General features: G+C 35.6%; 1 pseudogene; it reads right to left on the bottom strand.

Annotated features, from left to right (window-relative positions):
• Positions 1-22,736: 22,736 nt before the first annotated feature.
• On the bottom strand, positions 22,737-52,121 carry LOC124974996 (cyclin-dependent kinase 17-like; annotated as a pseudogene).
• Positions 52,122-72,089: the final 19,968 nt, after the last annotated feature.

Here is a 72,089-nt window from a genome sequence, read left to right as displayed (position 1 = left end):
AGATTGCACTTAGCAAAATGACTAAGAAAACAGCTCTTCAGGAGAAACTAGGTAAAATTGTCTACTTGGTGCAAGAAATGTAGAAGAGAAATAATTTCCAATATTACTTGAAATAGGCAGAAAACACACACCTTGTAGCTATAATTTTTTTAAAAATGACATTGAATAAAAATTCTAGAACCCACGTGATCTCTCAGAGAGAATTATTTTTAAAAGGATTCATCGAATTAAAAAATGCTAGACAAAAGGACTGGTCCTGAGACACACTCCCTAAGCCACCAAAATTATGATAAGAAGCACTTGGGAAATTGTCTTCGAGCTCTAAAAGGCCAGAGTATTTTACAATGGAAGTTAATGGAAAAGAATATATTGCTCACATTGAACCTATGTTGGTTTAGAAGGACATTGGGAAGTTAGGAAATTTGGAGGAAGGACAAGTATGGGAATGTAAGAATGTGCTGCTCCTTAACTGTAGGGAATGTAAAGCACCTTGGTGCTCATGTCCTGGGACTTTGAATTGAGGGTTGAAATGTACACTTAGGAGTTAGTAGCAATCTTTTTAATCTGTTTTCTCTGTTCTTTTGGAACTATTATTTGAATAGCTTTCTTAATATCTCCTCTCTTCTTCTCTGGCTTATAACAAAATTAAGACTCTCATTTTCTTAATAATGGAAATTGTAACTTAGTGGTTTTAACTTAGAAACTAGATATAAGAAGTATGAATCAATAAAATAGGGCAAACCTTTCACTTTCCAAATTTACCTTGAGGCAGAAGGAGTTTCAGTTTGAATTATGGATGGGTTGAAATTGAGATGCTCTTTACAAGTGTAGGCACAGAAGTTCAGAAGAAAATGTGGCATTCAATATAGATTTGAATATGTTTTCTTAAAGTGAATACATAAAAGACTAAATCAAAAAGGCATTTAACAAGTTTATTTGTTAGCAAAATAAGCAGACCACTCACTGGCGAATAGTAGAAATTACACAGGTAACTAAGTTACTTGCCATAGGTCATCTGGAAACATCAAAGAAAGATGTAAAGTAAAATAACTATATATATCACCAATAAAAAAGTGGAAAAACTAAAATAAAATAGAAAGTGCAAGATTTTATAAAATTGTATTGAGACCAAAAGCATTTTCTTTAAATTGCACTGCTTTCTTTGAATGTATGATACACTACATTCATTGAAATTTTATTCATACACATGACTATGTCAAATTCATAATCTTTTAGTGGATGTTTTATATATTTTTTATTATTAATAGTAAAAATTTAAACTTCTTTTTTTTTTTTTTCAGGGCCAGGACCGAACTCAGGGTCTTGGGCATGCAAGGCAAGTGCTCTGCCACTGAGCTAAATCCTCGACCCCAACTTCTTATTTTAATTGTAATTTAACTTATAGTTACATATTTTATTGCAGACATTGAAAAAATACATTTTATCATAGTTTTTTATCTTATTACCTCATAATAATGTTTCTATTTTTTCACTGGAATTGTTTAGCACTATTTGTCAGACCAGAGTAGCACTGATTATCACCATTACCTTTAGAATGAGAGTACATATACTAGTACTTTGTGTGTAATACAGAAACATGGTTCAAATAATTTTCCCCAAATCATAAACCAGTTAATTTTCTGAAAATTTTGACTTTATAAGTTTTGTACTGGTATAGTACATCATTCTGTTTCTAATTTGAATTTCTCTATTGTCTAACAATATTGAATTTTTAAGTTTTTATTTGCATTTTTATCTCTTCCTTGAATTGTCTGTTCCAATATTTTGCAAATTTAAAAATTGTACACTAATTGGGTTATTCCTTATTGAGCTTTGGTTCTACACCTGTCATGCATAAATGTATTTTTGTACATATTTTGCCCTTGTGTGGTTTGTTTAGATTGTATTTATATCTCAGAAATTTTTATTTTTAAGTAGTCTCTTTTTATAGTTTATCTTTCATTCTACATAAAATTTTTGCCTACTCACATCATTTTTTAGTTTTTCTCTCTATTTCAGGTTAAAGTTACTTTCTGTGATGTCTAGTTAGCTATTAATGACACATACTACACACACTGTATTTTTGTATTTTGAGGTTTATTTTTATATTTGATTTTTAACATAAAAGGCCATCACATCTTCTATCTTGAACATATGAAATGTTTATTTTTTAATAATTTAGTGTCTTTATTAGTTTACTTAGTTATTTATGGGTCAATTTTGTAGATTTATTTTATTGTTCTTTATACATCATATATTCCTGATATTTTGCCATTCCTGATAATTTCCATTGGATACTGGAACTGTTAATTTTATAATGTTTTATATTGATACAAATTCTCTTGTTGCAATTATTATTTTATTAGTTTTATTATTTTATGGCTATTATTCTTTGCAGAAATAGGGATTGAACTCACATTACCATGGAGCTACATACCCAGCCCTTCATGTATTTTTTTTGAGATGGGATCTCACCATGTTGCCCATGCTGGACTAGAACTTGGGATCCTCCCGCCTCCACCATCCACATAGCAGAGACTGCACATGCTTGCCACTGCAAAGATAGAAAACAAAATTGATTTTACATTGACACTTTTTGTTTTAAACTAGGGATTGCACTCCATGCCTCTGGTTGGATCATTTCAATAGAAGTCTCTACTCTCACTGACTTACTGTCCTCAGGAAAACAGGTGGAAGTGTCCATTCCAGGCTGCGGGGAGAAGGTGACACATGCGCAAGTCACCATGCCACCATCGCTCCCTTCAGCTCCGTGCATACAGAGCACAGTCCAGGAGAGAAGGAGCCCACACCTGGCCCACAGCCTCAGCAGATGTTGCTCCTTGCCTTGGACATGGCCCCACTTGCTGGTGAGTGGCAATGCTGTCCATTGTTCCTGCTGCCCTGAGCCAGAGGGTGTGTGGGAAGAGGGCATGAGCAGGAAAGGGGGCTCAGGCCCAGTGTGGAGGGCAGAGGCACAGCACTGGGGCTCCCCATGCCAGTTACCCAATGGGTCTGCCAATCTTGGGTCACTCAGGCATTTTCATGGGTTGGGTAGAATGTGCGTGCATGTTTGTCTCACTCCTCCTGGAGACCATCTCTGAAAACCACCTCCTATGCTTATTGTGACTTTGGTCTCCAGGAGAGACCTAAATTAATTTTGGGATTTGGAGAAACAATATCAATAAATTAGTGTTAGTGTAGTCATGGCATAGAGGAAGTCAAAAGTAAGTATTTATTTTTAGTACCAGGGATTGAACTCAGGGGCACTTAACTCTGATCCACATCCCCTGGCCATTTTTATATTTTTAGAGAAGGGATCTTGCTATGTTGCTGAGACTGGCTTTGAACTCACATTCCTCCTACCTCAGGCTCCAGAGCCACAGGAATGTATATGTGCACCACTGTGCTTCACTCAAAAGTAAATTTTGATGTAGTAGAAAATAGTCATCCAACAAAGATTTTGAATATTGGAGCATTTGAAATGGTAGTGATATGTGGGAGAGGGTAATCTAAAAGCAGTTTTAGGACCAGTTTGAGCAGTAATTTGGCATTATTGAGACTTGTTAATTGCACATGATCTATACTAACTTTGTTAGGGAAAAGAGGAAAGCTGATTTAGCCTTCAAGGATTATTTTCTTTTAGACAGATTGAAATAATACATTTTATTTTCTATTATATGTACAGAAAATGAAGACAGATCAAAGGAAAAGTGGTTTTTATGGCTTAGGACCTCTCAAAGCAACAAGCATATACACGTATATAGCAATACACCATGCAGACAAGCAACTTCAGCTCAATTCAGCAATTATAACTGAGCACCTATTATGTATATGCTGCTGTCTTAGAGCTGGTTAAAGACATGGATACACAGTCCCTGGTAGACACCCTAACTTAGCTCAAGTACTTAATTATAGTATCTCAGATGCAACATAAAGGCATACTAAGGCACACAAGGAACACTAAAAAGGCAGCATAAACTTTGCTAAACGGGAGTTCACTTAATGATGGACTTTGTGGAGGGGGTGTGATTACAATGGCTAGGCATCAAAGAATCAGGAGAAATTTTTTGGTAGACAGGAGTGAGGAGAGTGCTGTGGGCAGGGATCAGCTAGAATCAATGACACAGATGTGAACAAGCTTTGTGCATTGGGGAGGTGCAAAAGTCTCAGTAAGATGGGAGGATAAATCAAAAGGGCAGGGAATGACAGGAGATAAGGAAATAGTCAGTGTCCAAGGGGCACAAGTCTTCACTGTTTTTGAAATCACCCTGAAGGCATGGATTGGGAAGGGAGAGGCTGGATCCAGTTAGGGTGCTATCATAATATTCTAGGTGAAGGACAGTGAGGATGTGGGACAGGGTCAGAGGAGATGGATCTGAGGGACTAGGAATGCCATCAGTGGGAAATGGGGACTAACTTGGGGTTGGGAGAAAGTTAGAAGTTTGAGTATGAAGGAAGGTAAGGGACAGAGTAAGCTCATGGGTAAAGAGTTAAGAGTTCATTTGGGAGCATGCTGAGTTTGAGGCGAGTGTAGAAAATTTGGGTGAAAGAATCCAGCTCTACCTGGAGAGGAGTGTTGGGGCTGAGAGGAATTAGGGAATCATGAACATGTTAGGTGCATGGAAGTGGATATGTCACTCTTGGAGAGGGTCTGGAGTCCAGAGAACTAGGGCTGGGTGGTCAGGAAAGTCTGTGGGATGAGTGTTGAAAGACAGGTAGTTTTAGAATTCTGTGGCTCTCTGTGTGTTAGATGAGCTCAGGATAATCCAACGTGATCGCACAAAGGGATGTTAGGGAGTATAAAAACCAGATTAAGGGGGGAAACCCTAGATCTCTAAGCTAAGGATGCTGTCTTTTTTTTCCTCAAAAACCTGTGACTTTTGAATGTCTTACAGTGACAGTTTGGGTAGGCAGTGTGCAGAACCAATGAGGAATGGGGACCTGAGACAGGTGGACTGGTTAGGTAACTGTGTAGGATAACCTTCAGTAAAGTGATAGGAGCTGAATGCATAAGGAATGGAAATGAGAGGATACGCCAGGAGCATAAATTCCAGGAAGGTTCAGAGGACATGACATCTATGCACCATGGCAACTGGGATGTGGGGGTGGTGGACAAAGCCATGAGCACAGTGATCCCCCTTTGTTTTAACCATGTTTGTGGCACCTGAAAACATACTTGTACCCTCAGAGTTCATGGAGGGGACAAATGATACAGTTGACAAAAAAAATAAGTTTAAGAAACACTGAATGTAAAAAGATGATGATGAATTCTAATTTGAACATGGCCATTGGAAGTAGAGATGCCAGTGAAGAAGTGAGGGGATGGGATGGGACACACCCAGAGTTGTGCATGGCTTCAGCCCATCAAGTATTGAGGGACCTGAGTACTACAGGAGGAATAAAGATGAGCTGATGCCTTTAAGGAGTACAGAAAGGTAGCAGACTATATACAGAATACCATAATATGAGGCAGAAACATGCTTAATAGTAAGGAAAAAAAGTTATCTATACTGTGTCCTAAAGATAAAACAGGGAGAGAAAGCCAAACTGATTTGGGGAAGATGAGGAAAGTCTCCCTTTGATGAGGTGGGTTTTTTTGATGGGCAAAGGAAATGAAAGAAATATATAAGAAGGCATTGGATGAGCATGATCCTGAAAAAGGGCTGGTGGGCAAGGACCTAGGTGGGCACATCTGATCCAAGGCAACTCCCTGTTTGGCCAACATGTGGGGTTTTACTTGATTCAGTAACTACTTTGCAAATTGAGTGTAGATGAATAGTGAGATCCTGATACAAGGGTCTTCCCCTTCCAAGGAATGCCAGGTCTTCCTCCCTGGCAGCCTGCGGATCAGGAGCTTCTATGGCCACATGTTAAAACAAGCATTCTGGGTAGAGGAAGTGATTGCATAGGTTTCTCTTGTGGCTTCTTTCTTTAGCACTTTGCCCTGGTCAACTTGCCTGCCTGAATCCACAAGCACACTGTTCCAGAGATAACTCAAGGCAGGATTTATAGGAAATTTCTTTTAAAAGGAACCAAACAGTTCTTTAAGACCACAGGGTACTTAGGGATAACAGAGATGCATGAGAGGAGTGGGTGATGTCATTTGACAGTTTATTTGCATACATTATAGAAGGCATTTCAAACATCTTGCACAAGGCAGTGGATTCTGAGGTATTTATCCCTGGACAGCAGTGTGCATCATCTTATGTCCAGACAGTTGTGGGTACTGATTTAGACAATGAAAATCTTAATTCTAACTCTTAATTATCACTTAGGAGATTAGACAGAAATAGGTGTGTGTTTTTTGATCTTGTTTGTGAGAAATGTAGCTGTTCTGTGTTTTGACAACTGTCCTATCTTTGTTACTGGACATTGAGCCCAGGGGAATTTATCACTGAGAGCTACATCCCATCTTTATTATTATTATTGTCATTATTATTATTATTATTATTATTATTATTATTATTCATTGTAGTAGTGGTAGTGGTAGTATTGAGACAGGGTCTCAATTAAATGCTTAGGGCCCTGCTAAATTTCAGATTTTGGCCTCAATCTTGTAATCCTTCTGCCTCAGGCCTCCCAGGCTGCTGAGATTACAGACATGTACACCACCCTGCCATGCTGAAGACTATCTTTTTAGACTTTGAAAATCCTTCATTGCACCCTGGACTGGGGAGTGTGCCTGTGCTGAGAATAAGAGCCCTGCAGATTTAGCAGCCAGGGAAACCTGTTTCTTCTCCTCTTTCTGGCTTGTGGGACAGGACGTCTCTGCCTGTGTGAAAGGGAATGCCAGCGTGTCACTCTCCTGAGAGACTCAGAAGTGTTGGCTCTACATCCAACCTGACAAGAATTGCCCATACACCTCTCACTATTGCCAGGGTACTGAATTTTTACCAATCCCACATCCAGAGTGAAATCTGGAAAACCCAGCTTCAGAGCTTTGTAATAAGTTGTGACAGGGTATTTTAACAGCAGACTCTAAGCTATTAAAGGGTTGGTCAATAATTGAAGGAGTGAAGAATTAATTTTAACATATGTATGTGTGCTTTGTGTTATTTATAACCTAAGTAGTGTCCACTAAAGAACAACAATTAAAAAAAAGAAAGAAAGCCCCCTTCCTGGGCTCCCAGTTGGCCTAGTACACTAAATTTTCTTTAATTTGGTATGGGAGGCAAGTCGAAGAAACCTTTCGGACAGAAGTTGAAACAAACTTGAATTTTCCCCAGAATATCAATACCTCTTTCCTTTATAAGTTGCTAAAATTGTTAGCAAAGAAGAAAAAATGTTCACAGTCTTGAAGAAATAACATTGCCAGCTTTCCTAAGATGGTGTGGTCTGCTTCTTGGTCCATGGGAGGGAAACCTAACCACCTATGCTACACTTGACTCACACTAGAGTGAGGTGAACCTCTATCAAGAACTATCTATATGCTTTAGTTTCCAAACACCAAATGGATTGCTTCTGACCCTGAGTTCACGTTTTCCAGTATATCTTCTGAAGCAGCCTTAGTCCCTTGCTCCACTGAGTCCTACAGGACTGCAAGAGCCAAACATGCCTTTCCAGGTGAGTGTTTGGAAATGAACTTGTAAACATAGAACTTCTAAGGATGTCCTTTCTCTCAGTCCTGCAGAGCTTAAGATAATGGATTCTGCCTCTTATTTGGTAAACAGGTGGTTTACAAAGGGTGTTCATAGGGATCGGGCTGCACACCATTTTAGAGGTAGACATTTCTATTGTGGCACAAATGGTGTACTTATGTCAGCTGCCTATAAGTGCAACAATTAGTTCTTGCAAGTGTTTAGTATATTTTAATTTGACTGTGAAAACTGAACATTTTTAAGGGAAGTAAAAATCTTAAGGAAAAACATAATAATCCAGTTCATTCAACAGACTGGTTTACTTGAAATAAATTCAAAAGTAAAAATAGCAACAGTTTCCCCTACTGGGATAGAAAAGTTACCTGCATACTTCTAAATTATAATCAAGTTCTTCTTGTTCTGTGACTTAAAAAAAAAAAAAAAAAGAGTACCCAGGGCATTTGGTTTAAAAACAATGAACTGCATATTGTTGTATAGGGTGCTGCTAATATTGATACTCCCCCAAAGGAGAGGTATTGAATATGCTGGGTAATGATAAACCTACAGGGGAAGCTGAAATACCTCAGATCTCATTGCTAGAGTGGAATATACAGGAACAACATGACAAAACAGGGGAAGAAAGTCGACCCTAACAACCAAGATGCTATTTTGATAGAATTCAATGAAGCATGGCAGTAAAAAATGACAGAAATGAGTTTATAATCTACACTCATCAAATGATCCTGAAGGAAAAAATAAGAGAGCAAATGCAGGCAATGTATGATCACTCCAACAGTTAAAGAGCAAATATAGGAAGGAAAAGAGCACTTCAGTTAAAGAGATTGAGATACTGAAAAAAACACAAGAAATGAAAGAAATAATAAGCCAAATTAAAACTCAATAGAAAGCATCACCAACAGACTAGATCTTATGGAAGACAGAATCTCAGCCAATGAAGACACAATATTTAATCTTGAAAATTAAGTGAACAAACTTGGAATACTGGTTAAGAAATCTGAACAGAATCTCCAAGAATTATGGGACATCATTAAAAGACCAAATTTAGAACAGATCCACAACAAGGCACTTATACTAAAAATACTTCCATACAAAATAAAGATAGGATTTTAAGGGTTATGACAGAAAATCATCATATTTTATATATAAGGAGAAACCACACAGATATCATCAGATTTCTCAACCCAGATTCTAAAAGCAAGAAAAGTGTGGAACAATATATTTCAAGCTCTGAAAGAGCATGATTGCCAACCAAGAATCTTATACACAGCAAAACTAACCTTTAGGTTTGATGATGATATAAAATGTTTCTATGATAAACAAAAGCCTAAAAGAATATACAAATAGAAAGCCTGCAGTAGAGAACATGTTCAGGAACATATTTCATGAGAAGGAATGAAAAATAATACAAGTCTGAAAATGGAGAAACTACCCTAAAGGAAAAGTCAATCAAAGGACAAACCAAGTCAAGTTAAAAACTGAAAATAAGCCAAAATGACCAGGGAATACAAAGCATATCACAATAGTAACCCTGAATGTTAATTGCTTAAACTCATTAATCAAAAGACATAACTGGCAGATTGATTAAAAAGAAAGACCTAACAATATGCTGCCTTCAAGAGACTCATCTCATAGAAAAAGGCATCCACAAACTAAAGGTGAAAGGATGGGAAAAAATATACCATGGACATGAACTCAGTAAAAAAGCAGGGATCTCCATCCTTATATCAGTTAAAGTTGACTTCAATCTAAGTCAGAAGGGATATTAAAGAAGGACATTTCATACAATTAGCCGAACTATAAACTAGCAAGGCATAACAATTTTAAATATTTATGCCCCAAACAATGATGCATTCATGTACATCAAACAAATATTTCTAAGTTTGAAGAATCAAATAGATAACAACCCAATAATATAATAATAATAATAATAATATAATATAATACTGCTCTCACCACTGGATAGAGACTACAAACCAAAACAGAACAAAGAAGCTATAGAATTAAATAACACCATCAATGATATATACTTAATGGGCATGTATAGAATATTTCATCCATCCTTGAGCAAATACACTTTCTTCTCAGCAGCTCCTGGATTCTTCTCCAAAATAGACCTTATGTTATGCCACGAAGAAACCATTAGTAAATACAAAAAAAGATATATTATCTTGTGTTATTTTCTGTTCTATCAGATCATAATGGAATGCAATTAGAAATCAATGATAAATTTAAAAAAATTATTCCTACAACTGGAAGCTAAGTAACATTCTATTGAATGATGCAATGATAACAGAAGACATCAGGAAGGAAAAAAATTCATAGAGGTGAAGGAAAAAAACACATAAAAAACTCTGGGAATTCTGAAAGCAGTACTAAGAGGAAAGTTCATTGTGTTGAGCCCATACATTAAAGGAATAAAAAGTCAACAACTAAATGACCTAACATTACATCTCAAAAGTCCTAGAAAAAGAAAAGCAGATCATTACCAAAAGTAGAAGACAGGAAATAATTAAAATCAGAGCTGAAATCAATGAAATAGAAACAAAGGAAACAATTCAAAAAATTGACAAAACAAAAAGTTGGTTCTTTGAAAAAATAACAAAATAGGTAATCCTTACCCACACTAACAAAGAGAAGAGAAAAAAACTCAAATTACTAGAAATCATGATAAAAAGAAAATGTCATGACAGACACCATTGAAATACATAGTATAATTAGAAGCTACTTTGAAAATGTATATTCCAACAAAATGGAAAATATTGAAGACAATGATGATTTTTAGAAAGAGATGATCCTCCCAAACTGAATCAGGAGGACATACACATTTTAAACAGATCAATTTCAAGCACAGAAATAGAAGAAGCCATCACAAGCCTGCTAACCAAAGAAGCCCAGGACCAGATGAATTCTCAGCCAAAGTAATACAAATATTCCTTACAGTATTCTATGAAATAGAAAAGGAGGGAACCCTTCCAAATTCATTCCTTGAAGCTAGTATCACTCTGATACCAAAACCAGATGAACACTCATCAAGGAAAGAAAACATTAGCCCAGTATCCCTGATGAACATAGATGTAAAAATCCTTAAAAAATTCCTGGCAAATCATGTACAAAACATATTAAATAGATAGTGTACCATGATCAAGTGGAATTTATACCAGGGATTGTCGGGGTTTCTAGGACCCCCAGCCTTGGGCATGGTCAAGATGGCGCCTGACGCTGAGCCAAAAGCGGCCAGCTATACAGTAAACAACCAGCGAATTCCAATGATTGGCTAGTTAACGATGTGATTAGAGCATGCCCCCCTCGTGTACCTATCCTATGCTTGCAGCTGTCCGCAGTTTACCGCGTGTACTCTCCCCTGATTGGTTGAAGTGTATATAAGCCTGGTGGGTGGGAGAGTAGAGAGGCAGAAGCGGAAGAAGCTGAGGGTGGCAGAAGCGGAAGAAGCGGCGGCGGCCGAGGCTGAAGCTGAGCTGGAAGCTGGGAGTGCACGGAAGCTGGAAGAAGCTGAGAGAAGAGAAGCTGGGAGTGCGCGGAAGCTAGGAGTAAGAGAAGTGTAGGAGAGGGACTGTGCATAATAAACTTCCAAATCTTCAGAAGTTTGTCGTGTCTCTCTCTGCGGGCAGAGGGAGCACGATAAGGGATGGAAGGTTGATTCAATATCTGGAAATTAATACATAATTCATCACATCAATAGAATTAAAGTTAAGAATCATATAACTATTTCAATAGGTGCTGAAAAACCATTGATAAATACAGCACCTCTTCATGCTCAAACAGTGAAAAATATAGGGAGAGAGTAGAAATATACCTCAACCATTGTAAGACTATCTATGCTAAGCCCACAACAACATCATTCTTAATGGAGAAAAACTGAAAGCCTTTCCTCTAAAAACTGTAACAAGGCAGGGATGACCTCTTTCACCACTTCTGTTCAAAATCATCCTTGAAACACTAGCCAGAGTCAGACTAACAAATTAAAGGAATATGATAGGAAAAGAAGGAAATCAAGCTATTACTATTTTGCTGATAACATGACTCTATATTCATAGGATCCAAAAACTCCACCAGAACACTTTTAAAACTAACAAATTCAGTAAAGTAGCAGGATTAAAATCAATATACAAAAATCTAGTGTATTTCCATTCATAAGTGATGTAGTCTCTGAAAGAGAAATTAGGGAAAACCACTCCATTCACAATAGCCTCAAAAAGAAAAAGAAAAAAGAAACTTGGAAATCAATCTAACAGAAGAGGTGAAAGACCTCTACAATGGAAACTACAGAACACCAAAGAAGAAGTGAATGAAAATCTTAGAAGATGGAAAGATCTCCCATGTTCTTGGATAGGCAGAATTAATATTGTCAAAACGGCCATTCTACAAAAAGCACTATGCAGATTCAATGCAATTCCAATTAAAATTCCAATGGCATTCCTCATAGAAATAGAGAAAGAAATCATGACATTCATCTGGGAAACATAAATGACCGAGAGTAGTCAAAGCAATTGTGAGCAGAAGAGTGGAGCAGGAGGTGTCATAACACCAGATCTTAAACTATAGTACAGAACAATATTAACAAAAATGGCATGGTATTTGCATCAAAATAGACAGGGAGACCAAAGCTATAGAAGACACAGAAAGAAACCCCACAAAATATGGCTGCCTGATACTATACAGAGGGGTCAAAAACATACAATGGAAAAAAAGATAACTTGTTCAACAAATTGTGCTGGGAAAACTGGTAATATGCAGTAAACTAATATTAAACTTCTATTTCTCACCCTGCACGAAATTCAAATGAGATTTTTTTTCAACAAGTGTACAATCAATAATGTGAAAAGAGAGCCTACAGAGGGGATAAAATCTTTTTTCATACACACTTCAGATAGAGAACAAATCTCCAAAATTTATAAAGAACTTACAAAACTTTACACCAAAAATACATAGAACCCAATCAATAAATACACCAAGGAGCTGGACGGATACTTTACAGAAGAAGTTATTCAGGTGATTAATAAATAGATGAAAAAGTGTTTAACACCTCTAGTAATTAGAGAAATGCAAATTAAAACAACTGTAAGATTCCTCTTATTCCAATTAGAATGACTATTATCAAGATCACAAACAATAATAGATGTTGGTGTGGATGTGGAGGGAAAAGGAACACTCATACATTGCTGCTGGAGTTACAAATTGGTGCATTCACTCTGTAAAGTAATATGAGATTCCTCAGAAAACTTGGAATAGACCCACCTTTTGACCCAGGTATCCTACACCTCAGTTTATACCCAAAGTACTTCAAATTAACATACTACAGTGACAGAGTCACATCAATGTATTTAGCAGCTCAATACACAATAGCTAGATTGTGGAACCAAACTACATGCCCCTCAACAGTCTGAATGAATAAAGAAACTGTGGTATAAATACACAATGGAATAATATTTAGCCATAAAGAATAATATTTATGACATTTGCAGATAAATGGATGGAATTGGAGTGTATCATGCTAAGTGGAATAAGCCCATACCAAAAACCAAAGGCCTGAATGATTTCTCTTATAAGTGGATGATGATACATAATAGAGATGAGGGGGATGAGAGAAGAACAGAGGAACATTAGATTACATAGAGAGAATGTGAGGGTGGAGGGGGCAGGGCATGAAAGTTGTTGAAATGAGACAGACATCATTATGTTATGTACCTGTATGATTACATGAATGGTATGAATCTACAGAATGCACAGCTATAGAAACAAAAAGTTGTACTCCATTTCTCTACAATGAATTAAAATGTATACCATAAAAGTAATAAAAAATGAAGATTTAGTTGCTTTATCATACAGAAACTCTCTGCAAGAAGAGAGCATTATTTATACTCACTTACATGCTAGAATACTGCAGTAGTATCACTTTCTAACATGTGGATTATTGGTAATTTTTTTCTTTGATATCAAAACATTGTTACCAACTCACATTTTATCATTTGGAAATGTGAGTTATAAGCAGGACAAATCCTAGGGGCAGGAATGAAGCAGGGGTAGACACAGTTGCAAACTCCCCCATACCTAACCTAGAGTTGCTTCATCTATTTTACATGCTGTGTCCCCAGTGTGGTTTATTTCAATCTAGTTGCATTTCTTTGTCTCCCACACCATTGAGCACATAGTATTTTGCCTGTTTATCTGGCAAACTTCAGTAGACTGTGGGCCCTGTTCCCAATGGTGTCTCTCAGCATCTAGCTAGTTGACTGGTAAAAAAATGATGTCAGTAATATCAGAGAATTTCTAAATGATAAGATGCCAAAGAATTCATAAAGAGATGCCAACAATAGGTAAGTGTTAAAAAAATCAAGTCTCTTTAACTTTTGAGTTGGTCATTTTGCTTGTCAAATTACATATGATAAGTACCATCTCTGTGCCAGATGTATGATATATATGATGAGATTTAGGGTCTCATTGGAAGAATGTGAGCTAAAGAGATTGTAATTGCTATTCAATTCTCTGGCTTACTACTGGATTTGGGGTAGGCTACCACGATGTGACTGTGTCCTGTGAGTAATCAGGTTTCTTTTTTTCCCCTGGCTCTTATTCCTATCACATGAAATCAAGCTTTGATCACACACTGCAAAACATTGATTTTTAACCCATTTTAATTTAGGAAGAGAAGCAAAACCTAGTAATTTTAAGTAAATTAGCAATAAATAAATCTAGTACTTTTAAAAAAACTTTAGCCTGGGCCATCCTAATCTTTGGTAAGGAGATAAAAGGCCTCATTGTCTGAAAGTCTCAAGGTTTGAATGGGAGAACTCTGGGAATGAGTAGAGCAGTAAGGACTTATGTGGCTACAATGAGCTCCTGGGGCAGGACCCAGAGATTCCATGGAATTCAGCCAAGTATTTGTAAACAATGAACGGCCTCTCATTTCCCTCCTTATTGGGAATTCTGCCACATGATGAAATATGGCTTGGTAACATCTGAGGAAATCCTTGGGGAATGACTGGAACTATGCTAATTTTCTTGTCCAGTATACCCAACAATAAATATTGTCCAATGTCCTTGTTTTTCTCTACGTTACCAGAATCTCTGGGAGATGGGATGTATATACCAGGGAATCTGAAAATTAACATTCAGTCACCTGGATGGTGTATTAAATAAAGATTGGTGAGTCCTTAGGTCTTAGATAGGGTCTGACATAAATATTTCATTCATGTGCCTAATAATCCTCTGGTTCAGGGGTGATACTTTGAGAACCACTGAAGGGCAGTGGTTCCTAGTTTACATTTAGAAAACTGCAGAATAAATTGCATTGTGTGTGGTGAGGGATGGTACTAATAATTAGCCCAGGTGTGCTCTACCGCTGAGCCACATCCTCAGCTCTTTTTGAGACAGTGTCTTGTTAAGTTGCTAAGGTTGGCCTTAAATTTGTAACCCCCTTATCCCAGCCCTGAGTTACTAGGATTACAGCCAAGTTCCACTGTACCTGACTTTATTACTGCATTTAAAGGCTAATTGAGAGTTTCAATTTTAATTTCACCAAATTAGACATGGTTTTCTCTTGGTGTCATTCAAAAGGCAGCCCCCACCAAAAAAATTAATATAACACAGTCTGGATGGCTGATGGGTTATATGGCCTTGGGACCTCTTTTTTGGGTGGATCATAAAACTAAGGGAAAACAATTTTGCATGTTTTAAATATTATTACTCTTCCAAAGAAAAGGATAGTTGAACAAAGCAATTTTTTAAAATGATCAACAAGAAAATATGAGGAAGATTTTCTGAAATGAGATATTGTAATTGATGAATTTTCACTGTTCAGATTATGATTATGTCCCCTCTAAACTTATAAAAGTAATCTCCTTTAAAAGTAGCAAAACCTCTTTACATATGTTATTATGTACTGGCAAAGGAAAAAAATAGACACAGTTTACAACAAAGTTTAAGTGATGCTGGTAGGTTTCCTTTTGTGATCTTTGCAAAGGTAGGCTGGAAACCTGAGTGTGACAGCTGACAGAGCTGAGGAGATTCTGCACATGACCATTCACATACATTAATTGCTCATTCATGCACAATTATTATAGCAGGCTATAGCAGATATTAAATAATTCCAAATAAGGATAAAGGCACTAGCTGTTCTGCCAGAGGTAGCTTTCAAACTGAGATATATTTTAGTAAAGAGATAGATGCCAAAGACACTGTGCTAAGTGTTGAATGTCAAGGATCCAGATTTAAAAATAAAGTAAAATGTCTTTTACAATTGGATAATTTGGCATATTGAGCTTACATGTCTGTTCCACTCCAACATTTTAAATTGATTTTTATCAAATTTGAAATGCATCCAGTATGTACGGATACATGTTGAAACCCGGTGGAGCTAGTTAAATTTACATTTGAGAATGTGTGCTGAAATTTTTAATTTGATGAATCTAAGCCAGCATATATCTGCAAGGCTCTGAAGAAAGGACTGTAAGAGATATACAACATGTGAATTAACAGGAGAGTAAACAAAGTGCATAGGGACTGAGGGATTCTTTGCATCCAGGGACTGGACAGATTCTGAGGAAGAAGTGCTGCCTGAGATGAGTTGGGAGAAGGGACAGAATTCTGATAGAGAGCAAAGCATAGTTTAGAACTTAATAGATCTGTATAGTTTCAATAGGGAAAGCATATTCAGGAAGAGACCTTGTGGAGAGAAAAAATTCTGAAAAGTAGGCATGGGCCTTGAATAATTTCACCTTAATGTGTTGTTACAACTTCAGAGTGAATTCCATGTGAAGGAAGAACTCAATAGAAAGTGGAAGGAACAATAAGATAGAAGAAAATTATTATATTACTTCAAATACTGAAGGAACAGTGGAGATAGGAACCAATTTGGAAGACTTTCAGAAGCAAGACTGAGAAGAACTTGAGTTTGGTTTGAGGAGTAAGTAGGTAGTAAAAATGAGGAAGAGGCAACTTGAGTGATGAGAAGACTGGCAATATTTTAGTAACAATAGCTAACATGAATTGATGGCTTCCCATGTGCCAGTCTGGGTTACCCATCATGATTTTTTATTTAATGCTACCAGTAGTTCTATTTTAAAGTTGAGGAAACTAAGGCACAGTGATATTGCCAAGTTTACCCAAGGTCACACACTAGTAAGTGGCATAACCTGGTTCAAATTTAGTTTGTATTCTTAACAACTACTCTCACTGACTTAGAGCACTAGGGAAGAGCAGCTTTCTTGGAAAATAAATATTGACTGGGGACATCTAAAACAGAAATGGTTGTCAGGTCCAGATATGGGTAGGGACAAAAGTAGGCTGAAGACAGAAGTCTGGCCTATGCTGCAGCATAGAAAGAACTATGATCTCCCTCCTCTGCCTGCCATATCCCACTTCTTCCCCACACACAACACACTGCCTTCAGAAAGGAACTGATGTGCCTTTCTATCCAGCACATTTTCCTTTTGGTTTCTTAAAGTTGCCCAGGTTGTCTCAGGCTGGCTATCTCAAACATCCTTCTGATGCTACAGGGTTGATCTGCCATTCCTCTCTATAGATTAGATGATGAAGGGTAGAAAATGGGAGGAAATAAAGTCCACAGACAAATGGGGTCTGATCTGGAGCACTGGACTCCAGCTTTGCTGGTGGCTTCTGCCAGACTTGTGTCCCAACATTACCTACATTCTGAACCACCTGTTGGATGTCTTTCATTTAACATAATTTGTACTTTTAGTACCCCCATTTCCATGAAATACTCATTATGTGAAGGAAAAGTGGTGGACTCTAGTAAAAAGCCAATAATAAGGACTAAAAACATGTCAAAGTCAGGCTAATCAAGAACTGTGACAATTGAGTGTACAGAAATAAAGAATTAGGGCCAGAAGTCAGCGATCTCTTTAAAACAAGAGATAAGACTAATAAAACCAAAGGGGATTCTTTTGAAATATCAACAAGGTGGACAAAAGCCCCAAACAAAGATTAAAATACCCATAACAATGAAAATTCAAGACCTGCTCTCCTCCATTGTTCCCTCCAAATCAATGAGAATAGTGGTTATGAGCGTAAATAAAGAGTGTAAGGTATATGTGAAGAATTTGAAAACCAGTTGAAGTGGATAACATTTAGAAAAAAAATTTTTAAAGCACCTGGAAAGGAGAACCTTAAATATAACAATAACGTTTGAATAAACTGAACCAGTAATTAAGACACTGCTTTACCTCTACTAAAGTTAGAAGATGGGAAATTTAGTACAGATAAATTCCAGTCAGAGCTTAAACTTAGGTGTTTCTGTTTATGAACTGTGACCTTTATATAATCCAAACTTTAACTGTCTTCTCATTTGTAAATGGAGATAATTAAACTTACTTCATAGCCCCTAGATATCAAATGAAATGACAGTCCTTGATAAGTAAGAAAGCACAGATGTAATAAGTTACTGGAATTGTCTGAAAGTGCAAAAATATATTTACTGTTCTACAAATATTTATTGTACTTCTAACAGGTGCCAGGCTCTATAGTTTGATATTTAGTGAAGTTTCATATTTAAACTTACTCTGGGCTAAATAGGAATTAAACTACAAGACAGTATAGGGAATCATTTTGACCACATATCATCTAAGCAATAAAATATCTAGGTGCAGATAGTCAGGTATTAACAGTAGGGCTTTTCTTCAGTTTGTTCAGTTGGAGCACAGATGATGGATTTGCTTCAGACTTGACACTTGTCACTAAAACATATACCTTGTATCCTGCCATTTATTATCTAGTTCCTAGTGATACAGAAATTAGTACAAACTAAGTTTTATTTTCTTATGAGTCATCATTCTAATGAATTTAATATTATCAATGAAAATTTTTTTAAGGTGCTGGGTTTAGAGCTCAGTTGTAGAGGGCTTGTGTAGCATATGTGGGGAACTAGTTTCGATTCTCAGCACCACATATAAACAAAGGTCTATTGACAACTAAAATAAAAAAAACTAATTGTGCACAATGAATCTCAATGCATTCTACTGTCATGTATAACTAAATAAAAACAATAAAAATATTTTAAAATACTTTTTTCAACTCTACAAGAGATACTTCTTCTAAATATTTCAAGATAAACAATTCATATTTTTAGTTTACTGAGAAACATCTTTGACGTGCTCTGGAAAACTGATGACAAATTCCAAAATACAGTATTAGAACTTACAGATTAATAGTCTGATTTAATTTTTTTCCTCAATATTTAAAGCAGATCAACATTCCTAGATATACTAGAACCTTTTAAAAATAGTATTTGAATATGCTTTAACAACATCTAAATTACATAATATTTTCTAGTAGCCTTTCATATAGAACAATTAAGGACATTTTATGGGCTTTATTCTTTTCTCTAGGTAATCTTGCAATTGCCATCTGTAAATTATTTTATAAAATGGATTGATAATTGATTCATCACAGGGGTGATGAGAGAATCAAACTGCTGTGATCTGATTGGTAATGTAAGGAACCCCATTTTTTCCCAGTGGATTTGTAATAATTATTTTAATTTTTTGTCCCCTGAAGTTTCCCATACTGCTTAACAGCCACAAGCCAGTGGCAATCTCTGTCTGGACAGAGTTGCTTCTCCAATATTGCTTTCTTTGAGCTCTCAGAAATCCTGAAAACATCTGGCTGCAATTAAGGACTCATTAACTGATCAAGTTTGTTCCCCTGGACTAGTTTACCTGTGTCAAAAGAAGGACATTGTAAAATCCTCTGTCCATTCAGTTTGCATTTTCATAACATGGAGAGTCTACATTTATATTAATGTTTTAAAAACTTTTTTTTTTTTGGCAGTACTGGGGATCGAACTCAGGGCCTTGTGCTTGTGAGGCAAGCACTCTACCAGCTGAGCTATCTCCCCAGCCCTACAAACTTTTTTATATATTCAAGTATGTATGAAAATCTGTGTTACATTAAATAAATTTTAATATTTTTGTTTTTATATGCTCTTAGCTCTTAAGCATTGAACACTTGTCAGTGAAGAAGTTTTCTTAATGTTTTCATTGTAACTAATAAGGATGTGAACACATTTTATCTTTAACACTGCATAAGGTGAACTGTGCATGTATGCACACTATAACCAGTTGTGCCTTCCTTTGCATTCAGTTTTATGTAAATGATTTATATTTTTTAGTATTAAGAGAAAATAATTGGGAAGACAAAAATTTGCATCAAAAACTCTAGTGAAGTTTCATTATTTTTACAAGAAGGCAAAATATGAATGGCATATTCATATCACTTTTTTCTTTAGCTTTCAATTGTATAAGAATTGCCTTAAATCTCTTGTCAATTGCAATTAAATAAATGTGAGTCCAAGTAACATTTTTATGAGTAAACTAAGCCATACTTAAACAGTAAACATTCATAAAAGAAAATGTCCTGAAGAGCTTTTTTAAACTTCGAAGCCACTTAGATATTCATATCTTCTTCTCCCTAACATAAATCTGAAATGAAAAATCACTAGTCCATAGCCTCAGACTGCTATACTTTTTAGGTGAGCATATTCTCATTTCAAAAATTAGCCCTCATTTTTCCTAGAGAAAAATCACATTCACCTTATATATTACTGTATCAATAGGAGATGTTTCTCTAAATACCTGAAAGCATAATTAATATTTAAAAATCTAATATTTGAAAACCCACTGGTGTTGAACTCAAACAACAAAGAAGCAATTTTTTAGACCTTTTGTGAGGATAGTCACAATTTTGATGAATCAAAAAATGTACTGAAGGGCTGGGGAGATAGCTTAGTCAGTAAAGTGCTTGCATTGCAAACACAGTCCCTAGGTTTAATCCCCAGCACCGCCAAAAAAAAAAATGTACTGTAAAACAAATATTGAACTAAGTAATGAAGGCATTGCTTGTGGAAACTAAGAATTATAAACTGCTTTATATTTTACTAAATGATGGTGACAATGGAAGAAACCTGGCAAAAAAATCTTCAGGAATCACATTACTGTAGAAATACCTGCAGATACACCAAAGGACATTCTTTTTTGTAGTGTAGTTGGAATAGTGATAAAAGAATCATTTTATGTTCTATAAAAAAAAAAAGAAAAAATATTAGGCATAATTTCAGTGGCACCAAACCTATACATGAAGCAGAGATGTTCCAAAGTAGATCAATGAAGAGTAAATGCTCATATTGATTAGGTTAACTGTAATCTTTAACTACAAAGTTACAGAAACCTACTTGAAATGTGACTAGATGATCTGAACCAGGCATTAAATTACAGGGATTATGAAAAAGTTAAAAGTGAACTTTATGAAAACATGTTTCTTGAATTTTCAAAAACTAAAATTAGGTTTAGTTAGATATTCAGATTTTAATTGGAATCAAGCTTCTCTCTGTTGTGTGGAGACACAGGCTTTAGGGAAAAAATTTAAACACTCCAGTAAGCTGTAATTGCAAAGTAATGGGACTGGCTCCAAAATTCACAAACAGACCACACTGGTACCCCCTCATAGATTAAGTCTTTACTAAAATAAAGGAGCTGGTTCAGGGCAGTGACAATACTGAAAGTGAAAAGTGTGAGCTAGAAGAGCTGAAAGGGGCCTTTGAGAATGCTTCCCTCCACATGTTTTTAGATCAGGACAGGTTTGCAAAAAACTGAGAGTTGCCTTGGGCCACTGAACTCACTGAAGGTAGAATAGTGATGGGTGATTAAATTCATTTCCCCAAGGCCTACTACTGGTCCAAAACTAAAAATTGTAGGATAAGGACTGGGTTATTAGCTCAGTGGTAGAGCACTTGCTTAGCATGTGTGAGGCATTGGGTTTAGCACCACATATAACCAAATAAGATAGAGGTCCATTAACAACTAAATAAAAAAAAACTGTAGGACAAAAGAACACATTAAAATGCAAGATTCTTATAGAGAAACTAAACTAAGTCAATGTGCAAGAATTTCAACTAAAAAATTTAATATACTTTGAAAACTAAAGGCTGATTGGAAATATTCAAATGACCAGATACATTATTCTTGGTATTTTTTCTCCTCAAAATACTTTAACTGCACTCTAATTCCACTTACTAGAAATGGAAGAATAAAATTTTTGATTGATCAAAATGTTTTATGCAGGGTCAACTGTAGAAATGGAGAATAATGCTCAGAGCACTGACTCATGCCATGTGTGTTCTTAAAATAAGTACTTTAGTCAAAATAGGTTCCAAAGGTCAGCAACCCCCCACATTCTTTTAATGTTTGCTTCATTAATGTTAAAGTGCTATGGCTGAAGTTTTTAAGAAACTATAACCTGAACATGGTCTCTGCGCATGTCTTTCTGTGATGTAAGTATTCATTAACTTTCATATATGTATCATTTGTACTGTGATATTATTTTTGTGAAATAAATACTTTGTGATGAAAGGTGTTTAGAGAAAGGTATGTTGGTTTTCTTCCATACACCTGGAATGACCCAAACTTCCCTTTTTCCATATGGAAACAAGTTTGGAAATGTATCTTGTTACCTACCCTTAAGTTTGGCACTCAAAAAAAGAAAAAAAAAAACTTTAAATACAGCTATATAAAGAAGTAAATATAATTATTGAGATTGAATTTTGGAGCGTGGAATGGGTTTGAAAAATGGTCCCTTGATCTTTTGAATCTTAAATTCTATCAATTGCTCTGTACTGAGAAGGGAGAAGTGATGGATAAGGAAAGAACCCGAACCACTGTTCTTACTTCGGGCTACATTTTTGGTAAAAGAGAATGTGAACTGCCAAGTTTGGTGACATAGGTTACTCTTCTGCCCATTGTCACTTCCAGGATGACCTAGCTCTGGCTTTCATGGGTGAGTTCAAAACCATCTCCATCTGTGTCTGCTACAGAAAGACTGGTGTGTATGTAGGGGAGGAGAGGCAGGAGAAAATAAAGAAAAAATGGAGGCACAGACTGACAGGTTCAGTACCTCGACTGTACCAGAAAGGGTCACAGAGATCTGCTAGCCATACATTTTATAACAAATATTTGAAAATAAATTGTTACAGGTACTAGGCAAATACTCTACCACAGAGCCAAAATGCCCACCCTGTTTGTTGGCTTTTACATTGATAATTTTACTCATCAATTTATAAACAAAAAGTTTTGTTCCACACAAAAATTCATGACCAACACGTGAAATGGTTTATGACACACACACCTGTCCTGGGTAAGAAGAATTTCAAAAACCTAAGTCCTTTTGCAACTGAATCTCTTTCAAATTGAATACTGACATGCCCAAAATGCACAGACAAAAGTCATTAGGTGAAGGTTAACATTATTATAAACATATACAATCCAACTATATAAGAGCATTTAAAAAGTATATAGTGATCCAACATCAACATTTATACTGCACTTGTAAATCTATATAGCCCTGCTCAAAGATTTTGCCTCTTTTTGTCCATTTTCAGGAGGAAATGAAAGGAAGTAATCCCTTTTCAGAACCCTTCCCTAAACTCTGCTTTGAAGCCCTGTGCAGCAGGTGTTTCTCTGAGGAAAAAGACACATACTATTGTTTCAGAACTTACTGGTTTGGGAGACCTCATCAAATGCATTGCCAGGTTTTTATTCTCTCTGTCCTTTATCACTATCTCATGATTGCATAAAGGTATCAGGTCCTCAAACTACCTTCAGATTTTTAGTGAAGAACATGAATCAGGGTAGCTACTACTACCTCAAACTGAAATTTGGTATTAATAATGAAATATAAACTTTTTAAAAAGCACATATAATTCATTTCTCATTTACAATCTCTCAGAAAGTAGACTTACATTTAAAAATATCCTGTTAAGGGCTAATTAAAAAGTCTAAAGGATTTCCTACTCAATTTGCTTGTTGCTGATTGCTATATAAATCTCAATGAATCACTATTGTCTAATAAATGAGAATGGGAAATAAATGAAAGCTTTTCATAGCTCAGTTCTCAAATATTTTTCTAATCTCTCACTTACCTTACTCCATTTTAAAGTAAAATACTGGGCTAATTTTTTAAAAAAAGAATGTCAGAAGTAAAGTTGAAAAGTTACTTACCACATGGGAAATGTATTATTTTAATGGCTCTGATAATACACTGACCCCTTTCATAGGAATCGTAAAGTCAGAGTGACCCCCAGAAAGGAAAATCATCTTTATATATTAAGGTAAGTTTCTTCCACAAGGAAACTATCTTATGTTTCAACTCTGTCTCATTAATCATTATAGAAATCCACTTTTAACAACTGAATTGAAGTTATATTAAGTCAGCAGATGCCATCACAGAACGTATATTTCAAATTAAATAGAGTAAGTGTGATGACCCATACTTAAGTATTATGGGTTTCTTACAGTTTCTTAGAGTGGTGAAAAAATATATATATTAAAATATTTATACAGAAGGTGTTGAGGGCTGTCTTGGACAAGATGGTGCCTGGCAGTGAGCAAAAGGGCACTGGCTACCAAAATAAGAAAGTACCCAAAAAGGCTGCTTGCTTACTAGTTCCTTGGAGACTTATGACGTGTTAACACCAGGGTCAAGGATTGGCTATCTAATATCCTGCTGTGCGTGGACAGTTCGTGATTTATATAGTGTAATGCTGACATTCCTCTGCATGCTCTCCTGTGTGAGAGAAAGCTTTGCTATAATTGGCTGATAAGCTAAGAACTGGGGGAGGAGAAAGGGAGAGGGAAGAAGGGAGATAGTAGCAGAACAAAGGAGGCAGAAAAACAGGGAGGATGCAATAAATCTTGTCAACTAAGATTGGTGGTGTCTCTCCTTTCTCTGCATCTGTTCGCTGGACAGAATAAGAAGGGAAAATTATGATTGATTGAAAAACTGTGCAGTGGGGCTCCTTCCTTTAAGAAATTTTTGATTCTACCTTCAAAAATGACCAATGTTTCAGATTTATAATCAGCAACCATCTCTTTCTAAATCTCTAATCCATCTCATTCCCCAACATTAGACAAATTAATATGAAGGGGAAAAACCTTGAATTTTCTTACTTTCTGGTAAAGCATGTATTCTTGAACCCAGACTTTGAAAGTATGCATTCTTCATGGCCTCTTCTGCTGAAACCCTTTTATTAGATTCAAACTGTAAAAAGCAAAGAACTACTTCATTAACTTTTACTCTCAATTACTGTAAAAGTTTGGGAAAGGACAAATCAGTATTTAGAGAGCTTTTTAAAAATCTTGGTTGTTTAATATGATAACTATTTTCAAGTACTAATTTGGAGTACTCCAGATACACTTGAATTTGAATTGCTATTGAGATTATATAGTATTAATTATATATCGGTTCCACATTTTCAAGATAAGTCTGGATCTTAAGTAAAACTTCAGATTCCTCTATTTTCTGAAGGGATGAAAATTAAAATATTCAACTTTTTCTTTTACTTTTTTTCATGAATCATGAAAATCTGGGGACAATACACTAAGTGTCCTTATATCAGATGTTCTTAGTAACCTATCAATACCCACTGTCCCTTTTCCTTGTTAATAGACAGATAATGAATCAGGCCTGTTTCTAACTTTAGGTTGATTACAACAATTCTGCTCCTAATTCCCAGCCTGTCTTACAATTAATGTGCTGGCCAATGAGACTTGGGAAGAAGCTTTTTCAGTGGTTTCTACTAAAAGCCTTGCTCTCAAAATATAAGGGTAAATGTGGTTGTCACCACACTTATCCTCCCACTTGTTCCTGCTTTGAAGGAAATGTGAGTGGTATCTGGGGCAGCAGCAACCTGAAAGGCATTAATTATAAGGAAAAAAAAGAACATGAGATCAAAAATTTGGAGAACATGGCCTTGATATAGTTGATCAATGCTGGCAGGTGTTCTTGGTCAAAATGAGAGATCCAGATCATTAAGAGAAACTATGTAATAAATATAACATATATTATATTATGTCTTGTATTTATATATACAATAAACATATATATATATATATATATATATATATATATATATATATATAATATGTTTAACTTAAGCATGTTCCTGAAACATTGTGGATACTACTATAAATAATCATTATCAATCTACATTTGAGAAAACTGAGGCTTAATGACATTTAAAAATTATAAAATAAGATGTGACTTACCTGTTGAAATTCTGTTAACGACTCAGTTCCTTCAGGGTCTAACCTATATACAACAATAAAAAGTGTGGCAATTTTAATCTTAGGTGATAGAAACATTTCAGTTAAAACTGTTTCCTAAGGGTTTTTGTTTCCTAAATTTAAGTACCCTAAACAGATACTCTTGTTGAGTTCAAATAAACTCAAAACTATTTAGTCTAAAGAGGTTTATCTTTCATTGCCTTAGGAAGAGACCATAAAATAACATCAATTCACATTTTCAATGTTCATGAAAAATATCAGAGCTGTTGAATTTGAGTCATCATTCTGTCCAAAACCAAGTGTCCTCTATAAGGGAGCTTAATGACTACATCAATTTTCACAGTACTTAAATGAAGGCAAGTGCATAAAAGCATCATTTCCTATCAGATGGGTAAAAACACAGAAAAGAGACCCCAAAATATATCAGTGTGGTTCAAGATAAACAGAGATAAGTCATTCAATAAATTTTTACAGCAGTGGATACTAGAAGGTACCAAGCTTGATTTAAATGTGACATAACTTCATACAACTTTATTAATCAATACCACCAAGTCAATAGTTAATGAAGAAATGTAATTGTAGTTATAAAATTAACATAGCTATGAGTAGTGGAGGTAGGGATTAATTTAATGGGATTATCTCTGGTTGAGAAATCAATAGGGTCTATCTTTCACTGTGTTTTACTGACAAAAGTACCATTACAAGTAGAGAAATATTCTCCCCTGAGTACTCTAAGTAGGTCCTGGGGATCCTGCAAGTCTAGACATTCTCCAGACTCTTAAGTCCTCAGCACTTTGCCATTCTGATACATATCCAGAGGATCCTAAGCACTGACAAGCTTGGAGCTCAGTTCATGGACAATCTGCTTCACATGACTTCAGCCTTCTACACTGATGTGTGTGTGTATAACAAAACAGTAATTATACTACTACTTTGGAGAGACACAAAAATGTCCTGCATACATGGCTATTCTTCCTAAGAATGTCTAGCTGAGAATATCAGGTGTTACACTAATAATAAGAATATCAGCACATACAAATATTTAAAAATATTTCTGATATCAGAAATGTTTTGCTATTACTTCCCTAGTTTGAGAAGAAATGTAAGTACAAGAAGTGTGTTATGTTGTAAGCAATGTGAATTTTTTTATTAAAGTAGACAATGCCCTTAATTTGGTATTTTGGTGACCTAAAATTTTAATGGAAAATAAAGACAAGGGGTTATTCTATGTTACTGCAAATATATGTTACTGCATTCCACAAATCAAAATATTCAGAACAATTTTACTGAGAGTCTGGACTGATCTAGATGTAACTGTGAGAAGAAACTTCAACTGAACTACTGACATTCAGGACATTACATTTTTATGTGAAGTCACAGTTTATAGTCTTCAAGTACAAATTATGTCAGTAACTCTGAACAAAATACTTATGGGTCATCTGATGTATGCATCAGGGTCAAAATTTTACTTATATTACTTAGGTGTTTTGTGAGTAAATAGAGAATGATTCTATAGAAAGCAAAACAAAAATTGTACCATGAACTTATAGTACCAAATAAGGCATTAATCAATGCTTTCTTTCTGGGAAAAGGAGCTACCAAGATAAATTCTAGAATTCTAAGTTCTACACTCATTTTATTTACAATTCAATGCTACTTCATACTTTACTAATTTTTCTTACTGAATTTTAAAACTAATATGACAAAGAAAGGGAGAAATTTAATTATATTAGGTCCCAAAATATTTAAGAATTGTGTGTATGCTTTGTATGGAATCTTTATTGTGGCAAATACTTTGAGAAATTAAAAAGAATCATATAGTTTCTCCCCTTCTCACTTAAAAAATAACCTGGGTGTATGGTTAAGTAGCGGCTGTGGTTTATATTTTAGAAAGTTGTAGTTCTTGTGTTCATCATGTAAAGAAACAGCTGGCCAAGTTTCCTGGATGGAGTTCCTGAATTTAAATATATATATATATATTTTTTTCATGTAAATTATACTATGAACATATATGTAGGCATTACTAAGAAAGTGCCTTAGAGAATATATTACATTTATTAGAAATTTATTTCAACTGAAATTAAAATGATGAAAATTATAAGTAATTATGGGCTTATTTTTGGACTGTGTAATGATGCTATGGATACGATAGTGTCTGGCCCTTTTTCTACCCAGAAGACACCACCTAAGCTTGAAATATTCCTTAATAATACACTGAAGGTCAATTTTCAATAATATTTCTCCTCTCTTCTTTCATAAAATCTTTATTGCAAAGATGTAACTCTGTAAATATAAAGAAGTTACAAAGATTTCTTCATAATAATTAAGCCAACTGTAATCCTTAAACATAACAGCTATTTACATTTGTCTCAGTAATAAATTTTTAAAGATACTTTTTAGAGATACAGCTTAATCCAGCTAGTCAACTACAGGTGAAAATCACTGGAAAAAGACTCCTCCTGTTACATAGTAGTCAGAAAATTAAGTGCAGTTCATCTTCCTCAGTTTTTCCTAGGAACAGATGTCTTCCAGAAGCCATTTCAAAGAAAATGCATTTGACACCCCTTCAAAATACATCACAGGAGAAAAAATGAAAAATCCACTATGAAGCACAAGAAATTCTCCTTAAAGAGTATGTCTCTGGAGGATTTTGTATTAGCCTGCTTATAAATCTCCTACAGAGATTTTTTTTAAGATCCAGGTAATTTATTAACTTTTACCTTACTCATCTCAAATTTCATATGGTTCATAAGGTTAAATCATTTTTATACTTAAAATGTCTAGCTCCCCTGTGCTAGGAAGGAATAATATAATAGCTAATAGTGAATGGATGCTTACTATGTGTTTGAAACTTTCAGAATTCAACCCTTTTCTCACTGAATCCTTGTGTAATCATGCACTGAAAGGGGCAAAACAGGAAGGAGGACCAACAAATGAGATTGTTGTGGTAATTTGGGAGATGATCATGGTCTGAGCTAAAGCATAAGGTAACAGGGATAAAGGGAAGCAAATAATTCAACACTTTCTAAAGCAGGAAGCAGAGACAATATGCAGATTCAGGGTGGTGTGTGTGTGCATGTATATGTGTGTATGTGTAAGGGAAGAAAAATGAAGGAGGTTCAGTGTATTGACACTACCACATATGAGCTGTGTGAATACTCAGGAGCTTAAGACAGTTCTTCCATTAAAAATCTCACAATCTAGCAAATATTTAAAAATTCTGTAAAATCTAATTTTAAATATTACAATATTATACAGAAAGTAAATGATATGATTGAAATGGAAAATGGTATAGTGGTCCCTTGAAAAATTAAAAACAGAATTACACTGTGCAGTTATTCAACTTCCAGATCTAAACCCAAAGAAGTGAAAGCACAATCTTGAACAGATATTTATATGCCCACATTCATAGTACTATGTTTACAGAAGTTAAAATATAGAAGCAACTGCAGAGCCCTTTGATAGAAGAATTGATAAACAAACTGAGGAACATATGTAATGTCTGAAAAGAAAGTCCTCATGACACAATCTACAACATGAACAAATCCTGAAGATATTATACTAAGGAATAATTGAAATAAGTCAGTTACAAAAAATACTGTGTATTCCATTCCTAGAGGTAGTAAATTTCAGAGACAAAAAGAATGGTAATTTTCAGGGACTGGAGAAAGGGGTGGAATAGGAAGCTGTCAAATGGGTACAGAGTTTCAGTTTTGCAAACAGATAAAAGTTCTGAAGACAGAGATACGTGGACAATGATGTGAACATATTTAATGTCTGAACTGTACACTTGAAACATTAAAATGAAAAATTTCATGTTATACATATATTACTGGAATTTTATAAAGAGAAAAATATGTTACACAAAACAGATTTTATAAAATTGCTCAAGGTAATGGTAGAATTATATAACTTAGTACATGAATACAGAAAACAAATGCGACCTCCAGTCAGAGGAAGGAATTGCACCCAGAGGCTAGGTTGTATTCAGGAAAGGATTTATGAAAAAAAACTTTGTTTTGAAGGTTACAAGGCACAGGTTCTGGTTAGAGCAACGGAATAGGCAATCTGGATGGGTGAACTGATACGAACACAAAGAGCAGAGATGGGAAAACCCAGGTTATTCTGAATACAGTGAGTAGGCCATTTAGCTAAAAGGGGATATTTTCATTGAGAAATAGTTTGAAATAGTTGGAAAAAGTAGTTTACAGTCATTTTATAAGAATCTCTAAGTACTAGATTAACAAATGCACTTTATAGATTAATGAGTGCACTGACCACAAAGGTATTTGAATAAGGGAATATCAAGATCAAGGTGATGTGTGAGAAGGATGGTTATGGTTATTTTGATTATTGTTTTTAGAACAACTTAAAACTGGTAGATTTTGATGAATATTAAATAATGATAAAATAATTTTGCCTTCAACTATACTGTCAATCAATATTTTTCTAATTTTTTAATGTGTTAATTAATATAACCTTAACATTATGTACAAAACAATAAAGTAGTTATTGTTAAGTATTCCCATTTATTTAAGTATGAAATCTAAGACACAGGCCAGTGATTTAGATAATGGAATTGGTATTTAAACATAGATAATGTTGATACCATTCCAGAACTCTTTTTCACTACTTATGCTGTGACTTTTTAAAATAACTTTTAAGATCACTATTAGTATGCCCTGTGTTATCAGCAACAATTTCAAAATTATAATTCAGTAATTTTAATCTATATATATTTACCACATGTCAATCTGCATTGAGTACTCTGCAGAAACAAGAAGCACATCAGGTGACTGATACCACAGTGTGACATCACTTGAGTAGGTCCTTTGGGAACTGGACATGGATCTGGCTAGTCCTTCATAGGGAGAAGGAAACAAAGAATTAAATGTGCTGAAATCCATTAAGAATATAGAGGATTTCTTAGTTCCTATACTCACCATGACTCCATTCTCAAGGATTCTGAGATGGTTACTCCATGGCTTCTTGAAGCTTCAACAAAGTTGGTTTTATAAATTTTATCTTAATCTAAGCTAAAGATGCTTTCTTTTGTCCATAAGTCATGGTGCCAAAATTGTAATTGAAATTAAATTAATCCAAAATAGGTCAATGACACTGAAATACACAATTTAACTTGCCACAGTTATAACCTTTTATCACCTTTAACATAATTCTAACTTTCACTTGCTATACCATTTTTTTAATTAAAAATCCTGGTCATTAGTTTACAATCCAGTTGAGTTTTACTGACAATTTCCTTGCATAAGTTCATTAAGAAAAGGTATCCATGGAATATAAATTATGATACATTCCATACTCTTCTTGTTACATGGATAAGTTTAGACTAAGAGAGATCTCATTGCTTTTGAGTATTACTAATTGCTGTAAATGATGCAAAACACTTCCCATCCCTTTGCCAATTTAATATGGAATACAGTAATTATCCAGAAATGAAGACTAGAGTTATTATCACTCTAAGTTTCTAAATCCTGATAACTTGAAGAAGGAGCAATTTTGAAAGGTACCTTAAAAAATAAATTAATTTTTCCCCTATATTTTATTTCAAACAAGAGAGAATTTATTTAGGCTGAGATTACTATTACATATAACTTTATATTACACATAAATTTACATATCTGATTAAAATATGAAAAATAACAAAAAAGTTAAATTAATACTTTATTACATTGGATAAAAATTGCATAAGCAATATCAAAAAGTTAAATCATGGCTAACAGTTTAAATAGAACAAGGTTAATACCAATTTATTTATTATCAATTTTATTATTAATCTCCCAAATTTGAGAAATAAGGACAACAAATTATTTTCTATAATTTTTGGTAATTAATAAGATGGAGGGCAGTTTTCTAATCTGCCTTTCAGGTGCTTAGATGGAGTTATAAGGAGGTAACAGACAGAGCTATAAATCTGCTTATCCTATAGCTTTGAAAGTTGTCAATTGTAGTTCACCGAATACTTTACTCTGTTACTCATGAGAAGATCATGAACTAGCATGCTTGTTCAAATAGATTTCTGTTCTACAATCAGAATTTTCATATTGGTATGAAACAAAATAAACAATCTCTCAAACTCAACTAACTAAATATCACATGATTATACACAAGCAACTTTTTATTATTAATGAAAATGACTATATTGTAATTCCTAAACCTCTGATTTTCACTGAAAAAAAGGTAGAATTTTCATAAGGATCTATAACAATTTACAGTGTAAAGACTCAAATTTAATTGGCCCTCACTTACTTGAAGCCCCAAGTGTATTTAGTACATAATAAAATATATAAATAATGAAAGCAACAAAGATGATTGTATTATCTCATGGGATAATCAGAATTTCTTTTCTCTCTTTTTTGTTTCTTTTTCTTTTTTCTCCCTTTTTTTTAGTACTGGAATTTAACCCAGGGCCACTTTACAACTGAGTTATTATTTTGAGTTAGATCTTGCTAAATTGTTTAAGGCCTTTGCTAACTTGCTGAGGCTGGTCTTGAACTTTCAATCATCCTTTCTCAGTCTCCCAAACCACTGGGATTGCAGGCATGCATCAATGCAACTTGCAGTAATCAGAATTTCTTAATGGCCTATGAGAAGATAAAATTTGCTTTGCTTTCTTTGAAGAACTTAGAGCCAAAATTTGAAGCACTCAGAGTATTCCCAGATAAAAGTGGACTTTTGATGGTCCTTGACATTCTTTTTGCATTTTGAATACTCATGCATGGTTTGTCTGTCACACCCATTGATTTTGTGGTTATGTCAAAGAGCAGTAAATGCAGTTTGACAAAGAGAGAAGGGAAATAGCAACATAAACTATGTTCAAGAAGAGACTGTATAATCTGTGCAAACATATGTAAATAACTTGCAATTTTTTGTTTAAACAAAGGTGGCGCACTCATTTTCTTTTTAAGAAAGGAAATATAAATAGGAATTTATGCTTCAAATAGCAAAATACTAAGTGAGTAGAAGTATACAAATTGCCAAAGACAAATTCACCATTTAAAAAGTAAATTTTTAATCCATTACTGGGAATTACCTGAAAAACTCATACTTATAAAATTTAGTGAAATTTTCCATAAGTGAATCTATTGTAATAATTTGTGAAAAATTAAAAATGCAATTTTGGAAAACTGCATGGGTTTTTAAAAACTAAGTTCTATGAAAGCATTCTGAGAATAACAAAAATTTCAAAGCTACTCTGCAAAGTTCTTTCTTCTTCTAATAGAAACAATTTACTCAAAACAAAAAGGACATCTAATTTTGTCTGACTTTCAAGTCCCTTAAAATAAGATTATCAAAAATGATATAAGTAAAGATCTACCAATTAAATTATTAAGCACATAATAAATGCAGTCATGGTGGCAAGCATACAAGGGATCCCTTTTCAGAGGTGGTTTTTAAATTCCTGGGCCTTGGGACATATTTTAAGTTCTCAAAATTGATTAAAATCCCCAAATATTTTTTTCTTATATTTATTTTATGTTTGCCATAAAATGAGAAAAAATTAAAACATTTAGTTATGCATTAAAAACACCTCTCATGTTAGCACAAATAACATTTTTTATGAAAATTTTTTTCAAAAAAAATTAGTTTAGAATGGACTTTTTAACATTTCAGTAAATGTGTTTGGAGTTTATTTTGAAAGAAGATAGCTTTTGCTATTTGCTTTTGCTTTCTATCTGTTGTGATATGTTGCTTTACTCCATATCATAATATATCATAATATACATAGGTATATGAAGAAAATAAAATCTCGCAGATATAAAGTTTGAAAAGAGGATAAACTTTTAAAAAGTATTTTCTAATTGTGGATAGTGTTCTTTGATATATTAGAATTAGATTAAGTTTTTTCTCAAAGGTTATATGGTAACTGAAACTCTATCAATAAACTATTCATATTTATATTAAGATTCACTAGTCTATCTTGCACTTTAAATGAACCTTTTACCAACAAAATTCTATAATATGAGGTTGTGATAACTGGAAAAATATTTCTTCTTGAGTTATAGATTAAATTTTTATATAATTTTATCAAAATAAGAAAAGAAAAACCTCTATTTGTTAATATCACCACTGATCTCATCAGAAAGTTTCTAAGTAGTGGGAAGATATTAACTTAAAGTAGCAGATCTAAATTTTCAGAATCTAATTTGTAATTGAAAACCTGAATTTTACTATTGGCAAGGAATACCTGCAGTTGATTTCCTTGAAGTGACAAGTTTACTTCATACATTTTCAAGAAAAATCTGCCAAGTATCTAATTCTGAATAGCCACAGTTTTTCTGTTGGTCACTTTTTCTAGTAAAATGATGTTCCTTGAAAAGTCAAAAAAAAAAAAAAGGGTTAATTCAGCGTGGAGCCAAACAATCACCCAAAAATTTTTATTTGAGATAACTATAGTATTTCTGTGTGCAGTCCATGTGTTTTTTATATACTTCATATTTCATTATACATACACAACACAGAAATACTAGTCATTTACTCATGAAGAAAATTTAATAAATTAATGCATTTTACTGCTCTGCAAAATATTTAAGTGTAACTGAGACTTTTTTTCTCAGTGGTGAAGAACACCATGATATACTTTGGTGGCACTGCTTGAATGTATACCAGGAAAAAGCAGTTTTATCCTTATTGCTTCTGGATCAACAGTGCAAATATTAACAAAGGGAAAAAGCTAATAACATTTAGTGCACTTCTGCTAATATATTTTATACCTCTGGACAATCCTTGAAAGGGTATCAGAAACCAGGAGTCCATGGGCCACAACTGGGAACCCATGTCTTTAAGTATTTGTTGCTAACAATGAACGTAATACACCCACAAAATTCTGTCAAATATTGTTCAGTGGGCTCAGAGAAAATTTCCAAACTCACATTAAAGTGATAACACATTGTGACAATGGTTGTTCTTTTATACCTAATCACCTGGAAGTATTGATAAGTATTTAATCATTCCATACCAAAATCTGCTAGCTTTATTTCCCCTTTTTCATTAATGAGAAGGTTCTGTGGTTTCAAGTCTCAATGCAACACAATTCTTCTGTAGTAATAAGTTAACCCACATAGAATTTGGTAGATAAACAGCTACGAAAGCAAATAAGTAAAAATTAGTCTTACAGATATCAAGATATAATTTGCTATTAGCATAAGCTATGGTAAGTACAAAAGCAACTGTTCTGAATTAGTAAAAGAAAAAAAAAACAAAAAATTATATCATTTTAAGGACAATGCCTTTTCCATTTTGTGTTGTTTTCCTCAATTTTAGTTCATTGTTCAATCTGAGGTTTCTATCATTATTGTAAACAGTGTCTATGAAAATAAATATTATAAATATAACAAAATTTTGTTTTCATAGTGATAGTTTATTGATTAGAGAAAGCAGCCTAAACAGATGTATCCTCTATACTACTAAAGCTTATAGTTTGATTATGAAATTCCAGTATGTGAATCAAACACAGGCACTTCCTTCCTGAAAGAAATAAAACTTCTAATCTGGGGCAGTACCTTTAAATATGGCATTGAAGGTGGTGGCTTTATGTAAAGTCTCAGGTATCAGAGAGAATGGGGCTGCATACCCTGGCAAATTACCAGTTATAAAAATAACTCAATCAGCTTTTAACAACTACTTCCTGGATATTTTACTTTTAGCAACTCCTACTCAGTTTTAAAATCAGCTGTGATAAATTTTAGCAAATGGCATACAAAAAAATATTAAAAAGATAGTGCACCATCATCAAGTGGGTTTCATCCCAGGGATGCAAGGTTGGTTCAACATCAGAGAATCAATTAATGTCATTCACCATATCAAGAGACTTAAAGTCAAGAATCACATGATTATTTTGATAGATGCAGAAAAAGCATTTGATAAAATACAGCACCCCTTCAGGCTCAAAACACTAGAAAAAATAGGGATAGAGGGAACATTCCTTAACATTGTAAAGGCCATCTACGCTAAGCCCATGGCTAATATTATTCTAAATGGTGAAAAACTGAAAGCATTCACCCTAAAAACTGGAACAAGGCAGGGATGCCCTCTTTCACCACTTCTATTCAATATCATCCTTGAAACTCTAGCAAGAGCAATTAGACAGACCAAAGAAATTAAAGGGATATGAATAGGAAAAGAAGAACTCAAACTATCTCTATTTGCTGATGATATGATTGTATACTTAGAGGAAACAGGAAATTCCACCAGAAAAACTTTTAGATCTCATAAGTGAATTCAGTAAAGTAGTGGGATATAAGATCAATGCACATAAATCTAAGGCATTTTTATACATAAGTGATGAATCTTCAGAAAGAGAAATCAGGAAAACTACCCCAATCACAATAGGTTTGAAAGAAATAAAATACTTGGGAATCAATCTCACAAAAGAGGTGAAAGACCTCTACAATGAGAACTACAGAACACTAAAGAAAGAAATTAAAGAACACCTTAGAAGATGGAAAGATCTCCCATGTTCCTGGATAGGTGTCAGGGGCGGGCTCTGAGGGCCCCAGAGCCACACCGTGGCCTGATCTCTAAGATGGCGGCTGGCAGCTTGCCAAACATAGCTGCACTCATAAACAAGTTTTAGGAAGTAACTCTGATTGGCTGTTGTACGTGAGGTGATCCTGGTATCTGCCTGAGACTATTCCTTGATAGGCTGACTTTCCTGGTAGTCTACTCTCTGATTGGCTGATGTTCTCAATATAAGTCGGAGACTTGAGGAATAAAGCAGCCTTTTGGCTTTTTGGTTCCTGTGATCCAGAGCGTACGTGTTGTGATTTTCTCCGCGGGCAGTGGGCGATCATAGATAGGAAGAATTAATATTGTCAAAATGGCCATACTACCAAAAGTGCTATACAGATTCAATGCAATTTCAATTAAAATCCCAATGATGTACCTTACAGAAATAGAGCAAGCAATTATGAAATTCATCTGGAAGAATAAAAAACCCAGAATAGCTAAAGCAATCCTTGGCAGAAAGAGTGAAGCACGGGGTATCGCAATACCAGATCTTCAACTCTACTACAAAGCAATAGTAACAAAAACCGCATGGTATTGGTACCAAAATAGAAAGGTGGATCAATGGTACAGAATAGAGGACACGGACACAAACCCAAATAAATACAATTTTCTCATACTAGACAAAGGTGCCAAAAATATGCAATGGAGAAAGATAGCCTCTTCAACAAATGGTGCTGGGAGAATTGGAAATCCATATGCATTAGAATGAAATTGAACCCATATCTCTCACCATGCATGAAACTAAACTCAAAATGGATTAAGGATCTCAGAATCAGACCAGACACCTTGCATCTTATAGAAGAAAAAGTAGGTCCAGAGCTTCAACATGTCGGCTTAGGACCAGACTTCCTCAACAGGACTCCCATAGCATAAGAAATAAAAGCAAGAATTAATAACTGGGATAGATTCAAACTAAAAAGCTTTCTCTCAGCAAAGGAAACTATCAGCAATGTGAAGAAAGAGCCTACAGAGTGGGAGAAAATCTTTGCCAATCATACTTCAGATAGAGCGCTAATCTCCAGAATCTATAAAGAACTCAAAAAACTCTACACCAAGAATGCAAATAATCCTATTGACAAATGGGATAAGGAAATGAATAGACACTTCACAGAAAAAGACCTACAAACAATCAACAAACATATGGAAAAATGTTCAACATCTCTAGTAATAAGAGAAATGCAAATCAAAACCACCCTAAGATTCCATCTCACCCCAATTAGAATGGCGATTATCAAGAATACAAGCAACAACAGGTGTTGGCGAGGATGTGGGGAGAAAGGTATACTCTTACATTGCTGGTGGGGCTGAAAATTAGTGCAGACACTCTGAAAAGCAGTGTGGAGACTCCTTAGAACACTTGTAATGGAACCACTATTTGACCCAGCTATCCCACCCCTTGGCCTATACCCAAAGGACTTAAAATCAGCATATTACAGATACAGCCACATCAATGTTCTGAGCTGCTCAGTTCACAATAGCCAGATTGTGGAACCAACCTAGATGTCCTTCAATTGATGAATGGCTAAAGAAAATGTGGTATATATATATACAATGGAATATTACTCAGCCATAAAGAATGATAAAATTATGGCATTTGCAGGCAAATGGTTGAAACTGGAGAATATCATGCTAAGTGAGATAAGCCAATCTCAAATAACCAAAGGATGAATGATATTGCTAATAAGTGGATGATGTCACATAATGGGGGGTGGGAGGGGTTAGTGTTAGGTTTAGAGTTAGGGTTAGGGAAGGGGGCAAGAATGGAGGAAGGAAGGACTGTATAGAGGGAAAAGAGGGGTGGGAGGGGTTGGGGGAAGGAAAAAAAATAACAGAATGAATCAAACAACATTACCCTATGTAAATGTATGATTACACAAATGGTATGCCTTTACGCCATGTACAAACAGGGAAACAACATGTATCCCATTTGTTTACAATAAAAAAAAAAGTCAAAAAAATCAGCTGTGATTCAAAGAGGGGTAATGCACTCTAGTGCTCTGAAAAAAGCAATTTTTATAATGCTAATTTTAGAGGTTTTGTTGTGGATTGTGGTGAAAAAAGAGATGTGGAACATATCTTGAATTTCTGGGGTTACCAAAAATAACCTAGAGTACTGAAGATTCAAGAGGTAACTTTTGTTCACTTGTAGATAAAAAATAGTATCTGAATACCAAGAATAAGCCAAGGTAGCAGATGATTAGTGGCAGTAATGCCTTTGGTGGTTTTTTAGAGGGGGTGTAGTAGGGATTGAACTCAGGAGCATGTTACATCAGAGCTATACCACCAACTATTTTGCATTTTAATTCTGAGACACGGTCTAATTAAATTGCTTAGGTTGGCCTCAAATTTGTGATCCCACTACCTTAGTTTCCCGAGTAGCTGGTTTGTGGGCATGCACCACCATGCCTGGCCTGAATAAATTGTAAGCTGTGAAGTCTTCAGATTCCACATAATTATTTATGTGTTTTGAAAACTCTAAAGTCACTACTTTATCATACTCCTGGTGGGTACCATTGGGGTTACAGTGGTAAACACTGCTACCTTTCAATATATTCCTATTAAATTTTACATTTGGGAAACATTAAATGTGATTTTAACAAACAATAAAATACTTTTCAACTATTTAGACCTGATTTAAAAGACTTCTCAAACCTCTGTCAAATTATAATTATAGGCTATTTTCTTTCCAAATTATTGCTGATATAAAAGCAGAAAAAACAGAATTTTAAAAACTGAGATCTACAGATAGCCTTCACAACACCTTACAAAGGATAATGTAAACTATGATGAAAACAAACCTCATGGAATGTATATGTAAATACTTTTAAAGCCTTGTTTTAAAATTCTTAGCAATGTGCTAGCAATATGTTCAGACCTCTCTTTCAGTAACAGAAACTGACTTTCTTTTATATTTACCAAATTCACTATTTAAAAAAAATGTAAGTTTGAAGTTACTGATTTACTATCTATAGAATTGTAAAGGTCTCAAACACACCAGATGGGACATTTTATTTTCAAAATAGGTTTCTATAAACTGTTGGTAAACTTTGGAAAAATAAATCTTTGAAAATGTAAAATATACCACTCAGAACAAAGAAGTCTTTAAGAACAGAAGTATGTCAAGTTCTTTTATTTATCTGATAACTTCTAGGTTTCTTCTGTATCTGATAATTATAGAAAACTTCTTTAGCATTATTTGAATTCTTAGATGTACTACAAAAACACAATTAACTTATGATTTCTGTTAACAATACAGATAGTTACTTCAAGCAAAGGAATCACAATAACTATAAGTTTCTTGTCTTTCATAATGCATAACCCTGAAAATTCACTGTTGTTTTATAATTAATACCATTTAAATATATTAGGGGAGTTCACCATTTAAAGGTGGCCTTTGGCAGAATGTATCCATCATTTGGATTTATATCAGATAGTAAAATATACCCGCAGATTTATTCTACACATATAGGACAATCAGTTGTAATGTGAAATAAATATCAAAAATATTTTAGAAGACTTTTAAATGAAGCAGTTTTACAAAAGTATGATCCTAGGAAATCTGTAGTAGAGTAAACAGAAGTTGAGTAAATAAGCCATACAGAAAATTGCAAAGACTGGTTCTGAGGTTGGTATATTACACTGTGCAATCTAGCTCATTTTCTTTACACTTTAACAGTACACAATAAAGTTACCTTTACATTGTGCATACTCATGATGTTCCCACAGTCATTCATGTACTGTTTTAGGCCTTTATCCTAAAAAATCATAACATTTTACTACATGATGACATAGTTTTCAGAATGTATGACTAATTCACTTAATAGTGTTTAATTTTTTAAGAAAATAGTTTTTCAGGAAGAGATACAGAATGCACCACCTAATCTATTTAAATACCAATAAATAAACAAAAATGACCCTGAGGCTATTTAAAACGTCTATATTTCTATTACTAAAGCAAACTAAAATACTGAGTTTTTACTAAGAGCTTACCAGATACTCAAGGAACAGAGTAAAAGATTTTTCTGTGTGAACAACATCTTGTAAGATTACTATGTTTGTATGTTTTAAATAATTTTAAGAGTGAAACTGTAAAACAGAAATGAAAGCCAATTGTTTAGTCTGTGGAAGGTAAGATTTTACAAAAATATGAAGTAAGTTTAACATATAAACCTACTGTGTATAAAATTCTCTTAAGTAAAAAACAGTAATTTTCCAAGGGGATTAGTAGTAGAAAAACTAAATGTATCAACTTTTTCTTTTTTATGACTTTGAGTTTGATATTATAGTACCTGAAGTCTTCTCTAATATTACAACTCTCCATCTTCTGCTGTTTTTCCTTGAATGTTAACTTTTGAGCCTCTAATATTAATTATAATACAAATATGCTTTTTTCACCATGTTGCTAATCAGTAACATGTTGCCTCAAACATTATTTATTTATTTATTATTTATTTATTTTATTTATCTATTTTGGTACAAGGGATTGAACCTGAGCCACATCTGCTTTTCTTTAATTTTTATTTTGAGGCAGGGTCTAGCTAAATTGCTGAGGCTAGTTTCAAGCCTGCCATCCTGCCTCAGCATCCTGAGTCACTGGGATTAAAGGCATTTACACCATGCCTGATTTAAACCAATTTTGAATAATTCACTTTTTAAATAAAATGGTATAATGACATGTTTATAAGCAGTTCACTTATTTCTTATATTTAATGTATGCAGCTAATTTACAGTTACCATGTGTCCCATGTTCCAATATATAAAATTTGTCTATAAGATATTTATCTGTCAGTACTTTTAATTATATCATAGTATTTCACTATACATTAAAAAACAATTTCTTTCCACTGAATATGTTACTTTTAGAAATAATTTTTGAAGATCTAATTATCTTCTGGTCACCTATTATTTCTATCTGCTTTTATTTATTAAAATTACTCTTATACAACTTTGGTTTTAAAATAGTCTAAATAAATATACCTTCTCTTATTGCTGTACTGGGTGTGCATTCTTCATTTTCCAAACAGAGCTCTTTTAATTCCACCAAATTCTCTGTCAGTTTACTTCTTCCTTTATAAACTGCTGCATATATGCCCTATAAAACATATTTTGGAGGAAAAAGTCAAGAGTACCATAAGAGGGTAACAATGAAGAACAATAAAGAGACCTACCTGAATTTCTAATTTGTAAACATGGTGAACTCCATCTTGCAAAGAAACTCCACAATGTCCAGTATTAGACTTTCTTATAGCAAAGATGACTTTCAGTTACATACGCGCAACTTTCAGGTTTTTGTAAGATTAAAAGTGTCTCAAAAGTATAAAACAAGAATTTAATTTACTTTTGGTGTTTTATTTCAAATTAAGATTTGGATCAATAGTATTAAAATCAAAGGTGCATTCTCTGTAATGGTATATGAAGATTGTCACTGAGCACATTAAATGAAAGAATCATTATACTGTTAAATCAAAAGAGGTTTTACCCAGGTTTCCAAACTTTTCAAAATTTTTGCACATTAGTTATTTAAAAAAAGAAAGAATATTCCCTGTCTATTACTTACTAAGTCTATTATTTTCCTTCCTGCTGTTTCTTTCTATTACTTCTACCTTTTTTTATTACTTACTGTTTATTATTACTTTTCACTTATTATTTTCTTGCTCTTTATTACTGTGGAAGATAGAATGTTTCTAAATTAGTAGCATTACAGACAGTGGCAAGTTAAAGAAAAAAGCATAGTTTAAGATTGTCTTACCATTCAATAAATATTTTATTTCTAAAGTTATTTTAAGAAACTTTAACTCATGCAATTTCTCATGACAGCACAGACAGAAGACTGCTAGGAGACTAAACAAACAGATGCCTATTGTGTTACCAAGAAAGCAAAATATTTTCCATTTCTTTCAATAAAATATTGTAAGCCTATTAAAAATTACACATTTCCTCTCAAACTGATAGGATACTTTCAAGAATTGAAAGTTTCATTCCTCCTAATTTTGTTACCTTTTCAGAGCAAGATATAATTCTTTAGACAATCATGTTCACAATTTTCCAGGTTGGCAAAACCATACACTTAGATGATGAACAAGAAAGTCTTACATTTTTAAAATAAGAATTTACTTACCTTTCCAAGTTTTTCTAATTTGATGTAGGTTTCCATCTTCCCAAGCCCAATTTCTTACTGCAGCAAACTATGATAAGTTGAGTATTTATTCTTAAAATTTTATCTCTTTCTCAACATCTAATACTCTCCAATTCTACATTGTTTAAGAATAAAATAGTTGGTTACAGACAAATTGTTGAACATCTCTCATAGTTCAAAATATACTTGATGTTGGAATATTGAAAAGGTAAAAGCATCAGTATTCATAATTGAAACAGTCAACCTACCTTACATATGGATAGGATAATGACCTGCTGTGAATGCCTTATTTTAAGAACCCAATTTTTAAACTACCACAGACTTTAAGATAATAAGAATCTTATAAAATTACTATTGGATTTTTCTTTTAACAAAATCACAAAAAAAGCAGGGCTGGGTATATGGCTCAGTTGTAGAGTGCTTGCCTTGCAAACACAAGAATCCAAATTTAAACTACCAGTTTTACTTTAAGATACTAAAGAATCTTATAAAATTACTATTTGATTTTTCTTCTAATGAAATCACAAAATATTAGGGCTAGGTATATAGCTCAGTTGATAGAGTGCTTGCCTTGCAAACACAAGGCCCTGGGTTCAATCCCCACTACCGCAAAATAATAATAATAATAATAATAATAACTTTCTGACCAATCTTTAAATTTCCATGCAACCTTGAAACCAAAAAGGTGGTACAAAGATGAGTTTCATGTTCTTCAGAGACATATTTGGGTAGCCCTAGGATGGCGGCTGGCATTGAGCCAAGAGGTGGTACATAATTAGTGTTAACATGGCGTGTGATCTACTTTTGCCTGATTAGTTAATGTCTCCTCTGCACTAGTGGTCAACATATATTCTTCATTGTTTCTTGATTGGTACTGTGGCACATGCTCCATCCGTGCTACTTAATCCTAAGCTGATTGGCTGCCTTAGGTAAATAAGACAGACCTATAGGAAGCACCTCTGATAAGTAGCACCTCTGATAGATTGCAGAATGCAGGTTGCAGATGGCAGAACACAGGACTAAGCAGTCACCTCTAGGTCACAGGTCACAGATCCCAGAATGAAGATGGCAGAGTGTGGGGCTCACAGGTCACAGATCACAGAATGAAGGATTGGCAGGACTAAGCAGACAAATGTAGATAGCAGAATGAAGATTGTAGGATGCAGGCCACATGCCGCAAACTACACACCGCACCTCCAAAAAGCGACCCAACTTTAAGAAGCAGTAGACCTTTGATAAGTGTAGCCTCTCTGAAAGAGTAGCACTTCTAAAATTAAGCAAAGTCTCTCTTCCTCTAAGCAAAGTCTCTCTTCCTTTAAGCAAAGTCTCTTTTCCTCTCAAAGCCTCTCTTCCTCTCAAGCCTCTCTTCCTCTAAAACTAAAAGTAAGCAAAGTCTTTCTTCCTCTATAAACTAGCAAACAAGCAAACAAGCAAGGAAGTAGCCCAGATAAAGATAATAGAAGTAGTTCAGTTCCAGTCCACCTCTGATAATTACTGCAAGATTGTTGCTGCAGGTGGCAACAAGGTTCTCCAATCATAATACATTTAAAAACAAAACCAATTTACATTCTACTGTAGATCAGGAAACATGCAAACACAAATCCAGTAATGTAAGTCTCATTTTCTCTCCTTAAAAGTTTAAAAGTGAGTTCTTAAACTCTTTCTTTTAAACCTTAAACTCACTAATTATTTTTTATGGAGTCAACAAATGAGGTAGATGGAATATATCAAAATATGTCACAAAAACAATATATTCAATATATATTTTAAAAGAAAATTTTAAAAAGTATGCAACCTTTACATCAAAGATTGGAAAAACAATATAGACAGGTGGAAAATAGGAACTGAAAGAACAAAATTTAAAAAAAATATTAAACAGAAGCCAAGAATAAGAATTTCCTTAAAATTTTTTTCTAAAATACCTTTGCAATAGATGATACAATAATAATCTAAAAAAGGATTCACTTCTTTTGTAGAAGATGCTAATGTCTTTAAATAAAATGCTAGTGAAAGGAAATAATGCATAACTTCAGTTTTCATAGGTATATAAATCATTTAAATTATTAAAATATTGCATTGTACTCCAGCCCTAGAGAATCAAATTTGCAATTTTTCTGGAGCTGTCAAATAAAATAAAACTGATACTTGGCATCACTTACTACTTTAGACAAAACAATAATCTTTCCAAAGTTGAATGGCCAAAAGTAGAAGAGGTTCCACCAAGGAATTGTTTTTTATACTTTGTTACAATGACATATACCAAGTTAAAATGATGTAGAAAACTGCAGGTTCAACTAAGAAGTGCTTAATTCAATCTCAAAAACTAAAACTCTAATCATAGGTACTATGCTACTACATGACTAAAAAACTGCTTCCATTGCTTTTATTGTTACCTTTTGCTTTATGTATATGATGCTTTTCATGAAAAACATGATATTAGAAAAATGAAGTTTTAAAACATCATATACTACCTACCCAGGTACTGCTTTGTATGTAATTATTATTTACTAAGTTCTTGCTTTCTACTACCAATAGTTGTGCAGAATAATGAAGCAAAACTAAAAGATACAACAATTTCCAGAAACAAATGAAGATTTTTACTTCAGTATGGAAAATGTCGCCAACAGTCCACTCTCTGATTCCAATAATTTTTCACATTATATTAAACTTTTACAAGTTTAAGAAACTATGATAAAATGACATTATTTTCTTATACATGTGTGGTCTTCAGATGTTTAAACTTACAAACATATAACTACTGCATTTTCAACTTAAATTTTAAGTTTTGGGCCATCTTTTACTGAGGGAAAATAACACTAGGTTGAAAACAAACATAAGCCAATATAAACAAAATAATGAGTATCCATGAAAAAAATGTATATAAAGTCATTGTCTATAATAAAGATAAGTTCAGGAGAAGACATGACTGACCAAGAAACCTTTTCTTCTCACTAGTAGGGAAATTTTCTTACTCATTTGTGTATCTTAAGCAAATATTAGAATGCCCTTAATATGAAGTACACTTTGGTCTAGTGGTGATCATGACAAAAACAATGCAGTTTGATTTAAAGATTATGCCAGTGAAAAAAATAGGTTACATAAGTGATTGACTATAAATTAATGGTTTGAAAGATGAAAAGTGACTGTACAGTGTAAGGAATAACTTGAAAAGGATACATGAAAGACTTAAGAACCATTCTTCAGAGAATAAAAATTAATGACATTAGAATATACTGAAACTCTTTTTTTTAAGTAACTGGTTGGCAATAATTAACTGTGTATTTCAGCTAGCAGAGGGGATTTTGAATGTTCCCAAAACAGAGAAATAGTGAATATTTAAGGTGATAGATATGCCAGTTAATCTCATCTAATTAGCACACATTTATACAGGTATTGAAATGTCAAAATACCAAATAAATCTATAAAATTATGTGCCCATTAAAATAAATTTATATATAAACAAAAACAATTATTATACTGCAATTATGAATAATCAGTCTCTAATATAAACAGCATTACTGAATTCCACCCATGCAAGCAGATGGAGAATTCAAGCAAAAGGCAATTACATTAGTGAACTATCAGATCTTAATTCAAAGAGTAAAGCATACTGCAATATCCCCACATTTTAAACCCCAGATAGTAATTATTATAATTAATAAATTTTTAATGGAATATTTAGAAAAATGTGATGGCATTTTTATCTGCTGAACACAAGATTAACAGCAGATATAATCACTAGCTTATTTACATGCTCTCCAGTGGAAATTATTCAGAGAACAGAAGACAATACTCATTTACTCAACATTTACCAAGCACATTAGTTGCTGAGCATACAGTGAAGAAGACACACATGATCCCCACTTTCCTGAGTTCACAATCTAGAATGAGTTGCACCTTATTTTGAATTAAACCTTTGAAAGTTGCACAAAAACAGAAATGATAGCTAAAAAAGGTACAGTGAACTTTGTATTTTAATATAATATAAATACTCCCTTAATTCTGCTTTCCAGACAAAAGACAATTATTTTTCTGATAGTTCATTGTTCTAAGAAAATACTTCACTTTTTGACAGTCCATATAAATTCCTATTCTTATAGCTCTTACAGCAAAAGCACGTGAACACTAAAAATGTACATACACAAGATAAATTACAACTTGTAATAGTTTCTCCTATAATTCAGTGTACTTTGTAAGCAGTAGCAAGTGTAACAAGAGAGTTTTAGCTAGCTTTGTTTCTAGCAACATAATTCATGCATCACAGTCATGAAACTGTATTAATAAGGTGGAGATGCATTTCCATTTTAGCTTTAGAACAAGAGAAGAATATGCTGAGGTTCTACAGGCGCCATGTTAAAGGTGAGTATGTATTGAAAAACACTGTGGACAGCAGGAGGTTACTTCAAACACCCATTACCCTCCCTGTGAGAATTACTGAATTGTTCTGTTTGACAACATTGTGTTTTGCTTGTTGACATGTGGGAACAGAAGAGACTGAAAACCTCAATTTTACTCACCATTTTTTTCTTACAAAAATTATCAGTATAGGGATGAGAAATCCACACAGAGGAAAGAAATAAGAACTTCTAATGTGCTAATATCTAATTTTAATATGATGACATTAATGTTCATATAGACTTTCATTCTATTGATGAAAAAAAAAGCTCACAAAACTTGTACTGGGTTTGCTATTATTGGAAATGCAACAAAACTCAGATGAATTCTCACTATTGGCATATAAGGTTTCCCATTAGTTTAATATTTTACTGTGTTGAGAATACTTCATTTATTATAAGCCATATATAAGTATTACATAATATTTCCCAATCCAATAATCAGTATCTTTAATATGAGATATTATTACTAAATATAACATTGTATTGTGGATGGGATTCTGAGACAAAAATGGTTGGTAGTAAAAAGCTAGTGAAAGCTGAATAAAATGTGGAGTTTACTAAATAGTAATGTACCAATATTTGTTCTTTAGTTGTACAAAATGTATTAAAGTAACCTTCTACAAATAATAGGAATAACTGGGTATGTGGTAAAATCACTGTATTACCTTTGTAATTTCTCTGCTAATCTAAAATTAGAACAGTTTAATTAAATAGAAAGTCAATAGAAAGGATGAAGTTAAGAAAAGAAGACTGAATACAAAAAAGTTTATAGGTATAACAGATATTTCAATAACCCTGAGCAGATGAGATGGGAAAAAAATGGCAACATGATTGAAAAGAAGAGGGTAAGTGCAGACAGATTTTCATGATTGTTAATCAGAAAATGGGGGAGTTTCAGGTTTACAGCATTTGGTTTTTCTATTATGTAGAAGAAATCAGCTCCTTGCTTAGAGTAAGACAGTGCTATATGCAAAACTGAGGTCCACTTGAGGTAGATGACCATGGATTTACAGTAGATCCCATCAGCATTCCCTGTCACTCCCTCCAGCAAAAATGAATTCTAGGAATAATTTTCTTAATTTCCATCTAAGACAAAGGGTAAGTTATGCATGGAAACTTGAACTCTCAATAAATGTGAAGAATATTTGTTTTTACCCAACTGCTTTCCATCCATTCCTACACTCACCCTTGATCTTATAAATGAAGTCTAAGGTTCAGATTTCTATATTGAAGAATAGACCTCGCTGAGGAAAAAAATCTAATTTTAGATACATAATGAATACAGCATCTATGTGAACTTGAATTCTAAGTGTTGTGAAAAATAATTTTCTTTTCCCATCCTTTTTCCCCTAACCCACTCTTTTGCCTATGTCCCACCTTCAAATATAAACACAAGGTAAAGATGTTTCATTTGAATAATAATTTTTAAATATATATTAAAAATCTGCTTAGTAATGTAAATGATAACAAAAGGAATTCATGGATAGAAACCAAAATATAGCTGGGATGATTAATCTGAAACTTATAAGCCATTTCAAAATCAAAAAGTATGGGAAATGAATAGGAACAGACAGCAATAATTTGTAAAACCCCAATTACTAAGCATTCATAAGAGGGTTTCACATAGACACAAGAGACAAGTCTTTTTAAATAACAGCTTTAAGAACTCTATGATAAAGGTTGGGGACAGAGTTCATTGGTAGAGCACCTACTTAGTATGCTGGAGATCCTGGGTAACCCCCCAAAAAAGTTATTACATGCTATTAAATCATTATTTTCTTCCCAATCAGAACAAACATAATTGAGAATTCATCTAAGTACAAATCTTTTATAAAAATTGATAGCCAAAGAAAACTTTTGACCAGAAAAAAAGTGAAAAAATATATTCTAAAATGTTATAAGCACTGATGTGCAAAACTATGATAATCACAGACATGTATCAAAATCAAGTTGATTACGCTTTACACTTTGTCAGTGTGTTCAGAGTGTATACAGAATAAAGTAATTATACACTTTAGAATATCTAATCAAAACAGAAGCTTTTGTGAATAAAAAAATCCCATTATATAATATATGGAAAGGAGATAAACAACTGTGAGAACCTCACAGGTAATCATTAAGTTCCTCCCTCAGACACAAAGTTCAACTGGGTACCATGTCCTGTCTACTTTCTCTTCAGCATGACCTCTAGTGTCTGAGTTCTACTATCTATTTCCATATGATGGCCACACTATAATTTTGAATAAGTTCCTCATTCATCTACAAGCTTCTTGTCTATCTTTTTCTCTAGTGCATTGTCTCTATTTTTCCTGAAACTCTTATTTGAAAGAAAAGTGTGATCATGTCAGTCCTTGTTTAAATAAACACTTTTTATTACATGAGATGTTCAGACTCCTTGACTTGATATGTCATGCTTTTTATAATCTGGTTCATCCTATTCTTTCAAATCCTATTTTTAAAATAAATTATTACATATTGACCCTTCTTATCTGTTGCAATTTTCTTAATATAACATACATATTCCTATCTTGGGTTTATTACATAAAATTTTGAATGCTCCTCATTCATAGATTCATGTTCAAATTGAAAAATTTCTACCAATGTTTCAAGGACCACCTCAAGTGCTTCCTTCTCTGAAGTATTGTGATTTGCAGAACACTTATTTTTTGCCCATTTTATTTATTACAACACTTTATACGTATCCCTAGTAAAGGACTCTAGTCATCCAAAGACAATATGCATCATCTGAACTTATGACAATATCAAAGTGCACCAGGAAAAGCTGTCCTTTCAATGACAACTGCTACATTCTAGAAGATGTTTATAAGATATAAAGCTGACAACGTTCCTCTATGTAGAATGTAAATAATTCCTATAAATCATTAAGGAAAAGGTAGAAAAACCAGTAGAAAATAGATAACAAATTTGGGCAATTAATTTACAAAAGAGGATACCTAAATGACCAACAAACATATTTAAAAGTGTTCACTTAGAAAATAAAATGCAAAATAAAACCACAATGAGACCACTATTTTACCAGAAAAGTTAAAATTAAAAAGAAAAAGCCTCAAAAATGGGCAAGAAGACCAATCAGAACAATCATACATTGATGTTGGAAGTAGAAATGTGTTGGAAAACTGTTATTATATTTTCTAGGAATACTGAATATGTATATACAATATGAACCAATATTTCCATGAAGTGCTTACATATGTTAAGCAAAAAACATCTGAATTTGAAGTATCCAAATGAATCTCAAAGAGATATAACTGAAATCACATTTTTTGAAAAGAGGACTTTGCTAATGTCCTCTAGAATGATGTCAGACTAGATTTCTGTAATTTAAAAAAATCACTTTTCCTGAACAGGGAAACAAAAATGAATATTCTGTGGAGCATAGAATACTATGATTAATGTATACTTGCCTTGGAATAGTAATTAGGAGAAAGGAAATATTCAGAATACAATTCATTAATATAATTATAACAGTTCTCCTACAGGTGTCATTTACCTTCATGAAAATTTTCAAATTGCTTTATTTGCTTGATATATGTGTGTGTGGGGGTGTAAATGTGTGTGTTTATATACAAAAAACACACATACAAAGGTATATTTATATATTTTTAAAGTGTTACCTCCATTGAGATCCATTTATGTTTTTGATTTCTGTGACAAACACCTGTAGGTGACTGAACTTCATCAGATGACTTCCCAGAAGCTTGGTCACTCTCAATATCTGATACCATTTGTAGATATTTGTGAACAATATCTGTATCAGAAAATGAGACAATATTTAACTTAACAAATATTTTATCCTACTATGTAATTAATTATTATTGCAGGTAACATATAGACAACCAACATACAAAAACCAGAGCATTACCATCTTTTATAGTTGAGTTTTTATGTGTGCAGTTAAGAGATCAAAACATTAACTCAAAGCCCTGACCTGGAGTGTTTTGATTTCCTCCATAGCATAGTTCTTGCTACCAACATGACAGAAAATGTGTAACAATGGAAAGAACATGCAGTAGCACACCATTACATGGTACTCTGTAATAAATATACCACAGAGGTAACTCTTATGACAGAGATAACAATAGTAAGAAGCACTGGAACAATCAGAAATAATGACTCTTGCATATTCTTTACTTTAGTTTTTGAACTTAATTATAAGTTCATATAATTAAAAAATAACAATAGCCATGTTTAACAGGCAAAATTGCTGCAAATTTAAGAATCATCTCTTTGTGTGAGCTGACAGCAGCACACCATTCTGAGAGTCGCACCTATACAGGTAAAGGCTACGTACATTACCTACAGATATAAACTGCATGAGTACATATTTCCAAAATTTATGAAACACATAAGGAAATAACCTGCCATGGCAAGAAAGAATGCAAGCACTAGAAAAAATGCTCAGAAACTTTAGAAAATAAAATTATCTAATGAAACAGTAAAATTTTTATGTTTAGCTGGGTGTGGTGGCACACACGTGTAATGCTGAGGCAGGAGGATGGTGAGTTCAAAGTCAATCTCAGAAAAAGCAAGATACTAAGCAATTTGGGGCAACCTTGTCTGTAAATAAAATATAAAATAGGGTTGGGGATGTGGCTTAGTGGTCGAGTGTCCCTGAGTTCAATCCTGGTTCCCCCAAAATTTTTCAAAAACTTTTGAATTGTTGTTTAAAAACATAGCATGTGGCAAAAGTCAAATCAAACATGAATAAAAAAAAAAACACCAGAATTGTGATTATGGCTAAGTGATAATGTGTGCTCCCAGCACATGTGAGGCACTAGGATCACTTCTTAGCACCACATTAAAAATAAAACAATAAAGGCATTTTGCTCATCTGCAACTAAAAAGTTTTTGAAAATTTTAAAAGTAGACACCCCAAAAAATCATCAGGGAAGTAGATATAAAATAAACAGAAACTTTCAGATATGTATTTTCCTGGATATTTAAAAGGACACAGTAATAAAAGAGTAACAACTGAGGTGATAATCTAATTATTGTACTAGTCTATAGTGATTATTTCAAACTTTAATGAGGTATAAAATTAAATTAAGTACCATCCTAAGCTGCCAATCATTTTGAAATTCTGCATGTCCTTCTTATGGGATTTGTTTTCTTTCTGATGGACACATATTCAAATATTACTTCTCTGTAGTGTCAACAATACCCTTTCTAGAACCTTCCATCTTTCTGATATTCTTCCTACTCTTAATTTGTTTTTTAATTGACAAAGAGAAATCAGATAATAAAGGCTGACGGACTAAAACCTTACAACATGCATATTCTATAAGCAGAAAGTTAGATAAAATAGACAAATGAACAAATTACTAAATCTGCTTCCATTTCTGGGCATTGCCATGAGGGAGCCAAGGCTTCCTCAAATAACACTGTGGGGTCTCTGCAATTGAGTTTCTTGAAAGACTCCATGAAATGGTAGAAGGAGGAATGTTTGCTGTGAGATCATGGAGGCCTGCCAGTTTTTACCACAGGCTCTGAGGCTCACAGTAATTGAAAATCCTTCCATCACCAGCCCAAGATTCAGGATCACAAGAAAAGGACTGAGAAAGCAAAGCCAAAGCAGAAAACAAAAGTTGTAACAGAGATCACTACATATAAACTCATGTCTAAGACTACTCATACAAAGCCAGTTAAAATAATTTCTATGAAAAATGCTCATAAAAATATTTTAAATATTGTAAGTTGGTTAATATCCATCCCTTTCTCATGTAATAAAAATTAGTTGATATTCACAAAATTAATATAACCACTTTATCCATTGCTGACTTTAAATATCTCAACAATGTTCACATCCATTCCTTCATGGATTAACTACCTAGTATGTGCTTTATGATTAAGCATGTTATAGAATATAAAAGATATAATTCTGACCTAAAGAAGTTATATTACTATTGAGAGACATCTAGAAAAGCATGTCAATTAGTGAATTAAACAAAAGAACTTAAGTATTATTTATAGAGAGACTATGAAAATATTTCCCCAAAGTGTATAAAGAATCTTTAAACAATCACATGCCTATTTCCAAGGAAAAACATTCCTAAAATATAATATTTTAAAGTTATTTAGGCCAGGTACATTGGCACATGCCTGTAATCCCAGCAGTTTGAGGTTGAGGCAGAAGGATCACAAGTTCAAAGCCAACCGCAGCAACCTAGCAAAGTTCTAAGTAACTCAATAAGACCCTGTCTTTAAATAAAATGTATAAAAGGGCTGAGGGTGTGTTTCAGTGTTTCAGTGTTTAAGTGCCCCTGTGTTCAATCTCTGGTACCAAAAAAAATTAGTTATAAGTGGCAAATAATGTGAACAAGACTTTGTTTCAACTATTTTGAATATAACCCTAGGAACAGAATCACTGCTTCATATGATAATGTTACATTTAAACTTTAGAGAAAATGGTCTGAATTAATTTTTGACAATTTAAAAAAAAATTAAACATTTTAAAAATCTGATGTTCTTGGAATTCTCTATTCTTATAGGTACTTTAGGAAAAGTATTCTACATATCTCTTTAGTTTAAAATAATTTTTATGCTAACAACAAATCTATACTCCATAAGCAAAGAATGTGATGGAAGCAATTATCAGGCACTGACCAAAAAAAATGCAGATTTCTGTCAAAGTTAACAATGAAAGCAAGGGAATATGCAATATCAGATTGTGGTAGACCTTGCTACCTCTAATCTTATCAATGTCTATTATGATGCCAGTTATTATTTCAAGTAAGTCTGGTGAGGAAGAAATTCAAGTTTCTAATTTTTCTTCTCTACTACCTGTCAAAGTTATGAATATAAAAGGGAATTTTATTAAAGGAAACAATATATACTACTTAAAAACAAATATATATGAAACATTTCACCAGGTTATAAACTAAGCATTTTTAAATAAATAATACTGAACTATTTCATAAAATATGCACTTAGTCTAAAATATTAACTGGCTCACAAAAAAGGTAGGTTCATTTTCTTTGATTCATGTTTTCTTTTTTTTTTTTAAAGAGGTATGTCTTGTTCTCAAATGCTCATTAAGAAGATGTCCTGGAGTTGAGGTTGTGAATCAGTGGTAGAGGACTTACCTTGCATGTTTGAGGCATGAGTACAATTCTCAGAATCACATATAAATTAATGTATAAAATAACGGTCCATCAATAGCTAATTTTTTAAAAAGAATATGTCATAGCCAAATGTTGTGGCACAATCTTAAAATCGCAGGGACTTCGGAGGCTGTGGAAAAGGATTGTGAAACCTAACCTGCCTCAGCTAGTGAGGCCCTGAACAACTTAGTAAGATCTTTACTCAGAATAAAAAATGAAAAGGGCTGGGGATGTTTCTCAGTGTTGAAGCACCATTGGGTTCAATATCTGGTACCAAAAAGAAAAGAAAAAGAAAAAGAAAAAGAAAAAGAAAAAGAAAAAGAAAAAGAAAAAGAAAAAGTGTCCTAGTCAGGTGCAGTGACTTATACTACCTGGGCAATTGAAGTAGGAGGATCACCAAGTCAAAAGCCAGCAGTTTACCAAGACTGTTTCAAAATGAAAATGGAAAAGACCTAGGTATAAAGACCACTAGTAGAGTAACCCTGGGGTCAATTCCCAATACCACCCCTCACACAAAAATGCAAGACCCTGGCAACCCCTCCCTTCCTCTATCCTCTTAACCTCCCTGTTTTGAATGTGGGTTTGAAGCCACCACCTGTTTTGAATGTGGGTTTGAAGTGGCCAGGAGCAGAATGGTCTCAGTATGCCATGGGAACCATGATGCCACCAATGTTCTCAGGCCGCTTCTCTGTGACCTCAGCTGGAATCAGGGGTGCAGGCTCCATGTCACAGGACCCACTCATCAAAGTTCATGTTGCCCATGGCTTTACAAACACTCTGGGGAGTGCAACAAAGTGTCTTCTCCTACCAGGGCCTCAAAATCCCGTGACCTTCACAACCTAGGTGACCAATGCCTGCTCCTTCCCCTTTGATGAGAGGACTTCTCCCATGTATGGCTCTGATGTCTCAGGAGAACTGGTAACCAATGGTTATGTTTTTCTGAGTGGAATTGATTGCAATGGAATGAATGCAGGATCAAGGATATGACTTTAGCCACTTATCTCTGAGTAATGAATCTTGAGAGTAATAACTGAAAACATAACGATGAGAAGATTGAAATTGGATGAGGAAAGTTTTCTTTTTGCCACCACGTTTTGGTTCCGGGACCCCAAAATCCATGAGCCATCACCACATGCATTTGCCTGTTTATAACTCCCAACAGCATCTGGCTAAATTGCTGAAGCACTTCCTACTGCGGGAAACAGTCTTAGCACAGGAAGCACATCTTCCTCTTCCTCACCCATTCCTGAGATGATGTGCAAGATCCAGCACCTGACCTGGCTTGTGCATTATGCACAGCTCTCTGCTGTTCAGAATTTTTCAAAAAAAGTTGAAAAGGAAAAATAAGAAAAAAAAATACTCTCAAGGAAAGTTCAGTAGATTTTGAATGCAATGGCTAGGGATTCATGTATGAATGATCCCCAATATCTCCAATCGTAGTCACCAATTGAGCATATTGTCAATCCTACATAGTTCTGCTTCTGCCCTGCTCGTGGCCTCCTTGAATCCCTGATATATATTTTCTGCTCATGGATCAATTAGATACTTCCATTTTCATCCTTTAGTGAAGAGGGGAAAAACTCTTCCTCAGGACTCAGTGCTAGACTTGAGTATTGACATGCAAAAAAGTTCCTTGCTGGATTGTTGTGAACAGGAGAATTAAAAATTCCTTAGACATTGTTTGGCTTGGTCATGATTGCTTCTCTGCATACAATTTCACAAAGTAAGACTGTAGGTGTTCAAGTATTGTAACTCAGGTGACTGTCCTTGTTCTGGCAATATAGTGCATCACTTAGAGTGCGTGACTTGCATGCTCCAGGCCCGGGTTCGAGTCCCCAGCAGTGTGGGATTGCGGAAATTGCAAATAAATGAAACCATTTCTGAGCATCCCAACCTTTCATCCTCTCTCCTTTTAATTTTCTTTCCTCCTCTCATCACAAAGGGAATCAGCACTCTAAAACAGAACTAGTTTCACATGCAACCCAATTCCACCACAACATTTCAGCTGTCTTCAAAATGACAATGGCACTTGTACCTGGTGCTGTCCAGGTTTCTTGCCATACTCTCTGTCAATGAAGGGGACTTCCACACCCAAGCACTTTCCACGTGAACCTCAATGTCAACTGGATATCCAAGAGGTGAACACAAAAGACACCCACTCTTGTCCCTGTAATTTCTCTCTCACTTTTGCTTTGTAGAGGCTTACATGTGATTTCTTGGTGAATAATGTTAGAATTTGGGATGGAATCGATGTTAGCCTCTATTGAGAGCATTCAGGAGTATCACAGGGGATTTACAACCTCCACACCAATAGCATTGGAGCTCCAGTGTCAAGAGAAATGGAGCCTTTTCATAAACTCTTGTTAATATTGATGGACATCCTCGAGGGATGCAGTGTAGTATTGGGTAAAGCATAACAACAACTCGGGTTGTGAGTTGTTATGTTTACCATGGATCTGGGAATTAATGCACTGTGCTTTGGAGGATAAGGAATGACACAAGAGCCCCTCTTTTCAAGAACTCACACCGGAAGAAGGAAATCAGAGACATTAGGCATAAGGCATGTTGGCGGTGCATGGAAACAAGTCAAGAAGGAAAACGGATTTGACAAATTGCAAATGCTTGAGGTATGCTTTTCCTTCTCAGTCATTCTATTATATGTAGGTTATTATGGAACCACTTCTGTTTTTATATTAAGATTATGCTGATGTAGGGTCTTCACTCTGGAATATTTGTGGACCTTTTGGTGATAAAATTTTTGAGATTGTGGAGCACTCTTCATTCAGAGAGCCAGGAACTAGTGTTGCATATGCCAGGATCAACTGGCTTAAATTGTAGTTCATGGGGGAAGGTACTGTGAAGTTGGGGAAGCCTTTGCTCATGGTTCTTGTGCCAGAAAAAATAGGAATCAACATACATATATTTGACTGTCCCTTGGGAGCAACAGAAAAGAGACAGAAATCTGAAGGGCATTGTTGTCCTTCAAAGGGGAATGAGGGTCAGTATTCATGGTTGCATAGAGAATGAATGGGTAATAGGTACTTCCTGTAATTGTAGTGTATGTTGAGGTTGAATATATGTCATGGAGTTTGTGTGTTGACCATGAACGATGGTGAGTTTTATAGTGTCTCTTCTCTGAAATTGTTTTTCATCATCAACACCGTTCAGCTTTTCTTGCCCCTCAAATATCCTTTCTCCTCTTTTGAATATTCAGCTTGAGAGTTTTGAACCATTCCACTTTCAGCACGGTCCATATTCAAACCTGATGTTATGCCCTGTGAACTGTGCTCACAATACCATCACCAGACTGTGATTTCATCCTCCAGCTTGTGTTCAGCTCCCTCCTGGCCCTGGTTAGAGGACTCCTGGCAATGTTCCACAGTCTCTTGAGACTGAGAGGTATAGGTCTGGTCAATAAGATGAGCAATTTTGTGAATACAGATTGGCAAGACATTTCTGCTTCTTGTGGAGATTTGATGTGCCCCTGGAAAAATCCCAGCAGCTATGTTTCTGGGTGCAGTCTAGTTGTAAGGCAACAGCTAAGAAGGTGGTGCCTGGCAGTTGGAGTGAGCACAGAACAACTCTCCTTACATGTCAGGTTCGACCTGTCCTCCTTCCAGCATGCTGAGTGAATGACTCCCTCCTCTCTTCATGACCCACTGGGGGAGCCACTCACCTTCCCATGGGACATGGACATCACATGTTCCAGCTCTCTCCTTTCCAGACTTTGTAGGTTAAGAGGAGATTGCTGACAGATGGAATGTAATGTGTTCCAAATTAATGATCACCTAAACCATGGTGCTGCCCTGCATGCTCTACTGAGCTGAGCACTCACCACCCATCTCTCCATGAGGCTGCTAGGCTACTAGGCTAGATTTCTGAGTCTGAAGGAAACCCGGGTTGTCCCAGTCCTGGAGGAGTGTGGTCAGAGGGCAAATCCAGTGGTGTCGTTGCTAAGATTGTTGACCAATGTGCTGTCAAGCACCTCTCGGTCCCACCTTGTTCCACTGGACTTTGCAGGGGCTAATAACCTGCATCAGGAGCCAGAGGAGTAGCCTGTCAGCATGAATGATGCAGCCAAAGGAGCACAGTGCCACCTTGCAGACCTGGGTGGAAGTGCGAGCTTTCAGACTTCAAGAGGATCCCTTGTCCTGCCTGGATATGGGGGGATTTATCACTCATGGGGCTCCATACCACTTACAGCCTGGTTTCTCATTGCCCGGATATCAACAATAGAATTCTTTGTTCAAAAATGCAAGACCCTGGCACCCAATGCCTTCGACTATCTTCTTACCCTCCCTGCTGAGCCACCACCTCTCTTGAATGTGGGTTTGAGGAGGCCAGGAGCAGAATGGTCTCTGGTTGCCATGGAAACTGTAACATCACCAAGTTCTCAAGCCGCTCCTCTGTGACCTTAGGAGGAATCAGGGGTGCAGGCGCCATGTCACGAGACCCACTCATCAGAGTCCATGTTGTCCATGGCTTTACAAACACTCTGGGGAGTGCAACAAAATGCCTTCTCCTACAGGAGCATCGAAACCCTGTGACCTTCACAACCTAACTGACCAATGCCTGCTCCTTCCCCTTTGATGAGAGGACTTCTCCCATGTATGGATGTCATGTCACAGGAGAACTGGTAACCAGTGGTTACGTTTTTCTGAGTAGAATTGTTTGCAACGGAATGAATGCAGGATCAAGGATATGACTTTAGCCACTTATCTCTGCATTATCAATCTTGAGAGTAATAACTGAAAACATAACAATGAGAAGATTGAAATTGGATGAGGAATATTTTCTTTTTGCCAACAAGTTTTGGTTCTGGGACCCCAGAACCCATGAGCCATCACCACATGTATTTGCCTGTTTATATCTCCCAACAACGTCTGGCTAAATTGCTGAAGCACTCCTTACTGACGGAAACAGTCTTAGCACAGGAAGCACATCTTCCACTTCCTCACCCATTCCTGAGATGATGTGCAAGACCCAGCACCTGCCCTGGCTTGTGCATTATGCACAGCTCTCTGCTGTTCAGAATTTTTCAAAAAAAAAGTTGAAAAGGAAAAATAAGAAAAAATAAATAGTCTCGAGGAAAGTTCAGTAGATTTTGAATGTAATGGCTAGGGATTCCTGTGTGAATGATCCCCAATATCTCCAGTCTTAATCACTGATTGAGCACATTCTCAATCCCACATAGTTCTGCCTCTGCCCCTATTCCTGGCATCCTTTGATCCCTGATATATTTTTCTGCTCAAGGATCAATCAGCTACTTTGTTTTCATCTTTAAGTGAATCAGGGGGGAAAACTTTCCCTCAGGACTCAGCACTAGACTTGAGTACTGACATGCAAAAAAATTCCTTGCTAGATTGCTGTGAACAGGAGAATTAAGAATTCCTTAGACATTGTTTGGCTTGTTCATGATTGCTTCTCTGCATAAAATTTCACAAAGAAAGACTGTAGCTGATCAAGTATTATAACTTTGAGTAGCCGTCCCTGTGCTGGAGATAGAGCACATCACTTAGAGTGCCTGACTTGAATGCTCGAGGCCCCGGGTTTGAGTCCCCAGCACTGTGTGATTGTGGAAGTAGCAAAGAAATGAAACCAATTCTGAGCCTCCCAACCTTCTATCCTCTCTCCTCTTAATTTTTTTTCTCCTCTCGTCACAAATGGAATCAACACTCTAAAACAGCACCAGTTTCACCTGCAATCCAAATCCACCAACACCTTTCAGCTGTCTTCTGCTCTCCAAGACAGCAGTACTGCCCAGTCACCTGCATTTCTTCAGAGTATTTGTTCCATGACCTCACTCTTTTCTCCTTAGGACAGAGATCAAAGGTCTCTCATGAGTACTCTTATGAGGACAATTCTTCAGCACCTTCTGCAGCTGTGCATTGTGCACCAGGTTTCAGTGGCAGGAAATTCAAAATGACAACAGCACTTGTACCTGGCACTCTCCAGGCTTCTTGGAAAACACTGCCATACTCTCTGTCAATGAAGGGGACTTCCACACCCAAGCACTTTCTATGTGAACCTCAATGTCAACAGGATATCCAAGAGGTGAACACAAGAGACAGCCACTCTTGTCCCTGGATTTCTCTCACTGTTTTGATTTGCAGAGGCTTCATGTGATTTCTTGGTGAATAATGTTAGGTTTTGGGGTGAATCGATGTTAGCCTCTATGGAGAGCATTCAGGAGGATCATGGTGGATTTACAACCTACTCACCCAATATCATTGGTGCTACAGTGTCAAGAGGACTGGAGCCCTTTTATAGACTCTTGTCAGTGTAGAATTGGTTGAAGCATAACAGCATCTCAGGTTGTGAGTTGTTCTTATGTTTACCATGAATCTGGGAATTAATGCATAGTGCTTTGGATGGTAAGGAATGACACAAGAGTCCCTCTTTGCAAGAACTCACCCTGGAAGAAGGAAATCAGAGACATTAGGCATACAGCATGTTGGCGGTGAATAGAAACAAGGCAAGGAAGAAAACGGAGATCCAAGATGGTGGACTAGAGGGAGGCTGCATTCTTTGTTGCTCCTTAACTCCAGTTTAAAGCAGAGGATATCTATTTCTTGGTGAGTCAGTTTTTGCTGCTTATCAATACACTGCTGTTTACCCCATTTGTCTGCTGTGACCCATTGCATTCTGCCAGTATATGGACGCCTTTTTTGAGTGCAGATTGCTCACTGTCAGGCACCTCTCATCCACCATTTGCCTGCCTCTCGTGAGTACATCGCCTGCCTTACACCTATCCAACACCCAACATATGATGTACACCACCCGATCGTCTGACAACAGTCAGCAAACTGATTGCCAACCTCCAGTGGAGCAGCAGCTGCCTGCTGTTGCCTGGAAGTTCTCTGTTAAAGTACCAGCAGGTTTGATTACATGTGGCTGCCGCCATTTTCAGACAACAGCGAGACCCCATAGAAACCCTGGCCTGACTGCCTGTGCCCCATCTCCAGGAGCCCTCAGTTCGAACAATCACTCCCAGCCTCTGGGACCCTCATTTTGACTGACTGCTCCCTGCCACAAGGACCCCCATACCAACTGACTGTGCCCTATCACAGGACCCCAGATGTACTGCACCTGGCCTCCAGGATCCCACAACCACACCAAACACACCCAAACTCCAGGACCCCTCCCTGACCAACCGCACCCTGCCTCCAGGATCTTCAGCTGACCGTGTCCACACCCTAAGCTGCAGCTCCCCATTTGCCAACACATTTGGAAGCCAGAGAAGCCATCTTGGATAATCCTGGAAGCCAGAGCTCTGATCTTAAATGGGGCAAATCCCATCCTGAGATGCCTGCTGGAGACATGAAGCTCAATGTCAGGTACCTCTCATGCATTAGGCTACTAAACACTGGGAGGTTTCTTTACTATATGACTTTATACTGTAGATTTTTTTTCTCCTTAGTGAAAAAATTTAAGTTTTTATTTCTTTACTTTTCTTGCTCTCTTTTCCTTTTGTTTACCTGTCCCCTCAGAGTCTCTTTCTCCCTTTCTTGCATGCCAACATTCAATTTCTTTTGGTTACACTCTCACCCTTTCTATTATCTAGAACTTCTGTATATTTTTCTTATCCATTAGAGCCACATTATACATCCCTCTACATCCTCTTTATCATCCATTAGAAACTGCAGACCTTATTGCAACTCTGTTTGTTTTACTGGAGATAATATTTGAACTCATTCTGTTTATTATGACAATTTTGTCAATGTCCTCATAGGGGCTATTTGGTCTAGGATTGCATAGTGTCTCAATTGGGCATTGCTAATATTGATCTCCCTTAAAGAAAGGGTTTTGGAAACCTATAGGGCCACTATTAGCCTACAGGGGAAAATCTGCAATACCCCAGATCTTCACTGTTAGAGGGGAAGATACATGAACAAAATGAAAAAACAAGGGAAGAAAATGATCCAAACAAATCTAGATTTTATATTAATAGAATCCAATTACAGTATGTTAGAAGAAATGTCAGAAAAGGACTTCAGCTTATACATGATTAAGATGACTCACGAAGAAAAGGATGAAATAAGAGAGCAAATGAAGGCAATGAATGATAATACCAATAAGATGAAAGAGTAACTGCAGGAAGTCAAAGATCATTACAACAAAGAGAGAGAGAGATTCTCAATAAAAAATCAAAAGGAAATCCTTTAAATGAAGGAAACAATAACCAAATAAAGTACTCAATGAAAAGCATCCCCTAAAGACTAGACCAATGGGAAGACAGAACTTCAGATAATGAAAACAAAATATTTAATGTTGAAAATAAAGTTGCCCAAACAGAGAAGATGGTAAGAAATCATGAACAGAATATCCAAGAACTATGGGACATCATGAAAAGACCAAATTTAAGAATTTTTGGGATTGAGGAAGGCATAGAGATACAAACCAAAGGATTGAACAACCTATTCAATGAAATAATATCAGAAAATTTCCCAAAAATAAAGAATGAAATAAAAAATCAAATACGAGAGGCTTACAGAACACCAAATGCACAAAATCATAACAGATCCACACCAAGGCACATTATAATGAAAATATCGAACATTCAAAATAAAGATAGGATTTTGAAGGCCTCAAGAGAAAACCATCAGATTACATATAGGTGGAGACCAATACGGATAGCAGCAGACTTCTCAACCCAGACTCTAAAAGCTAGAAGGGCCTGGAACAACATATTTCAAGCTCTGAAAGAACATGGTTGCCAAACAAGAATCCTTTATCCAGCAAAACTAACCTTCAGATTTGAAGATGAAATAAAATCCTTCCATGATAAACAAAAGTTAAAAGAATTTACAAATAGAAAGCCTGTGCTACAAAATGTTCTCAACAAAATATTCCATGAGGAGGAAATGAAAAACAACAATGCAGGTCAGCAAAGGAAGGAACTGCCTTAGAGAAAAACCACTCAAAGGAGAAACCAAGCATACTTAAAAACCAAAAATAAGCCCAAATGACTGGGAATACCAATCATATCTCAATAATAACCCTGAAAGTTAATGGCCTAAACTCATCAATCAAAAGACATAGACTGGCAGAATGGATTAAAAAGAAAGATGCAACAATATGCTGCCTGCAAGAGACTCATCTCATAGAAAAAGACATCAACAGACTAAAGGTGAAAGGATAGGGAAAAACCTACAATGCATATGGACTCAGTAAAAAAGTAAGGGTTTCCATCCTTATGTCAGATAAAGTGGACTTCAAGCCAAAGTTATTTAACAGGGATAAAGAAGGACATTTCATACTGCTTAAAGGAACCATAAATCAGGAAGACATAACGATAGTTAATATTTATGCCCAAAACAATGGTGCATCCCCGTACATCAATCAAATCCTTCTCAATTTCAGGAATCACATAGACCACAACACAATCATTCTGGGTGATGTTAATGCAACACTGTCACCACTAGATAGATCTTCCAAACAAAAACCAACAAAAGAAACCATAGAACTCAATAACACAATCAAAAACCTAGACTTAATAGACATATATAGAATATTCCATCCACTGACTAGCGGATTCACTTTCTTCTCAACAGCACATGGAAGCTTCTCAAAAATAGACCATATGTTATGCCACAAAGCAGCCCTTAGGAAATGCAATAAAATAGAGATACTGCCTTGGGTTCTATCAGATCATAATGGAATGAGAGTAGAAATCAATGACAAAATAAAAAACAGAAATTATTCCAACACACGGAGACTAAATAATATGCAATTGAATGAAACATGGATAACAGAAAACATCAGGTAAGAGATAAAAAAAATTCTTAGAAGTCAATGAGAATGTTGATAAAACATATCAAAATCTCTGGGACACTCTGAAAGTAGTACTAAGAGGAAAATTCATTGCATGGAGTGCATACCAGAAAAGAATGAAAAGAAAACAACTAAATGATCTAACATTACAACTCAAAGTCCTAGAAAAAGAAGAACAGAGAAACAGCAAAAGTAGTAGAAGACAGGAAATAATTAAAATCAGAGCTGAAATCAATAAAAGTGAAACAAAAGAAACAAAAAATTGACAAAACAAAAGGTTGGTTCTTTGAAAAAGTGAACAAAATAGAGAAACACTTAGCCACACTAACAAAGATAAGGAGAGAGAAAAATCAAATTACTAAAATTCATGATGAAAGAGGAAATATCACGACAGACACTGAGATACATAACATAATGAGAAGCTATTTGAAAATATGTATTCCAACAAAATAGAAACTATTGAAGGCATTGACAAATTTCTAGACATGTGCTTTTCCAAAACTGAACCAGGAGGACATACACAATTTAAACAGATCAATATCAAGCAATGAAATAGAAGAAACCATTAAAAAGTACCATCCTAGAAAAGCTCAGGACCAGACTGATTCTCAGCCGAGTTCTATAAGACCTTCAAAGAAGAACTCATTCCAATAGTTCTCGAAGTATTCCAGGAAATAGAAAAGGAGGGTACCCTATCAAACTCATTCTATGAAGGTAATATCACCCTCATACCCAAACCAGGAAAAGACACATCAAGGAAAGAAAATTTTAGACCAATATCCTTCATGAATATAGATGCAAAGATCCTTAACAAAATATTGGCAAACCATATCCAAAATTATATTAAGAAAATCGTGTACCATGATCACGTAGGGTTCATCCCTGGAATGCAAGGATAGTTGAACATCCATAAATCAATAAAGGTAATCCATCATGTCAATAGACTTAAGGATAAGAAAAATATGGTTATATCAATTGACACAGAAAAAGCATTCGACAAAATACAACACTGCTTTATGCTCAAAACACTAGAAAAAATAGGGATAGTAAGAGAACATACCTGAATATTGTAAAGGCTATTTATGCTAAGACCATGGTCAACATCATTCTTAATGGAGAAAAACTGAAACCATTCCCTTTAAAACGGGAACAAGATGGGATGTACTCTTTCACCACTTCTATTCTACACTGTCCACAAAACTCTAGCCAGATCAATTAGGCAGACTAAAGAAATTAAAGGGATATGAAGAGGAGAAGAGGAACTTAAGCTGTCATTATTTGCTGATGACATGATTCTATATTTAGAGGATCCAAAAACTCCTCCAGAAAACTTCTAGACCTCATCAATAAATTCAGCAAAATAGCAGGCTTTGAAATCAACATGCATAAATCTAAAGCATTTTTGTATGCAAACAATTAAACATCTGAAAGGGAAATGAGGAAAACAACTCCATTTGCAATAGCCTCAACAAAAATGAAATACTTGGGAATCAATCTAGCCAAAGAGGTTAAAGATCTCTACAATAAAAACTACAAAACATTGAAGAAAGAAATTGAGGAAGACCTTAGAAGATGGAAGATCTCCCATGTTCTTGGATAGGCATTATTAATATTCTCAAAATGGCCATACTACCAAACATACTATATAGATTAATGCAATCCCAATTAAAATCCCAGTGATGTACCTTACACAAATAGAGCAAGCAATCATGAATTTCATCTGGAAAAATAAGAAACCCAGAATAGCTAAAGCAATACATAGCAGGAAGAATGAAACAGGGAGTATCACAATACCAGAACTTCAATTATACTACAAAGCAATAGTAACAATAACGGCATGGTATTGGCACCAAGATAGACAGGTAGATCATTGGTACCGAACAGAGGATGCAGACACAAACCAAAATAAAAACAATTTTCTCATACTTGACAAATGTGCCAAAAATATGCAAAGGAGAAAAGATAGCCTCTTCAACAAATGGTGCTGGGAAAACAGGAAATCCATATGCAACAGAATGAAACTAATCCCCTATCTCTCACCCTGCACAAAAATCAACTCACAATGGATCAAGGACCTTGAAATCAGACCAAGATCCTGCATTTTATAGAAGAAAAAGTAGGTCCAAATCTTTAACTTGTTGGCTTAGGATCAGACTTCCTTAACAGGACTCCCATAGCACAAGAAATAAAAGCAAAAATCAATAACTGGGACAGATTCAAACTAAAACGCTTTCTCTCAACAAAGATAATTATCAGGAATGTGAAGAGAGAGCCTACAGAGTGTGAGCATATCTTTGCCACTCATACTTCAGATAGAGTACTAATTTCCAGAATGTATAAAGAACTCAAAAAACTCTACACGTAGAATACTAATAACCCAATCAACAAATGGGCTAAGGATATGAACAGACACTTCATAGAAGAAGATGTACAATCAACAAACATGAAAAATTTTCAGACTCTTTAGTAATAAGAGAATTGCCAATCAAAACTACACTAAGATTCCATCTCACCTCAATTAGAATGGCAATTATCAAGAATACAAGCAACAATAGGTGTTGGAGAGTATGTGGGGAAAAAGGTACACTCTTACATTGCTGGTGGGGCTGCAAATTAGTGCAGTCACTCTGGAAAGCAGTGTGTAGATTCCTTAGAAAACTTGGAATGGACCCACCATTTGTCCCAACTAACCCACTCCTCGGTCTATACCCAAAGGACTTAAAATCAGCATACTACAGAGATACAGCCACATCAATGTTCATAGCTGCTCAATTCACAATAGCCAGAATATGGAACCAACCTAGATGCCCTTCAATTGATAAAAGGATAAAGAAACTTATGTATATATATATATATATATATATATATATATATATAAACTTATGTATATATATATATATATATAAGTCAATCTCAAAAAAACAAAGTATAAATTATCTCACTGACAAATGATGACACATCATGGGGGTGGGAGGGGGCAAGAATGGAGGAAGAAGGGACTGTATAGAGGGAAAAATGGGTGTGAGGGGTGGGAGGGAAGGAAAAAAGCAGAATGAATCAAACATCATTACCCTATGTAAATGTATGATTGTGCAAATGGTATGCTGTTAATTCATGTACAAAAAGAAACATGTATCCCATTTGTTTACAATAAAAATAAATTAAAATTGAAAAAAAAGAAGGAAAATGGATTTGACAATTTGCAAATGCTTGAGGTACGCTTTTCTTTCTCAGTCATTCTATTACATGTTGGTTATTAATGAACCAATTCTGTTTTGATATTCAGGTTTTACCGATGTAGGGTCTTCACACTTGAATATCGTCGACCATTTAGTGATTAAATTTCTCACATTGTGGAGCACTCTTTATTCGTGGAGCCAGAGATTAGTGTTGCATATGCCAGGATCAAATGGCTTAAATTGTAGTTCATGGGGGAAGGTGCTGTGAAGTTGGGAAAGCCTTTGTTCATTGTTCTTGTGCCAGAAAAAAATAGGAATCAATATACATATATTCAGCTGTACATGGGAGCAACAGAAAAGAGACAGAAATTTGCAAGGGCATTGTTGTCCTTAAAAGGGGAATGAGGGTCGGTATTCATGGTTTCATAGAGAATGAATGGGTAATAAGTACTTCCTGTATTTGTAGTGTATGTTGAGGCTGAATATATATCTTGGAGTTCGTGGGTTGACCATGAACAATGGCGAGTTTCATAGCATCTCTTCTCTAAAGTTGTTTTCCAGCACAGACACCCTTCAGCATTTCTAGCCCCCCAAATATCATTTCTCATCTATTGAATATTCAGCTTGGGAGTTTTAAACCATTCCACTTTCAGCACAGTCTATGTTCAAACCTGGTGTTATGCCCTATGAAATTGTGCTCATCATGCCATCAGCAGGCTGTGAATTCATCCCCCAGCTTGTGTTCTGCTGGATAGAGGACTGCTGGCAACATCCCACAGGCGCTTACGACAGAGATGTATTAGTCTGGTCAAGAAGTCGATGTCGCCGCCCACGGCAACAGTCCCTCGGATATTTGTTACTGCCTGCAGCAACAATTGCGTGGGTATTTATCAGAGGTGGACTGGAAACTGAGCTACTCCTACTATCTTTCTCTTTAGTGCGCTGCTTTCTTGCTTGTTCATTAGTTTATAGAGGAAGAGAGGCTTACTTCTTTTAGAGGAAATTTTAGAGGAAGACAGGCTTGCTTAAAGCTTAGAGGAAGAGAGATTTTACTTATCAGGAAAAGAAACTTGCTACACTTTCAAAGAGGCTACTATTATCAGAGGAGCTATTTTGTAAAGGTCTGCTTCTTCTTCTTAGAGGTAGTTCCCGCATCCTGTGATCTTCATTCAGCGAGCTGCAACCTTCCATGTCAGGTTCGTCCTGTCCTCCTTCCGACATGCTGAGTGAATGACTCCCTCCTCTCTTCATGAGCCGCCAGAGAAGCCACTCACCTTCACATGGGATATGGACATCCCATGTTCCAGCTGTCTCCTTTCCAGACTTCATAGGTTAGGAGAAGAGAGCCGACAGATGGAATGTGATGTGTCCCAAATCAATGATCACCTAAATCATGGTGCTGCACTGCATGCTCTACTGAGCTGAGCACTCACCACCCATCTTTCCATGAGGCTGCTAGGCACCTAGGCTAGTTTCCTGAGTCTGAAGGAAACCCAGGCTGTCCCAGTCCTGGAGGAGTGGGGTTGGTGGGCAAATCCACTGGTGCTGGTGTGAAGATTGTTGACCCACGTGCTGTCAAGCACCTCTCGGTCCCACCTGGTTCCACTGGACTTTGTGTGGGCTAATAGCCTGCATCAGGAGCCAGAAGAACTGCCTGTCAGCATGAACAGTGATGCCAAAGAGGCACAACGCCACCTAGGGGACATGTGTGGATGTGGGAGCTTTCAGACTTCAACGGGATTCCTTGTCCTGCCTAGATATGGGGTGATTTATCATTCACGGAGCTCCATACTGCTTACAGACTGGTTCCTCATCGCCTGGGAAGCAAGAATAGAATCATTTCTTCAAAAACACAAGACCCTGGCACCCTCTGCCTTCGTCTATACTCTTACCCTCCCTGCTAGGATGCCACATGTCTTGAATGTGGGTTTGAAGCAGCCAGGAGCAGAATGGTCTCAAATTGCCATGGAAACCATAACACCACAGTGTTCTAATGCCACTTCTCTGTGACCTCAGGAGAAATCAGGGGTGCAGGCACCATGTCACGGGGCCCACTCATCAAAGTTCATGTTGCCCATGGCTTTACAAACACTCTGGGGAGTGCAACAAAGTGCCTTCTCCTACCAGAGGCTTGAATCCTGCGACCTTCCCAACCTAGGTGACCAATGTCTGCTCCTTCCCCTTTGATTAGAGGACTTCTCCCATGTATGGCTCTCATGTCACAGGAGAACTGGTAACCAATTGTTACATTTTTCTGGGTGGAATTGATTGCATTGGAATGAATGCAGGATCAAGGATATGACTTTAGTCACTTATCTCTCTGTAATGAATCTTGAGAGTAATAACTGAAAACATAAGGAGGAGAAGATTGAAATTGGATGAGAAATGTTTTCTTTTTGCCAACACCTTTTGGTTCTGGAACCCCAGAACCCATGAGCCATCACCACATGCATTTTCCTGTTTATATCTCCCAAGAGTGTCTGACTAAATTGCTGAAGCACTCCCTACTGAGGAAAAAAGTCTTAACACAGGAGGCCCATCTTTTGCTGCCTCACCCATTCCTGAGATGATAGGCAAGATCCAGGAGCTGAACTGGTTTGTGCATTATGCACAGCTCTCTGCTGCTTAGAATTTTTCAAAAACAAGTTCAAATGATAATATGAGAAGAAAAATACACTCGAGGAAAGTATCAGTAAATTTTGAATGTAATGGCTAGGAATTCATTTGTGAATGATCCCCAATATCTCCAATCGTATTCACCAATTTACCAGATCTCAAACCCACATAGTGCTGCCTGTGTCCCTGCTCCTGGTGTCCTTGGATCCCTGATGTATTTTTCTGCTCAAGGATCAATAAGCTACTTCCGTTTTCATCCTTAATTGAACAAGGGAAAAATTTTCCCTCAGGACACAGTGCTAGACTTGAGTATTGAATACATGCAAAACAGCACCTTGCTGGATTGTTGTGAACAGGAGATTTAAGAATTCCTTTGACATGTTTGGTTTGATCATGGTTGCTTCTCTGCATACAATTTCACAAAGTAAGACTGTAACTGATCAAGTTTTGTAACTAACAGGAGCTGTCACCGTGCTGGCGATATAGTGCATCACTTTGAGTGCCTGACTCGCATGCTTGAGGCCCGGGTTCCTGTACCCAACACTGTGGGATTGCGGAAATACCAAATGATCGAAAACATTTCTTAACATCCCAACTTTCCATCTTCTCTCCTTTTAATTTTCATTTCTCCCTTCATCACAAAAGGAATCAACACTCTAAAACAGCACCATTTTCACATGCAACCCCATTCCACCAAAAGCTTTCACCAGGCTTCTGAATCCAAGTGAGCAATACTGCCCAGTCACCTGCATTTCTCCAGAGTATCTGTTCCATGATCTCACTCTACTCTCCTTAGGGCAGAGATCAAGGGTCTCTCATGAGTATGCTCGTGAGGATAATTCTTCAGCACCTTCTGCAGCTGTGCATTGTGCACCAGGTTTCAGTGGCAGGAAATTCAAAATGACAATGGCACTTGTACCTGGCACTCTCCAGGCTTCTTGGACACAGTGCCATACTCTCTGTCAATGAAGGGGACTTCCACATCCAAGCACTTTCTACGTGAACCCCATATCAACTGGATATTCAAGAGGTGAACACAAAAGACAGCCGCTCTTATCCCTGGAATTTCTCTCATTATTTTGCTTTGCAGAGGCTTTCACGTGATTTCTTGGTGAATAATGTTAGAATTAGGGGCTGAATTGATATCAGCCTCTATTGAGAGCATTCAGGAGTATCATGGGGGATTTACAACCTACTCACCCAATATCATTGGAGCTCCAGTGTCAAGAGGAATGGAGCCCTTTCATAGACTCTTGTTAATATTGATGGATGTCCTCAAGAGATGCAGTGTAGAATTGGGTGAAGCATAACAACATCTCAGGTTGTGAGTTGTTCTCACGTTTACCTCGGATCTGGGAATTAATGCATAGTGCTTTGGAGGTCAAGGAATGACACAAGAGCCCCTCTTTGCAAGAACTCACCCTGGAAGAAGGAAATCAGAGACATTAGGCATACAGCATGTTGGCAGAGGATAGAAACAAGTCAAGAAGGAAAACGGATTTGACAATTTGCAAATGCTTGAGGTATGCTTTTCTTTCTCAGTCATTCTATGTTATGTTGATTATTGTGGAACCACTTCTGTTTTGATATTCAGGTTTTGCTGATGTAGGAACTTCACATTTGAATATTTGTATACCTTTTGGTGATAAAATTTCTGAGATTGTGGAGCACTCTTTATTTGGAGAGCCAGGGATTAGTGTTGCACATCCCAGGATGTTGTAGAATATTTCTTGGTAGCTTCTGCGGAGTATGAGTGAGTATCAGATACTTATTTTCATGGAAATTGATTGGGAAATGTATGATATAGACCAGAAAATATTAATTATATTTCTTTTTATTTTTAATCTCATTTCTTCTTGATATGATGATACACCCCTCACTTCAGGTTTGTCATAGAAATTCAACAGTATAAAATATTGTGAATTACACCTTTAAAGTCCAATGTGCCTTCTTTGATTTGTTTCATTTAATGTTAATAGTTGGGAATTGAGCTAAGGGTTTGCAGATTGAAATGCTTCTTATATTATTTAATGGGTCTGTCAGGAAACTATTTGGAGAAATAATTGTCAGGGACCAAGAAGAAGTTCTCATTCTGAGGATGTTCTGACCTTTACGATAAGCAGCAGCCCAGAGAATATTTTGTAGTTGCCTCCCCTGTGCAAAAACCCTGCAGCTGACTCAGGCACCCTGCAGCTGATGGCTGACGGATTCCTGGAGCACACCCCCTCCCCACTCCCAGCTGATAGTTCTGCCTATGGCTCACCCCCGCTTCTCTTATGGGATTTCACCTTCCCGCCGGCATGAACTTGCACCTTATCAGGAGCCCAAAAGAAAAACACAGCCAACCAGTCTGTGTCTCATCATACCCCTCATTCCCTCAGCATAAATACCCGTGAGAACAATAAAAATTTGCATCTTGATCAGAATTCCTGTCTTGCTGTCACTCCCCATGTCTCTTGTCTCTTCATTCCTTCTCTCTTAGGTTCGCTGTCCTGCGTTGATGTCCCGTGGGTCAGGACAGTTGGCGCCCAACGTGGTTGACTCGAGCCTTTGTCTGAGAAGCAAACGCCACCCTCTGGGAAAGCCTTGGCCAAGCGGGATTTGGGATCACCTCGGTAAATGCGACTGGGAGTCAGATCCAGGAGGAGAGTG

Source organism: Sciurus carolinensis, unplaced genomic scaffold (assembly GCF_902686445.1).
Source record: "Sciurus carolinensis unplaced genomic scaffold, mSciCar1.2, whole genome shotgun sequence".
In the NCBI taxonomy this organism is placed as follows: domain Eukaryota; kingdom Metazoa; phylum Chordata; class Mammalia; order Rodentia; family Sciuridae; genus Sciurus; species Sciurus carolinensis.
The sequence above is the reverse complement of the archived record's forward strand: the minus strand, read 5'-3'. Positions and strand labels throughout refer to the sequence as shown.